At 48.3% G+C, this 55999-nt stretch overlaps 1 protein-coding gene and 1 long non-coding RNA gene across 4 annotated transcripts; both read left to right on the top strand.

The window, feature by feature from the left end:
• The first annotated feature begins 7205 nt into the window (after positions 1–7205).
• On the top strand, positions 7206–12960 carry LOC133360590 (uncharacterized). Its single transcript, XR_009757270.1, has 3 exons — positions 7206–7433; positions 9112–9288; positions 10298–12960. It is a non-coding gene; the product is annotated as an uncharacterized LOC133360590 (long non-coding RNA).
• Positions 12961–19279: 6319 nt separating this feature from the next.
• LOC133360533 (tripartite motif-containing protein 12A-like) lies at positions 19280–37476 on the top strand. Of its 3 annotated transcripts, XM_061579319.1 has the most exons (9): positions 19282–19733; positions 21476–21571; positions 22593–22667; positions 23678–23953; positions 24763–24809; positions 27018–27038; positions 29298–29315; positions 34233–34307; positions 35740–37476. In XM_061579319.1, exons 1-9 carry the CDS (start codon positions 19341–19343, stop codon positions 35915–35917), a joined length of 1179 nt encoding a protein of 392 aa, XP_061435303.1. In that variant the 5' UTR covers positions 19282–19340; the 3' UTR covers positions 35918–37476. The 3 variants fall into 3 exon arrangements, with proteins under 3 accessions (XP_061435305.1, XP_061435303.1, XP_061435304.1); XM_061579321.1 differs by having other exon boundaries at positions 19280–19733; positions 34233–35870; XM_061579320.1 differs by lacking the exon at positions 22593–22667 and having other exon boundaries at positions 19284–19733.
• Positions 37477–55999: the final 18523 nt, after the last annotated feature.

The raw sequence follows: 55999 nt of genomic DNA, 5'->3' as shown, positions 1-55999 counted from the left end.
CTTAGGGGCTGACTGTTCGCGAAGCTGTATAGACGTTATTCTTTAAGACATAAAGAATTCACCTTTTTTAAATGGACGTCTCCAAGGAGCTTCTTTACACTTGTAGCAAGTCCCTTGTACAATTGTATACTCTGTAGCATATGGGAACGTCATACATATTTTTGGTTTCTCTCCTTGCGATGGGACTTTGTAGGATGAACGTTGAGATGTATAAGGGGCACGGGGTGACCAATAAGGTCTGAATTGGGCTGTGATAAGGTGGGGCACTGATAAGGGGTTGACAGGTATGCGAATGGTGACATGAACACCGGTCGTTAAGTGATTTGGTCATAAAGCGAGTATAAGAAATAGACAATTAAAGGCTGAATTAATTTAAACAATGGATATTAATACATATCGATACTAACAACATTAAAAACGCATAATATTGAAAAAAACGTGGTTAGGGGCCGTCCATAAATTACGCCACGCGATTTTGGACGATTTTTGCCCCCCCCCCCCTCGTCACACGGCGTCACAAAAAGTCAGACCCCCCCCCCTCAAATATGACGTCACAAAGCTCTGCCCCCCCCCCCCAAATATATAAAACATGCTTCAAATCGTTTTAAACTATTGTCATTGTAGTGCGTATTTAATGTGGCGCTGCACTCTGATGTTGTCGGAGAAAACATTTATTAAAAAGTCTATTTAGTTAAGCAGAACGTGTTGTCTATATTTATTTAAAGTTGCGCATTTTGATGCGACGTCACATTTCTCAAACCCCCCCCCCCCATCTCTCGTCACACATCTTCACAAATGTCTAACCCCCCCCACCCCCCCAGGTGCGTGACGTCATTTATGGACGGCCCTTAAGCAGTTTTCAGTTTTAAAGGCAAAGTTTAACAAGACAACACTTGCCACCGTCCTTAAAACCCATTGGTGAAAAACAGTAAAGTTTTTGTTTTACATTATAATGTTTATGCGAGAACCATAGGGTTAATTTACTACCAGAGCGTGGTGGTTTTTTTTGTTTGCATGTTCACAACAAGTATATGTGGTGAATGCAGTGACATTGATTCCTTGCAAAAGGTTTCAGTTTGGTGGTTTTAACCTCTTAGGGGCCGTCCATAAATGACGTCACGCGATTTCAATGTAGTGCTTATTTAATGTGGCGCTGTATTCACGTTTCTGAGGTGCGTGACGTCATTTATGGACGTTGCACAAATACATCCGTAGCTATCGGAATAGGTAGTGGCGGCCCCCCCCACCCCCCTTGGGTGCATTGTCCCCTTCCGAGAACAACAACACGAGTGGTCAACTTCCTCTTCTGCCTCGATGTGAAGATGAAAAATCCCCACCACCTCCGCCAATAGCCTGGAGCAGGTTAAATAACTGCGAATGTGATCACGGATAGCCACAATACCGAGAAAGCCGCCACCGCCAAACACAAAGGTCCCCCGTGTAGCCTCTAGCAGATTGTTGGAGCAAGTGCTGTTAGCGAGTAGCAGCAGCGCCTATGAAAACACAAAGACAAAGGTCCCCCGTGTAGCCTCTAACAGATTGTTGGGGCAAGTGCTGTTAGCGAGTAGCAGCAGCGCCTATGAACACACAAATATAAAGGTCCCCCGTGTAGCCTGTAAGAGACTGTTGGGGCAAGTGCTGTTAGCGAGTAGCAGCAGCGCCTATGAACACACAAATACAAATGTCCCCCGTGTAGCCTCTAACAGACTGTTGGGGCAAGTGCTGTTAGCAAATACCAGCGCCTATGAACACACAAAGACAAAGGTCCCCCGTGTAGCCTCTAGCAGATTGTTGGGCCAAGTGCTGTTAGCGAGTAGCAGCAGCGCCTATGAACACACAAAGTCAAAGGTCCCCCGTGTAGCCTCTCGCAAATTGTTGGGGCAAGTGCTGTTAGCGAGTAGCAGCAGCGCCTGTGAACACACAAAGATAAGGGTCCCCCGTGTAGCCTGTAAGAGACTGTAGGGGCAAGTGCTGTTAGCGGGCACCTATGAAGGCCTGACGGCACACCAGGGGTGGGTGGCCAGCACCACGCGGTCCACGCCCGGCCGCCTTTGTCTCCCAAGTGGCGATGTTTACTACACACCGCTACACGAGGTACTCATTTGGGGCTGAGTCGACCTAGGGGAGGCCCAGGACCGGTTCAGATAATCGTCACCGGCGGTGTTGGCCGTGAGCGGGAATCGAACTCGGGTCGCCGGGTTCGTAGCGCTAACCACTACACCACCGCTCCCCACACACACACACAGTGCGCTAACCACTGCACCACCACTCCCCCCACACACACACAGAGCGCTAACCACTGCACCACCGCTCCCCACACACACAGTGCGCTAACCACTACACCACCGCTCCCTTCCCCACTTCACACCCATCCCAGCGTGGGAATCTCTCGCGTCCAGGATTTCGTCAGCGTTGAGAAGAAGTCACGAAAACGACATGGGTTGCATCACCGCAGTCATCATCATCGGCAGCAGCGGCGGTGGTGTTAACTACCTCGCCTGGTGTGCAGCAGCAGGCATCGTCAGGGTCGAGATCGAACCCATGACCTCCTGCTTACAGGCGAGGTAGTTAACATCTCCTAGCCCCCGTGATGATGATGATGATGAGATAGAGACGCAAACTCCAAATCTACAGCGGGAGGCATCGTCATGGTCGAGATCGAACCCACGACCTCCTGCACACCAGGCGAGGTCAACATCTCCTAGCCACCGTGGCGCTTCACTTGCCCCAATGGTCTGTCGAGGCTATACGTGGGGGATCTTTTTTCTTTGGTGTTAAGCTGCCAGCGGGCGAGAGATTTGGCCAATTCTTGGTAACGGAGAGGAGGCAGGTTGGAGGGGATTCCCGTGGGGGGGGGGGGGGACAGCGTGGGGACAGCGTGGGTGTGGAGAGAGAGAGAGAGAGCCTTTAGATGCGATGGGGAAGTGACGGATTTAGAAACTGAATCTCTGCAAATACATTATTAGCCAGTTGTGTGCGTGTCTGGGTGTGTGTATGTGTGACTATTTGTGTGTCTATGTGTGTTTGTAGTGGTTAGGGCGCTGCGCTACGAACCTAGCGACCCAGGTTTGATTCCCGCTCACGGCCAACACCGGTGACGATTATCTGAACCGGTCCTGGGCCTCCCCTAGGTCGACTCAGTCTGAAATGAGTACCTGGTGCGGTGTGTAAACATCGCCGCTAGGGAGACAAAGGCGGTCGGGCGTGGTGCTGGCCACCCACCCCCTCGTGTACCGTTCCGGCCTTCATAGGTGCTCGCTAACAGCACTTGCCCCTACAGTCTGTTAAGGCTATACGGGGATCTTTGTCTTTGTGTAGTGGTTAGCGCGCTGCGCTACGAACCTAGCGACCCGGGTTCGATTCCCGCTCACGGCCAACACCGGTGACGATTATCTGAACCGGTCCTGGGCCTCCCCTCGGTCGATTCAGTCTGAAATGAGTACCCCGTGCGGTGTGTAAACATCGCCACTTGGGAAACAAAGGCGTTCGGGCGTGGTGCTGGCCACCCACCCCCTCGTGTGCCGTGCCGGCCTTCATAGGTGCTCGCTAACAGCACTTGCCCCAACGGTCTGTTAAGGCTATACGGGGGATCTTTGTTGTGTGTCTGTCTGTCTGTGTGTCTGTCTGTGTGTGTATGTATGTGTAAAGCACAGCGAGTTGGCACAGTAGGGGGGGGGGGGGCACAGGTGGTGGTGCATCGGCCACTCATCTCAGTCAGTCGACCCGTGGCACCTGCTGGGTCTGTCCCGTGACCAGCGAGCCTTCGACACTTCGCGTAGCCTCAAGGTGCACCTAGCCTGGCACAAGCGCCGTGGTGACGTCACCGCCACTTAGTGGCGAATGGCGGTTTTTGTTGTGTGTGTCTGTCTGTGTGTGTGTCTGTGTTGTGGGGAGCGGTAGTGTAGCGGTTAGCGCTACGAACCTGGCGACCCGAGTTCGATTCCCGCTCACGGCCAATACCGCTTACGATTATCTGAACCGGTCCTGGGCCTCCCCTAGATCAAATCAGCCTCAAATGAGTACCTGTTGTGATGTGTGTCTGTGTGTGTGTGTGTGTGCGTGTTTGTGCATCTCCCTGTTTACCCAGGGAAACCCATAGTGGCTCCGGCCTCTTATCCTGCCGATGTTGCTGCTGCTGCAGTTGAGTGATTCGCAGCGGGGTTTTTGATCAACAATGGGATGCTGTTTTTGGCCGACACCGGCTACACTTTGTGTGGGTTTGTTTTAGCTGTGGGAGGACACCGGGGAACCCAGAGGAAACCCCATGCAGAATAGGGGGAGATCATACAAACTCTACTCACTCTCACTCTGTAGAACAGAGGGAGATCATACAAACTCCACTCACTCTCACTCTGTAGAACAGAGGGAGATCACGCAAACTACACTCACTCTCACTCTGTAGAACAGATGGAGATCACACAAACTACACTCACTCTGTAGAACAGAGGGAGATCACACAAACTCCACTCACTCTCACTCTGTAGAACAGAGGGAGATCATACAAACTCCACTCACCCTCACTCTGTAGAACCAGGGGAGATCATAGAAACTACACTCACTAACTCTGTAGGACAGGGTGAGATCATACAAACTCCACTCACTCTGACTCTGTAGAATAAGAGGAGATCATACAAACTCCACTCACTTTCATTCTGTAGAACAGGGGGAGATCATACAAACTCCACTCACTCACTGTGTAGAACAGGGGGAGATCATACAAACTCCACTCACTCTGTAGAACAGGGGGAGATCACACAAACTCCACTCACTCTCTCTATAGAACAGGGGGCGATCATACAAACTCCACTCACTCTCTCTGTAGGACAGGGGGCGATCATCCAAACTCCACTCACTCAGTCAGTCTCATTGCAAATAAATGGGGCATCCTGTACGACGATACACCGCACCAGGCACTCGTTCACACGCACACAGCGCGCGGACCGTCGCTATTCCCCGGTCACGCCGTGTAAGCTGCTTGTACCGAGAAACACCAAAAATGTGGCAGACAAACAGACATCTGCGTGGCCGAGCGTGCCAAACGCCGGCGCTTCTGGCTACGCCCCGAGCGGGAAGCGAGCCGCGCTCACTCTGAAACCGCGTTCGTATCAACAAGTGAACCTTCAACGACGTTTAGCAGAAACGCTCGCGGCACTTCCTCTGGCAACTCTCCCCCCCCAATCCATCATCACAAAGACAAAGCCCCCCCCCCCCCCCCCCCTGGGGGAAGCCTTCAATGGGGATGTTGGGGCAAGTGCCGGTAAGTGAGCCGGCGCTGTTGGGGAAAGTGCCGATAAGCGAGCCGGAGCTCATCATCATCATCGTGTGTAAATCTACAGCAGCAGGCATCGTCAGGGTCGGGATCGAACCCACGACCTCCTGTCGACCAGGCGAGGTAGTTAACATCTCCTAGCCACCGTGATGATGATGATGAGAGAGACGCAGACTCCAAATATACAGCAGCAGCAGGCATCGTCAGGGTCGGGATCGAACCCATGACCTGCTGTAGACCAGGCGAGTTAGTCAACATCTCCTAGCCACCGTGATGACGATGATGAGAGAGAGACGCAAACTCCAAATCTACAGCAGCAGGCATCGTCAGGGTCGGGATCGAACCCACGACCTCCTGTCGATCAGGCGAGGTAGTTAACATCTCCTAGCCACTGTGATGATGATGATGAGAGAGACACGCAGACTCCAAATATACAGCAGCAGGCATCGTCAGGGTCGGGATCGAACCCACGACCTCCTGTCGATCAGGCGAGGTAGTTAACATCTCCTAGCCACTGTGATGATGATGATGAGAGAGACACGCAGACTCCAAATATACAGCAGCAGGCATCGTCAGGGTCGGGATCGAACCCACGACCTCCTGTAGACCAGTCGAGGTAGTTAACATCTCCTAGCCACCGTGGTGACGATGATGAGAGAGAGACGCAGACTCCAAATATACAGCAGCAGGCATCGTCAGGGTGGGGATCGAACCCACGACCTCCTGCACACCAGGCGAGGTAGTCAACATCTCCTAGCCACCGCGGCGCCCTTGAGCTACGCAGCCAAACAGAAGCTGGGCACGAGGGCTCTGTGACCTCGAGCAACGCAGCCTCCGCCGTCGTCTGCCTGAGGTGCTGCTGTTTTCCCCCAAAGACAAAGATCCCCTGTGTAGCCTGCGAGAGACTGTTGGGGCAAGTGCTGTTAGCGAGTAGCAGCGCCTGTGAACACACAAAGACAAAGATCCCCCGTGTAGCCTGTAACAGACTGTTGGGGCAAGTGCTGTTAGCGAGTAGCATCAGCAGCGCCTACTAACACACAAATACAAAGGTCCCCCGTGTAGCCTGTAACAGACTGTTGGGGCAAGTGCTGTTAGCGAGTAGCATCAGCAGCAACGCCTATGAACACACAAAGACAAAGATCCCCCGTGTAGCCTCTAGTAGACTGCAGGGGCAAGTGCTGTTAGCGAGTAGCAGCGCCTGTGAACACAAAGACAAAGGTCCCCCGTGTAGCCTCTAGTAGACTGCAGGGGCAAGTGCTGTTTGCGAGTAGCAGCAGTGCATATGAACACACAAAGACAAAGATCCCCGGTGTAGCCTCTAGTAGACTGTTGGGGCAAGTGCTGTTAGCGAGTAGCAGCGCCTATGAAGGCTACCGGCGCTGTGGCACACGAGGGGGTGGGTGGCCAGCACCACGCCCCGTCCGCCTTTGTCTCCCCCAGTGGCGACGTTTACTACACACCGCACCAGGCACTTTTTTTATCCAAGGCTGAGTCGACCTAGGGGAGAGGCCCAGAACCGGTTCCGATACAATCGTCATTCATTGGTGCCGGTGGCCGCGATCGGGAATCGAACTCTGGTCTCTTGACGGGTTTGCGCAGCGCTGCGCTAACCGCTGCGCCACCACTCCCCCCCCTCTTCTCCCCCTCCCCTCCCTCCTTGCCACCCCCACACCCAAAAGTCGCCGCTTTCACGAGAATTTCATTTTTCTTCCTTTTTCCTGGGAAGGAAGCCGCAGATACACACGGGAGGGGACTTTCTGTTGAGACCCCGGGTGTGCTGGGAAACCAAACGAGATGCCTCCTCCTCCCCCTCCTCCTCCTCCACCTCCTCTCGTGCCGCTGTTGAGACTCGACCGGGATGAGTGGAGGGGGAGGGAGGGGGGCAGAAGATGTCACGGCGAGGGCTATAAATCGAAGGCAATCTCCCAACAGAACCCACTTGTAGCTCAAGTCACTCCCTCCAAGTCTCTCTCGATCTCTCGCTCCGTCTCTCTCTCCATATCTCTCGCTCCGTCTCTGTCTCTCTCGCTCCATCTATCTCCAGCCCTGCGCTCTCTGCTCCTCTCTCTCCAGCCGAGACTTCTCCTTCCCAAGACGACGATGAACGTCAAGGCGACCCTCCTGCTCGCCGTGCTGTGCCTGGCTCTGTTCCACGAGACGTGTGGTAAGTGCACACACGGGGGGTGCTCCGTAAACTAAAACAAGACTATTATCTTTTAAAAAAATGTATTCATTGTTACCAGAGGAAGTTAACATATCCTAGCCACTGTGATGATGATTACAGAGAGAGACAGAGACGCAAACTCCAAATCTACAGCAGCAAGCGTCAGGGTCGAGATCGAACCCACGAACCTCCTGTACACCAGGCGAGGTAGTCAACATCTCCTAGCCACCGTGATGATGATGACAGAGAGAGAGAGACGCAAACTCCAAATCTACAGCAGCAGGCATCGTCAGGGTCGAGATCGAACCCACGAACCTCCTGTACACCAGGCGAGGTAGTCAACATCTCCTAGCCACCGTGATGATGATGACAGAGAAAGAGAGACGCAAACTCCAAATCTACAGCAGCAGGCATCGTCAGTGTCGAGATCGAACCCACGACCTCCTGTACACCAGGCAAGGTAGTCAACATCTCACAGCCACTGCGTCTGCACAAATGATAGCAGCTCAAAGAAGAGGCTCATCACCGTCGTCATCGTCGTCACGTGGACATTGACAGCAGCGAAATAATCCTCCTAATCCCACATCAATTTAACTCCACGTCTCTAAATGTGGAGGAGAGGGGGGAAGGGAAACCGGACGAACCGCAGATGAGTGGGAAAGGGACAGTCCGAAGCAGCCTGGTGGAGTTGTGACGACGGGTCGGCGCTGCTCGCAGTTGCCCGAGATCTGCGGTCCTCCGCGTGTATAAATCATCTGGAGCAGTGGTTCTTAGCCTTGGCTGCAGTGTTCACGAAGCAATGCGAACAAACGCGTGGAGGGTGTTGATAAGACAACGGAGGGTTGTTAGCGACGTCGACCCGTGCTTAATTTGTGCTGTCGACGATTTACAAATCTGTTTGTGTCTCTCACCCCCAGGGGGTGCGTGATGCACCCCAGGTTAAGAAGAACCACTGTCTCTGTACACATATGAGGAAACCACTTTTGAATCTAGATTGAAAACGCATTAATTTAGAGCTGCTTCTTGTTGTTGTTGTGTTTAGTTTTTTGTCCTTCACCTGCACCTCCGATTAGTGCGGTTGGTTACGTACGGTGCGAAAGAAGTTCAACATCCAGACACATACTACACTACTATACACTACAATATACACTACACTACTATGCACTACACTATACACTACACTATACACTACACTATACAAGACACTACTATGCACTAGACTATACACTGCACTACTATGCACTACGCTATGCACTACACTATACACTACACTATTATACACTACACTATGGACTACACTATACACGAAACTACTATACACTACACTATACACGACACTACTATACACTACACTATACACGACACTACTATACACTCCACGATACACGACACTACTATGCGCTACACTATACACTACACTACTATACGCTACACCACGATGCTAAAGTCCAACATACACACGTGCCTCCATACATCACATCACAGAACAGGTGGGGGTGGGCACCACGGATGAGTGTGAGGTATAGCCCTGTGAGCCATGTGGCTCTTGACTCGGGTGCAACCGCAACAAAACAAAAACATGAACAAAGAACATCTTAAAGTGACTACGCGCAACAGAAAAAATCCTGTGGCGTCACCCCGCGAATATCTCTCCCCCCCCCTCGGTCCCTCTCCACAGCTGCCCCTAAGCCCAGGCCCATGCAAGGCCGCCTGGTCCGCCGGCCCCACGGACCCAGGCCAGACGGTGGTGACCCCCGAACGGGAGGTCTCATGCGGGGCCACTACCTCAGGAGGCGGCGCCCTGCAGTGGCGTACAAAGTCCCCATCGCTTGATGAGCCGTCAACCCCTCCACGGGTGAGCACGCGTGTCTGGTGTCTGTGCGGGAGCACTTGCTCCAACTTTCTGTCTGAGGCTATACGTGGCATCTTTGTCTTTGCACTTGCCCCAACTGCCTGTTGCAGGCTATATACGGGGCATCTTTGTCTTTGCACTTGCCCCAACTGCATGTTGCAGGCTATACGGGGCATCTTTGTCTTTGCACTTGCCCCAACTTTCTGTCTGAGGCTATACGGGGCATCTTTGTTTTTGCACTTGCCCCAACTTTTTGTCTGAGGCTATACGGGGCATCTTTGTCTTTGCACTTGCCCCAACTGCCTGTTGCAGGCTATACGGGGCATCTTTGTCTTTGCACTTGCCCCAACTGCCTGTTGCAGGCTATACGGGGCATCTTTGTATTTGCACTTGCCCCAACTTTCTGTCTGAGGCTATACAGGGCATCTTTGTCTTTGCACTTGCCCCAACTCTCTGTTACAGGCTACACACAGAGACAACGATCCCCCGTATAGCCTGTAACAGACTGTCGGGGCAAGTGCTGTTAGCGAGCACCTATGAAGGCCGGCACAGCACACGAGGGGGTGGGTGGCCAGCACCACGCCCGGCCGCCTTTGCCTTCCTTGTGGCGATGAGTTTACACATCGCACCAGGTACTCATTTGAGGCTGAGTCGATCTAGGGGAGGCCCAGGACCGGTTCAGATAATCGTCACCGGTGTTGGCCGTGAGCGGGAATCGAACTTTGGTCGCCGGGTTTGTAGCGCTCAACGCTACACTACCGCTCCCGTACACACACACACACGTACACACACGTACACACACGTACACACAAGTACACACACACACGTACACACACTCGTACACACACACACACATGTACACACACGTACACACACACACGTACACACACACGCACACTTACACACACACACACACGTACACACACACGTACACAGTACACACACACGCACGTACACACACAGACGTACACACACACGCGCGTTAGTAACGTGATCTCCGTTCTCTTCGCAGCCTCTCTGTCTCTGGCCGTCTCATCGTCACCACGGCGAGGGCCGTGACCCACGTGACCCACGTGCGACACGAGACCCACGTGACCCACGTGCGACACGTGACCTGCCCACCTACCCACCTACTCACCTGCCCACCTACCCGTCGTCGTCATCACCTGACCGCGCATCAGTCGCGGTACCTACAGCCGTACTCCGCCTAGGTCGACTCAGCCTCAAATGAGTACCTGGTGGACTAGTGTGTAGTAAACAACGCCAGTGGGGAGACAAAAGGCAGCGGGGCGTTGTGCTGGTCACCCCCCCCCCCCTCGTATGCGCCTGCACAGTCACCCTAGCCTGATGATTGGTAAACTGCGCGTTAACCTGGTCTTCTGCGTAAGAACATGGATTTCTGGTCACCTATCCTAGACATTCACACGTTTGGCTGGTTCACTGATTACTAGAGTATCTCGTTATGTGGTTACCTGGCTATTCTGTTAACCTGTTTACCCGGCTATCATATTAAATGGTCATCTTGTTACCTGGTTGTTTCGTTACACAGTTACCCAACTACCTTGCTAACTAGCTACCCTGGTACGTAGCTATTGAGTTACCCGACTACTTGACTATCCAGTTACCTGTTGAACTCACTCCCTGACCATTAATCTATAAACTAATTTTTTTTTACCAGCTGAGCCGCTCTGTCGCTTCTGGCCATCACAAACGATAGCAGCTCAACTGAGTTGGCGGCTTATCATCATCATCACCATCACGTGGGAACTATAACAATAGATTCCATTGTTACTGGTGTGGCTGTAGCGGCCCCTCGTGGCTGCAGATGTCACTGCGAAACTCTTAACACCGCGTACGAGGGATACATGAGACCATTCGGACCCAGCGGGTTGAAGTCAACGTTGATCTTGATTTGAAGCTTTCGTGACTGCAACAATCCATACTCTTTGGTTCATTCGGTATGGTCACTTAGTATATTTTACTTATAACTACGTCACTTTACCGAAAGAACCAAAGAGTATCAACGTAGATTTTTTGTTCACACTCCCCGTGGCGGCCGTCTGGCACAAATCTCAGAATGTTGATTTTAAAATGCAGGAGTTAGGAGGAATCCGATGAGCTAGGAAGCTCTTGATTTGTCCACAGATGCCCCAGTATGGGGCACAGAGGCCATCGAGTTCCAACAAACACAACAAACACATGTGAGGGAGCACGCCGCGATAGGAGTGCAACATAGATAACACGGTAAGCGAGTCAGTAAATATCAATAACTCAATTATATATAAGTCCGATTTATCGAGTTTGGGCAAGGCATCAAAAAACAACAACACAAATCTACCACTCAAAGCGCCATCATCATCACATCGATACTCAAAACTAAAACCACACACAATTCTATAGTACAATGAGATAACATAATATTAATATATTACTTAATAATATATATACACAACCTCTTAATCGCTGCGTATAAGAGAGGCGCATTGGCGACTCCTATCGACGAGTCTCTCGGCAGGGTTCGATTCTTCGCCCAGGCGGCTACCTAGCGGGCATTGTTACCACTTGTCGGCATGGATTGATGTGGCACGGCATTATCATCAACAATATCAACAACAATGCAATGCGGTGTGTGCAAGTCCTTCAAGGTCCCTCGGTTTGGTAGCTGTACGACTTTAACATCTTATCAACAGCAGCAGCAGCGACAGCAGTAAACCCCACTGCCCAGAGATTAAGAAACAAAATTGAGATGGAGTGAACCGGAGGACTCGTCGTGACTATCGTTGGTCGACTGACACTGCTAGTGAGACTAGGCCATAAAGATGGCTGCTGTCTCTGGTATAGGCCAATCGGTTTCAAGGACAATGCATCATACGATCAATGTGTTTTTTGTTTCCATTCTGACCACAAGTATTGTCGTTAATGCAGACACGATTCCTTGAGAAAGGTTTCAGTTTGGTGTTTTAACAACTCAACACAGCTGTTTTGTTGCCAGAACAAATGGGAAAACCTCTTCTCATTATCGGAACATGTGTGTTTGCATGTTTTTCCCGCAAATGTGTGGTTATTGCAGACTTGATGATGCCTTGCAAAAGTCAGAATCTATTCGGTGTTTGAACATCTTAACACAACTCCTGTGTTATGGCCAGAAAGGTTAAATACAACCTTTTGTTATTTCTCCATTGTTGTCGACTCGTCATCACATCCGAAATGGGGGTATTACCTCCTGGACCAGACAAATGAAAAATAACCCACTCAACATTCACAACAAACTAAAGCGTAAAACGAGTCTAACGGCGTACACGCATATCAAATCTACACCGGTATCTCATGAAAACAATATAAATGATAAATAATCAACTTTATTTTTGCGTATACTCATGTTCGGATTACCCCCCCACCCCCACCGTATATATTGAACTATTTTAATAGTCCTATCGATGGACTTGTGCGCCAGTCACGATCGAAGACGATGCATAATCAGGATACACACTGTGATCTTATTTAACATTAATTTGCACTTTTTTCCTTTTGAAATGGTTTATATATACTCTTTGGTTCTTTCGGTAAAGTCACGTAGGTATAAAATAAATCATATGCATGTTACGTACGTGGACACTTTCGTTACGCCATCGCTCACCGTGTGCTCTTTAACAGAAATAAAGACTTCGATTGGAAGTTGTGTCGTCGTTGTTTTTGCCGTTCAACGCAAATGAAGTATTCGATGCTGCACATGGAGTGCTGTGTCCCACGTGCACGCCCCTGTCCGTCGCTGCTGTGTAGGATAAACCATCATCACGCGAACTCCGCTCATCATCCTCGCAGCAGCAGCCGCGGCTTTTGGTTCAACTGCGCGCTTCAGATGCTGTATACATTACACTATACACTACACTATACGATACACTACACTATACACTACACTATACACTACACTTTACACGATACTATGCACCACACTATACACTACACTGTACACTACTATACACTTCACGATACACTACTATACCTACACTATACACCGCTTTACACCGCACTATACACTACACCGTACACTACACTGTACACTAGACTATGCACTACACTATACACTACACTATACACTACTATACCCTACGCCATACACTGCTTTACACCGCACTATACACTACACTTTACACTACATGATACACTACTATACCCTACACTATACACCGCTTTACACTGCACTATACACTACACTTTTGGCTGGCCGTCGAACAAAGACGGTGGTCACCGCATCATCGCGCGGCGCTTTCAGATGCGCTTCTGCAGCCGTCTGGAACGCTCTTCCTTCCTTCCGATATTAGGAAGCCACTGCGAGCTATGATGCACTTTTAAATCATCATCTAGATTGACGAATCCGTTTCTTTAGAGCTGCTTCTTCTTGTTGTGTTTAGTTTGAATCCTTTCCCGTACCTCCAAATAGCCCGTACAACGCGAAAGAAGTTCAACGTACATTATGGGGAGTGGAAGCGCAGCGATTAGAGCTGCGCTGCGCTACGAACCCGAAAGAGACCCGAGTTTGAATCCCGCTCACGGCCGCCACCACCACCACCATTCACAGCGATCATCTGAACCACTCCTGGGGCCCCTCTCCTAGGTTGACAACAGTTTAAAATAAATCCCTGTTGCGGTAACAAAAAAAACATCAGCACTGGGGAGACAAAGGCGGCCGGGCACGCTGTTGGCGACATCCCCCCCCCATAGGTGCAGTGCCGTAGCGGCCTTCGTAGGTGCTCATTTGAGACTCAGTCGACACGTGAAAGCTGCTGTTGGGTTAGATCAGACGTCGGCATCGTGCGGTTCCGGAGCCACATTCAGCGGCTTTTTGGCTGCCCCCTAGGGGCCCTTTGGCTGCCCACTTAGGGTTCTTTGTCTGCCCTCTTGCGGCTCTTTGGCCAGGTAGTTCAGAATCTTTATACAGGTTGGAACAACAGTTCTACACTGCCCACCAGGGATTATGTGTCTGTCGTGCATAGCCCCTCCCAAACATGCACGCTCCCGGATTGGTTGAAGTGCGTCACGTGACCGCGAGCTTTCTGTCGTGCGTGAATGCGCTGTCCAACCAAGTTCCTACCTGCCCACTCCGAAGGGACGTGTTTTTGACTGCAAGAATCCGATGAGATTTGAAGCAATTTTTCACAGATGCCCGGTATGGGCGGGTCGGCGAGTTACAACAGCAAAACACAAGGCATAAGAACAACATGAGTGCAAGAATAGAGGAAACGGTAAGCAAGTCACTAAAGAAAAAAAAAAACGTCGTCAATTGAACCTTATGGCGGGACCCCGGGGTCCCATAAGCCCCCGGCTCTCGCATAAACTGCGTTGCGACATAATTTTATGTTCGTTGAAGGCGAACAACACGGAAATCTATTCCTCTCGACGAGCTCTACACGATACGCTAATCAAAGATTTGTTTGTGACTACGGCAATTTTTTGCAACGACGGGTGCTTGGTGAAGAACGAGAGGATTGATTTCTGGTGGGTCGCGGCGTTCATGTGCGCTGTGGGATGGAGTCGCCAAAATTAATTAACTAATAACGATCTTCTTGGTTCTTTCGGTAAAGTCATGTAGAAGGGCAATAATACAAATAAAACATAATAAAATAATTCTCACGTTTCGGCCACAACGCAAGCAGCCGTCCTCAGGTGTTTTTCCGACAGACCTGTTCTTCACCTGAGGACGGCTGCTTGCGTTGTGGCCGAAACGTCGTGAGAATTATTTTATTGGTTTATTTTAATTATTTTATTATTTCCCTTCTACGTGACTTTACCGAAAGAACCAAGAAGATGAATCCCTGCAGTCACGAAAGCTTTAAATCGAAACTAATAACGATTTTAGACTTCCGTTTATTTGGAAACCCCGGGGTCCCGCCATAAGGTTCAAGTAATGAATGATTTAAGTCCGATTTTTCGAGCTTGGACAAAGCAGCAAAAACAAGAAAAAAAGTCCCGGACCACACCGATATAACGCCACCCAGTGTTCCTTCATTACAATGGCACATTAACATCCAACGGTTAACGCCGTGGCTGAAGTTGGACTTGAAATAAAGGCGGAGGCTTGGTAGTGGCCGTGTCTTTGCCCATCTACGTTACTATGACGTCACGGGGGGGGGCGTGGTTGAAGCGTGATGAATCGCGAATTGCGATCCACTAGGACATCGATTCCCACCCAAATGATCGATTCTGCCGCGTCTCCTCGGGGCCGCCATCTTGGAAATGTCCGCTTTTATTTTTTTATTTCAACTTAAAAACCGGCGGTTTAAAGAGAAAAAATAATGGCGTTTTAATGAAATGTTAATGTAAGTCTGTCCTAACACTAGACGATACTGCTATACTCTTTGATACTGCTATGTTGATTCGCTATGGCCTTTAAAAAAATGTTTTTAAGATGTCCGATTTCATCATTGCCCGCGTGCAAGTATATTCTGATGTCCGCGTTTATTTCAACTTAAAACCCTTACTGATCTTGCGTAAAATTCCGCGGCCAAATCATTGAGCAGATTCACTAACATGTCATCAATGGCAACGATTCATTCGCGGATCGAGATGGGCACGTCACGTAATGTTTTCTAATGTTTTGAAGGAGAGTGAAACACGGGACACAGGAGCAGATTTAAAACATCGTTATTGTATAATGCAGGTGTACACACCTAAACCGTGCATCAGCCAATGAGCCTTACGTTATTTTTCAAAGGTTATCAGATATTTGAGGGCAGAGTTATTTTATGCTAATGATAGGTCAGGCTCCAGGTAAAGTGGTTAACAGGTTGCTGTTTTCCAAATGTCAGCAGGTGGAATTTAGAAATTTGATACCCGTGAATATTTTAAAATTGCGTGATCATCTTTGATATTTTAGTTTTCAGGCAGAGAGAGTGTCAAAGGTTGTTACAAAGTCCTTCAGACAGAGAGACGAGGGACCTGGAGCTGAGTTTTCAGGTAGATTGATTAAAGTTTCCGTGTTACAGGCAGACTGGTGCAGGGAGTGTATGAACAGGTTGCAGTGTTACAAGCAGACTGGTGCAGGGAGTGTATGAACAGGTTTCAGTGTTACAAGCACAGTGGTATTCAGGCCACTCCTGACCATCGCGGTGTCTGGGTGTGGTGGCCGTGCCCTGCAGGCTCCGCCGTGGGCTTTCAAGGAGGAAGAATTCGCCATTGGTGAACCTCAGGTGTTTTTCCGACAGACCTGTTCTTCACCTGAGGACGGCTGCTTGCGTTGTGGCCGAAACGTCGTGAGAATTATTTTATTGGTTTATTTTAATTATTTTATTATTTCCCTTCTACGTGACTTTACCGAAAGAACCAAGAAGATGAATCCCTGCAGTCACGAAAGCTTTAAATCGAAACTAATAACGATTTTAGACTTCCGTTTATTTGGAAACCCCGGGGTCCCGCCATAAGGTTCAAGTAATGAATGATTTAAGTCCGATTTTTCGAGCTTGGACAAAGCAGCAAAAACAAGAAAAAAAGTCCCGGACCACACCGATATAACGCCACCCAGTGTTCCTTCATTACAATGGCACATTAACATCCAACGGTTAACGCCGTGGCTGAAGTTGGACTTGAAATAAAGGCGGAGGCTTGGTAGTGGCCGTGTCTTTGCCCATCTACGTTACTATGACGTCACGGGGGGGGGCGTGGTTGAAGCGTGATGAATCGCGAATTGCGATCCACTAGGACATCGATTCCCACCCAAATGATCGATTCTGCCGCGTCTCCTCGGGGCCGCCATCTTGGAAATGTCCGCTTTTATTTTTTTATTTCAACTTAAAAACCGGCGGTTTAAAGAGAAAAAATAATGGCGTTTTAATGAAATGTTAATGTAAGTCTGTCCTAACACTAGACGATACTGCTATACTCTTTGATACTGCTATGTTGATTCGCTATGGCCTTTAAAAAAGTGTTTTTAAGATGTCCGATTTCATCATTGCCCGCGTGCAAGTATATTCTGATGTCCGCGTTTATTTCAACTTAAAACCCTTACTGATCTTGCGTAAAATTCCGCGGCCAAATCATTGAGCAGATTCACTAACATGTCATCAATGGCAACGATTCATTCGCGGATCGAGATGGGCACGTCACGTAATGTTTTCTAATGTTTTGAAGGAGAGTGAAACACGGGACACAGGAGCAGATTTAAAACATCGTTATTGTATAATGCAGGTGTACACACCTAAACCGTGCATCAGCCAATGAGCCTTACGTTATTTTTCAAAGGTTATCAGATATTTGAGGGCAGAGTTATTTTATGCTAATGATAGGTCAGGCTCCAGGTAAAGTGGTTAACAGGTTGCTGTTTTCCAAATGTCAGCAGGTGGAATTTAGAAATTTGATACCCGTGAATATTTTAAAATTGCGTGATCATCTTTGATATTTTAGTTTTCAGGCAGAGAGAGTGTCAAAGGTTGTTACAAAGTCCTTCAGACAGAGAGACGAGGGACCTGGAGCTGAGTTTTCAGGTAGATTGATTAAAGTTTCCGTGTTACAGGCAGACTGGTGCAGGGAGTGTATGAACAGGTTGCAGTGTTACAAGCAGACTGGTGCAGGGAGTGTATGAACAGGTTTCAGTGTTACAAGCACAGTGGTATTCAGGCCACTCCTGACCATCGCGGTGTCTGGGTGTGGTGGCCGTGCCCTGCAGGCTCCGCCGTGGGCTTTCAAGGAGGAAGAATTCGCCATTGGTGAACCTACCAGTGCAACCACATTTCTGCAACCTGTGAGCCGTGGGCGTTTGACGTCTACGGTACCGCCGAGTACGGAGTCTGTCAAGCACTCACCTTGCTGCGATTCGTGCATCAGAGCCTGGGATTCTGAGGCTGCAAGCTGCTCGTGAGTGTGGCGTAAAAGAAAAATTTCAAATGGACAAAAAAATATATCCTATAAACAGGTCCCTGCGGGGTGGGCTGGTAGGAACGAATAACCAAAGAATATAAACATAATGTATTATTACACTTGTTTAGCCAGGAAAGCCTCAATGAGTGTAAAGGTTTTTGTAGGGTCCTGCCAAGTGTTTGCAGTAGGGGGCGATGTTGCTACACCTAATCGGACATCGGACGGACGGACGATATAATCTATTGTAGGCTGGTTCACTTCGTTCCTACCAGTAAAAGATACCGTATTTACTGTACCGTACTTACTGCTCCAATCTCGAAGACTCCGCATGGGGTGATGTACGTAGCGCTAGGCTCTTGTTTGGAAACCTCTTGCGTTTGACGATCGCCGATCTGATGCAGCCTTTGGACCGGTGCTCCGGCGCGCACTTTTCACCGGATCGCACTCAATATTTTCTTCTAGATTTGAAGTTTTCGTGACTGTAAGGCTCCATACTCTTTGTTTTTTTGGTAAAGTCGCGTAGGTAAAAAATAAATAAAATAAAAAACCAAAGAGTATCGATATTTTCTGTTTTATGACTGCGGTTATTAGTCATGAAAAGTGCAGCATTTTCATTGTCTCAGTTGTATGTAGTGTTTAGTGTATCCGACGTAATATTTGACACTGGTATAAAGCGTTGTTACTTTGTCGTGCACATGGTGCCGATCACCGGACTAGTTACAGCCTTTGGAGCGGATTCTCTGGTTTTCGCCGGATTGGCCTGGGCCCGCTGGATAATGTTGGAAGCCGGATAATCACGCACCGGGTGATCTAACCTATAAAAGGCATTTTATGTCTGTCTGTGTCTGTGGCTGAAACTTGCGAAGGATTTGCCTCACAAACCGTGGGGTTTTTGTATAAAATAACAGGCAACGTTTCGATCAGTTGCCCTTCTTCAAAAAGTGGCAGGTAGGTCTATCCACCTCTCCACCTACTGTGCCTAACTTGCAGTGCTTTTGGCAAACGGAGTGTTTGAGTTTTTAACCAGACCGTAGGGAACAAGCAGTATTGTCCATACTCAACCAGTTTGAAATGTCGAATGTTTGCTTTGCAGCTGACGTGTCAAGGCGTGCACCTAACCACTGCATCTAAATTTAGATTTCCTCATTCCATGCATCGTACTAAAAGAGCCCCACCGCAGTGGCGTCGTGCACTCGCCAGAGACCATGGCTTCGTCTTCATCGAGCCAAGAGGACGATTTCTCCTGCTCCATCTGTCTCCAATTATTTGACATCCCCGTGAGTCTAGCCTGCGGCCACAACTTTTGCAAGAAATGTGTGGAGAGAGCCTGGGATGCAGAGGCGGCGCATGTCCGCTTCACCTGCCCTCAGTGCCGCAGGCGCTACGCCCAGAAACCAGAGCTCAGCAAGAACGTGTTCATAGCCGACTTGGTGGAGAAGTTTAAGAGCTCACGGAAAAGCCAATGTTGTGATCACAAGGAGCCCATGAGGTATTACTGCCAGACACATGCGCGTCTGGTCTGCGAGACCTGCATGCTGGCGGGAGGTCACAAAGGCTGCGATGCATTCACCGTGAAGAAGCAGAAAAAGAAGAAGAAGGTGAGCGATCGTCATTGCACAATTCCATTAAATACATCGATACGTAATTTAAAATATTAATCTGAATTATTTAAGAAGTGTATACATTGTTTGTCTCATAACTGTGATTCTTAAATATGTCACTGTTAGAGTTAATGTTAGGTAAGTGACACTCAGTTTATGCTGCTGTGCAGTTATCTGGGTGAAATGTTTAGCTCAATCCTGTCTGGCTGTCTCAACAAACTAATTAAACTAACTCAACACATACGTCTATAACGCTGCCCAAAAAGGACAAACATAAAATGCATATTAAGCAATGACCTTGCTTCATAGCAGAGAGATGCTTTCGTTATTTGTGCTTTTGTCAACACGGTACGGTCAGTCCTCACCTAACGCGTGATCACACTATAACGCTTTTTTGCTATAACGCGGTTCTTACATTTTGCAAACACTTTTTGGACAATGAGGAATCCTTACCCCGTTGTAACGCGGAACGTCCGTCTCAGCGGTACAGTGATACTGTGTGCAGAATGATACATCAACGTGGCAGCATACCCTCACTGTGTGTGTGTACATTGTATCTCGCCAAACTTTATCATTACAATATTTATGGATAAATAGTTTTCACTTCAAGCATTTTTTGCTTAAATTTTCAGGAACGCATCTACCGCATTAAACGAGGACTTGTACTGTATCGGTATCAATACTTTCGAGAAGTTAGTCCATTGAGATGTGAGTCTACATAGAGTATAGTAAATCAGTACATCTGATCTAATTCATATTTATAAAGTGCCTTCACTCAAGCCACTTGCCATAGCTTACCAAACGGTGACAGAATATATCGTGCTAATGATCTCAATAAAGGCATCTTCAGAATGCTAAACACTTGGAATATGTAAAATACAATATAAAAAGCTATTTACCCGAGGCAATATTATCTACAAAGAATTAAAGCCTCTTAATTAATATTTCCGGGGATTTCTGATGAGCCCCTTCTGTGACCTTTCCCCTAGATGTCCCCCTCTCGTATATATTGTGGCCTGCTGACGAGAGTACTGCCGTACACCTTAGTTCCCCTTTTTCACCAGCAGCCAGCGCTATGCCACTACATTGTACTTACATCAGCCACAATCTGGCTCAAGCAGTGACGTCATAGCGGCCATGTTGTATGGAGGAACGTGTGGCCATTTTGTCTTTCGGACGATTGGTTAGAGTAAGTGCCGAATTAAGTTAGTGCGGGGCTTGTAGCATATGTTACAAGCTGGCCCTAAATAAAATAAAAACACGTAGATATTAAAACACAAACTTTTTACTTGCATAGTTAAGTAATTGTATTTTTTCATTTGCTATACAGCAAGATAATACGACAAATCACTAACCTTAAACACCTAGTCTTTATAAAAGTTGAAGGCAGTATAGGACTATAGCAATAGAGCAAGTGCAGACTCACTCAAGCAGAATTGATAGCTTGAAAGCATATAGCTTGGGGCCCTTGAAAGTGCGGGGCCCGTAGCATATGCTACTTTTGCTACTAAGATAATCTGGCACTGGTTAGAGTCATTATGTTAATCATTGATCCTTCACTCCAACATCCTTTTCTCCGTTGATGTTGGATTTGTTTTCTATTATAACACTGGATCTCAGTACAATTGCAGATTTCTAGACCCTCAACACATTTTTGAAGCAATTTCTCTGCTCACGTCCCAGTAATTGATCTCATTATCTTGACATGTTCTATCAATTCTGCTGCCGTCTCACCACAGGAGACAATTGCAGGAGAGAATAGAAGAATGAAAAAGGAGAAGACTACGGAAGAAAATTCCGTCACTTCTCTGAAGAATTCATTAAAATCTTTTCAGGTAGATGATAAATGTCTGTCTTCAGATGACTGCAGTCCCAATATACACGTACTGTATTTACAAACGACTTGCACCATTGTTCTCGAATCGTAAACGTTGTAGTGGGTTTACTCTCCAAAACACAAGAAGTTAGTGCTGAACTAGTGACGAATTAGCACGTTTGTTTACGTGACAAACCCTTACTAATTGGCTGTGTCGAGTGGTGGCGGGTTTTAACGACATTTATATTTACGCGATATAACAAAAAAAACCTTTGTTATGGACTTGCACCGATTCCCAGAAGCTGTCCTACCCCTTGGTGAATCTTGGTCTGTTCATACCAATCTTAATTTTTCTTTTATCACAAATTTATTCACCAATTATCGACAAAATAAGAGGTTCATCTTTAAAATATGTCCGGTTGTATGTTTAAATTCTTTCGCAGCGTATGTAGCCAACACGTGCTAATCGGTTGGCAATGAATGCTGCACCAATTCAAACAATTGTGAGTCGTTTGAAATAAATACGCAGCTTATGTGAACATTGTAGAAATGTTAACATTTTACGTGATCATTTTACATCTGCCTTTGCGCTGCTTCGCCGACCAACAATCTACAATAACTCTGGGCACCGTAAGCACTGCTTTACAATCAAACAACAGATAGGCTTATATAGGAACCTTTCACCAGTATCAAGATATTGAATGCAGCAAAATGCGAATAAATATATATATTCTTTGGGTCTTTCGGTGAAGTCATGGAGATAGGTTCAAAGAAAACAACAAAACACTACTACGTTTCGATCGCTACACACACATCCTGATGACGACCGCTTGTGTTGCGATCGAAACGTCTTTTGTTATTTTCTTTGAACCTATCTACGTGACTTTACCAAAAGACCCAAAGAATATTAATTTCTGCAGTCACGAAAGCTCTAAGTATAAATACATATACTTTGATAATGTATGCATTGTCATTGAAACTGATTGGCCTACACCAGTGACAACCTCCTTCATGGCCTTGTCTCTGCACCCGTGCGATAGATGTGTGGTTGCGCAGATGTGATGCCTGAAAGAAATGCAACAATGTCTACTATCTCAATACACACGGATGCACTGGTGCAGTATATCTTACATAATTAATATCCATAATGTAATAGACACACAAACACCCACAGAGCTTAAAGCTAAGAAGTCATCAGTGGCCGCTCTTATATTATCTAGATTTCTATAGCGCCTTAACCTAAGGTACTTTACAGCAATTATACAAATGGTACATAAGATTATAGTGCTTGAGATAAAGAGTGTGGTTATTAAAAGTGGTGGTGTAGTTACGGTGAACGTTTGGAAAGCAGGCGGGAGAGATTATGGAGGGGTAATAATAGGGGTTAGGGTAGTGATAGGGGTAACGATTGGGGTTAGGGGAGTGATAGGGGTTGGGGTAGTGATAGGGGGTTGTGGTAGTGATTGGGGGAGTGATAGGTGTAATGAGAGGGGTTAGGGGAGTGATAGGGGTTGTGGAAGGCCTGGTCGTAGCTACAGGGTGGGGACAGCGAGTAGCAGTAGCAGCAAGATGGGCGAGGGAGAAGAGATGGCGGTTGTTCAAAGGGAGGTAGAGACTGTGAGCAGAGAGGAAGGGATGTGGGGGCAGTGCAGTGGGAGACAACAGAAGCGAGATAGGGTGGAGTAAGAACACGGAGGGATTTGTAGACTCGAGTGAGACATTTCAACAGACTGCGATAGTAGACAGGAACCCTGTAGGAGTTGAGAAAGGAGAATAGAAGTGTGGCATTTGCACGGGAGGTTAAAAATTATCCAGTCTGAGGAATTTTGTATCCGCACCTCTGATCAGCGTGGTTGGCTATGTAGTTATACATCTGCTCGAGAGGAGCGAAGGCGTTGGCAGAAAGGCCACAAATAAGAGAGTTGCAGCAGTGGAGGTTAGTGGAAACGAGGGGAGTGAATCCGGAGCGTAGCAGCAGAGAGTGAGGTGAGCGGACTCGTGGTTATTTTGAGCTCGCTGGCCACATCGGGGTCACTTTTCTAGATACTCACAATGGTCCAGCTTCTTGCCAGTGTCCACTGCCAGTGCGTGTGGTGATGTAAAGAGATCTTGTGCGGGTCTCCAGGACTTGACTGAAAATGTCAAGGATCGGATCGTGGAGAGCTTCGCCCTTGATAGACGACTGCTGGATGAGGAGGAGCAGGAGGCCCTGGACGGAGTGCAGGAGGAGAGTCGCCAGGAGCTGTCGCGGATCCAGAATAAAATTGCGGGGCACGTGAATGAAATAGGGACCCTCATCGAAGACATTGTCTACCTGGAGAAGATGATGGCACTGCAGGATCCAATCGCCTATTTAAATGATGATCAGGTGACATCGAGGCTCATTAAGTTCCACATTGAGGTGAGACCCAGAGTCAGGTGGTGGCAAGGAGATGTTAACTACCTTGCCTGGTATGCTGGAGGTCGTGGGTTCGGTCCCGACCCGGACGTCTTATGTATATTTGGAGGTTGCGTCTCTTTCTCCCTCTCCCCGTGGTCGCGATATTTTTTCTCCGGTTTTCTCCTTCATATTTAGAAACACGCCTTTAGTTTATTTGGCTGCTATAAATTTCCACATGATAAGCTATTTCGTTGATCTATCATTTGTGATAGCCAGGTTACTTCTGAAAAAGAGCGATATACCTCAGTGGGCCTTACCTGGTAAAATAAAAATAGTTTAGTTTAGTTGAGGTGAGACCCAGTCTGTTCTAAGATTGCTCTATAGTCTGTTTCATTCAAGGCATCCTAAATAGTTGATTTTTTGCATTTGAAGCATTAAAAAATAATACATAATTTCTATCTATCTGTTCGTCATGTTTATAACAACACTCATCTTCCAATCAGAAGCTGATATCTTACTGTCTCGTTTGAGGATCCACTTAGTTCATTATCATCATCATCATCTTCTCCCCATGGTCTAGGAATTCAGGAGCATTGCATTGAGACGCCATTCAACTACCAGCCATGGATCTCATGTTCACGTCTGAGAATTGGAGATGTCATATAGGGGATTGGGTTGAGTCACGGCTTGGAGCTGGGCCATAGGGATATCACGCACTTAATGATAAGGTATCCAATCAGGTGGTGTCACCATTGGTGAGACCCAATGGCTTGTGAATCGATCACTTTATGGAGATTAACGAGAGCCGTCTGTGTCTTTGTCTGCCCCAGGAATGTCATGTGAGCTCGAGGCCCCCAGAGAAAAGTGGTATATGGCAGTAAGTTCTCTATTTATGTTGGGGATGCCTCCTAGAAAACGCGACATTAAACGAAACGTAAATCAAAGGTTAATTTACCATTGGCTTCATGATAGCACCGCCGATTAGCACGGTTGGCTATGCATGGTGTGAAATAAGTTCAACATACATATGTATATTTAGGATACATTGTTGGGGCTAACTATTTCGGTCAACATTTCCCAAAAAAATAATGTAAATAAGTACCCAAAAAGATAAGGGAAGATAACCACAACCTTATTATATAACAAGTTTAACATATGCGTACTTCAAACGACATCTATCAAGTGTATGTATCTATGCGAGGTGGAGCAGTGGTGCAGTGATCGACGCACTGTGCTATGAACCCAGCAACCTGACTTCAACTCAGAGGCGGCAAATGGCCCTTGCCTCCTCGGCACCTTGCTAATAAACTAGCTTAAGGTAATTACACTTAGGATGGTCTCGTAACGATAAATAATTAACGGTCAATGAGACGTTATACAACTATTTAATTGTCTTTATTAAACAGCTTCGAGAGCAACAACAAACAACACCTCTCAGCCACCGTAATTGTCTCTCGATCTGCTGTATATCAACTGTCTAGAACAGGGGTCCGGAACCTTTTTGCCTGGGAGAGCCATAAAAGCCAAATATTTCTAAATATATTTCATTGAGAGCCATATAGTATTTTTAACGTATAATAAATTAAATATGTCTTACTTTTAATGCGACTTCTGGTGCTACATGGTTTTGCTGATGGCCTTGTAGTCTGGTTGAGCTTCATGCAGGCGTGACCTGTGAAATTTATCTTCAAAACTAATTTCTGTTTACTTTAAAATGACACAGTATTATTAAGCAATATCACAAGTATTTTAAATCAGTTCCAAATTGATTTTTTTTCTTTTTTCAACGCAAAATTGTCTGGGAGCCATATGCCGTCACTGGAAGAGCCATATATGGCTCACGAGCCATAGGTTCCCGACCGCTGGTCTAGAAGTTCTGCTTAGCTCCACCTCTGACGATTAATTCAGCCTCGATTTAGAACGAATCAAGAACTGTCGTTAACAGCAATAGCATACGCAATATTCATGCCATACATCAGCAAACTAAACCACTCTGGAGCTATAAACATCACACTTTCATCGAGCCAGACAATGCTGATGCTGTGGCCGAATGTCCAATGACACAGAGTTTGAATTACCCATTGTAACGTTTATTGACAATGTTGTCTCAGAAGCACTGCCGTTGTCGATCTCATGCTGTTACAATGGTAATCCGGGTGACATCTCCTCACCGGAGCTGTCATTCCCTTCTTCTTATCGATGACGCCACGTGTTCAGTCAAGACGCGTGGCGCGCCGTAACGTTGCTTTCGTTTGGCTTCATCCAATTTCTGAATACGATACGTGTTGCCAGGTGACTACTATTGATCCCCTGTACAACGTGTCCATTAAGTCCCTATCTAATATGCGATATTATAATCAGAGGTATATTTGTTAATAACACTTAAGCATTGGATGCTACATGAGCACTGTCGATATCTCTGCATACCTCAGATCTGTCAACTGCAATGCGGAACACGTTTTGCAACAACTGTCGAGTTATTTTCATAATTGCAACCTCGAAACACGATCTCGTCAGTCTTGCAGATCTCTAACCCATGTTCGATACACCTCTGACTTGATGACGACACATGGAGCTGTCCAGGGCCTGTTATCGGCACATCCCATCCAGCGATTGGGAAAACGTTTGTTAATGTTCTCCCAATACGATGTTTGCGTAATGACAAGGAGTCCCCCATCTTATTGAAACTGTTACTGCTATCACACTTTCTTGTACATTCATATTCATAGGGTTCTGCAAAGACACATATTTACATACAATTGGTTCAACCAAATAGATAGGGACCTCATGGACACCCTGTACATGGACTTCGTCCGCGTTGGTGGGCCAATCTGCCCGGCTCCAGTCGAGTTTAAATGACGTTACCCACGGCGAGCTTCGCATTACTGTAGTGATGGTCATCAGAGGCTCTTTTCATATACTGCTGTTTCTGTTCACTACGTTGAGATGCAATGACTTGAAGCTGAGCTTGTGTCTCAGCGCACGGATTTTGCGGTTTATCTGAAAAGTTTAAATATATGTCAGCAAATTAACATGTTGTCAAGACATCTAGATCTGATGGTTTTCCACATTTTATTTCCAACAGGAGATTCTTGGATGTTTTAAGGTATGGAACATCATCCCGAACATGCAATCCCCCACCAAAAAAACTGTATACTTACTGTAGTTGTACACCCATATGTTCGCGGTTCAACCGAGCTTGCGTTGTCCTTCCCCCATAGCTTGCTTAAGCCACCTCTGATTAGCGTGGTTGGCTACGTACGGTGCGCAACAAGTTCACAACAAAGAACAAACGTAGTCCTCTGCATGTTCCTGGAAGGCGTCTTCAAAATTAAATTGTGCATACTCATGCGAGAGCAGAATCTGAGTGATGTAATAACAACAACAAACCTGAAGCAGCTTGGGGTGTGATCAAAAATCCCATTCACGTCAATCGCATTGCACTTTCACTCTCTGCATCTACCAGAAGGGTAGGTAGCCTTCATTTTCCTGAAAGGCAAATTAAGATAATGTCGTTATACGTTAATGCTGTTTACTACACATTAACGGCGTGGTTCAAGTAAAAAAAAAATCATTCAGCATGTACTTTTCACTACTGGTATAATAATTTTACACATGTAAATATATGTTCTCAATGTAATGAGTGGATTAAAAGAAAATTAGGGAATAAGGTCATTGGAAGAAGTTTCGCTGTCTCTCGGCAAAAACATTGAATTTTACCGTTTAAGACTTCTACTATTGCAGGTTTTAGGCGGAACTGCCTTTGACCATCTCCGCACTATAAGTGGTACCACATAGCCAACATTTCGTGACACAAAACGTGGACTTGGTTTAATTTACAATACCGGTGCGTGTAGAATACATGATGCCCACATTTTTTCATACCCTTTATTTAAATCACTGTAGCACTGCCATCCCACTCATCCATCACAACGATGGGACACAACTTAATGGTTGAAGAATGTATTCATGGAGGAAAAAATGCAGTGTTCATTACGTGAATACTCTTGCTTTGACTGAAATAAAAACTTGATTACCAATGAAGGATCCTTTTACTCAGAGCACTTTACATGTACGGCCTAAATAGTGCAGGGAAAGTGTTCCAGTTGGAGGTTATAATCTCTTTAAAATGTCTTTCAGTTATTTTTGGGAAGCCTTTCCCACCTACTTGGGTATGGATTCGAGAGGTGGATTTACGTGTATTCGTATGCTCATAAATACAATTTTCGATTCACGTGGCTTTGTGCTTCACGTGTCTTTTAAAGCTATGGGCTCTGCATTTACCACATACTTAAAAAACATGACAGCTTATCAAATTGTGCCTCTCCCAGTGCATACATCTAGATATGACAGCTCCTCATTGCAGCTGTCATTTCCTTTTTCTTATCGATGACACCACGACTTCCGTTGAGGTGCGCGGCACGCCGTGACGTTGCTTTCGGTTGGCTTCTTCATCCAATTTCTCAACACGATACGTGTTGGCAGGTGACTACTTGTGGTCCCTTATACAGAGTATCCATAAAGTCCCTATCTATGTTATTGAAACCAAAGCAATTTAGGGGTAAATTATACAATATAATCAGAGGTATATTTATTAATAACTATTAATCATTGAATTCTACATGAGCACTCTCGATATCTCTGCACACCTCAGATCTGTCAGCTGCAATGCAGAACACGTGTTGCAGCATATGTGGAGTTATTTTCGTAACTGTCGTCCCTATACATGATTTCGTCAGTCTTGCAGATCTGTAACTCATGTTCTATACACCTCTGACTTGATGATGACCCCATGCAAAGAAATATAAAGGCGTTAAATGCGGAGATGGAGCTGTCCAGGGCCTGTTGCTGGCACGTCCCATTCAGCGGTTGTGAAAACGTTTGTTAATGTTCTCCCAATACGATGTTTGCGTAATGACAAGGAGTCCCCTTTCTTATTGAAAATGTTACTACCTTCACACGTGCTTGTATATTCAGATTCATAGGGTCCTTCAAAGAAACATTTACATACCATTGGTTCAACAAAATAGATGGGGACTTCATGGACACCCTTTACATGGACTGCGTGTGCGTCGGTGGGCCAATGTGCCCGGCTCCAGTCGGGTTTAAATGACGTTTCCCACAGCGAGCTTTGCATTGGCATGTTGATACTCATCAGAGGCCCTCTTCATATACTGCTGCTTCTGTTCACTACGTTGACATGCAATGACTTGAAGCTGAGCTTGTGGTTGCCAAGGCTGGATCTCATCTATGTCTCAGCGCTCGGATTTTGCGTTTTACCTGAACAGTTTAAACAAATGTCAGCAAATTAACATGTTCGCAAGGCATCTGGATCTGATGGTTTTCCCCATTTTATCCCCAACAGGTCCTTCGATTTTCTAAGGTATGGACCATCATCCCGAACATACAATCCCCCACCAATGTAATGAGTGGATTACAAGAAAAATGGGAATAAGGTCATTGGAAGAAGTGTAATGGGTTCAATCAGGCGCACACTAGAACTTGGAGGCAACACGGTTTATTAACTAACATCACATAACCCTTAACGGAATAGCAACTTAAGGTGGTAACCCACCGTTCCTACACTCAGCCATCTACTCCAAGTGTATATAGCTATTTACATTCTGGATGGGGCAACTACAAACCAGACCAGGTCAGCCAACGCGCTGCCTGGTCCACGCCCGGAGACCTGAAGATTTATTACAGCGGCATTGACCCCGGTCACCCCCCGGGGCTCGGCTTTTATCCTTACGGCGTGGCCAGGCCCTGCCTTTGGCCACACTTCTTTTCCCGGTCTTTCGTGAGTGTTCCGGGCCCACCTTACGTGTTCCTCAACCCTGGTACCCCCATTCGCACCACATCTGGTCACGTGCCCCTTCCTGTTTACCAAGCCTCCCCTGATATGCCCATTTGGTATCCGCGTGAGTCTCCGCCCCTACAGTACCTCCCACAAGGTACTGTCTCTACACCAAGGTACTCCGCAGAACATTGCATTTTACCATTTAAGACTACGACTATTGCTATTTTAGGAGGAACTGCCTTTGACCATCTCCGTACTATAAGTGGTACCACATAGCCAACATTTTGTGACTCAAAACGTGGACTTGGTTTTCAAGTTTCAAGTTGATTTATTAGATATAGCCCTGTGAGTCATTCGGCTCTTGATTTGGGTGCAACCGCAACAAACAAAAAACAAAAACATGAACAAGAAAACATCTTAAAGTGACTGTGCAAACAGAAAATCCAAGAAAAGACAGCAAAATATTGCAGAAAAACCACCGTACACCAATGCTGTGCGCAAAAATCCCAGTGGAATGCAAGTCAAACAAAAACAACAACAACCACAAGACAACTTAGATTAAGGCCATACGTCTAATTCCGTACTACAACAAACAAAAATGGCCAAACCAAAAAACTTTTGGAAATCACCAAAATAAAGCCATAAAAGCAATGAAACAGTGATCATAGGAACTGTGACCGAATTTTCGCAATAAATGACAATGCACCTTTAAGATCAGCACACTAAATCAAAACACAGGTCATACTTTGCAGCAATCATCTGGAGCGAAACATTTTATTTTAGGCCACTGAATAGCAGTGGCAGCTTGGGGTGTACAACTCCTCTAGAGCAGTTTTGAATGAAGATCTCATAGGTAGTGATTCAAGTTGCAGTTTATTGGCAATAGCATTCCAGATCCTGGGGGCATCAATAGCAAAGGCCCTTCCTCCAGTATTTGTACGGCAATAGGGAAGGTGAAGCTGGTAAATGAGCGTAGACCGTAGGTAAAATTTGTTCTTTGAAACAGAGAGGAAATCCAGCAGGTAATCTGCGGATTTTATTGTAAGTACATCATGAATAAATAAGATCTGGTGCACAAGCCGTCGAACATTAAGAGATGTTAAGTTCGACCCAATGTAGAGATCACAGTGGTGAGTCCTATATGGGAAGTTCAATGCAAATCTTAAGAACGAGTGATACATTGAGTCAAGCTTCTTCAGTATAGTACTTGGGGCTGATTTATACACGATGTCACAGTAATCAAGTAGAGGCAGTATGGTAGCTTTTATCAATTCCAAACGGAACATAGGGGGGAAGCAGTGCTTGTGTCGATACAGAAAACCAATTTTTATGTTTGTCCTTTTACCAATATAATCAATGTGATCTTCAAAATTCAGTTCTGAATCCAGGATGACCCCATGATACTTATAGATCTTGACTTGCTCTATTTGATCATTATTTAAGGAATGTAATTAGGGAAAATTTACTTCCCGTTTTCATCCTGGTGAGAAGCATAGCACCTTGGTTTTGGAGGTATTCAGGACTAGTTTAAGAGCAACTAGCTGATGTTGTAGTTTGTTGAAATCACCCTGGAGCTTAGCAATCACGTCATTCGGAGAGCGGCCAGCAGTAATCAGTATCGTGTCATCTGCAAAAAGATTTACCCTGGAATGATCCAGGCCAGTGCCCAAGTCATTGACATAAAGAGAGAACAAGAGGGGGCCGAGAATGGAACCCTGTGGAACCCCTTTTGTTATCTTAACACTGTTTGACCTCCAACCAGTGGCGGCTCCTGCAAAATCTCTCAGGGGGGGCAAATGTCTGGATGATTGATAAGGATAAGGTCCACCCATGCAATGGATAAATTAACAGCTTAAGCATGTAAAGGCAACTTCACTTCTTTAATATTAATGAAAAATAAAGTGACTCTTACAATACATCTTGTTTGTTTCTATACTCACTATTAAAACAAACCACTTAAGTTTCTTTTATTAAAGATTCCACTAGGTGGCGACAAATTATATTGTTGGATGAAACGTGCTTACGTATGATGACGTAAGCACGTATGATGACGTAAGCACGTTAGGGCGAGCCTTCCCGGAAGCCATAGAGAATGCATTGCAGCGCCCCCGTTCGAAAAAAAAACATCTTTGAATGTAAGTCTATGGGACCACTCGGGGCGATTCTCAGCTGGAGGGAAATCGCCCAAAAAGAGGCGGTACTCAGAACGTAGCATGACGCTGATTGGACTATATCCAGAGGCACAGTGACGGCTAGCGTGACTCTGTGGTTGAATGACATTGGTGGTGCGTCGCCCAATCGCCCTAATGAAGAAACCGCCCCTGCCTCCAACCATCTGTGAATACAGTTTGGGTGCGAGAAAAGAGGTAATTTTTTTACCATTTTACTGTGTTTTCGGAAAAACCGAGGCAACTTATTTTACTAGACAGGGTGTTGGGGTCGACTGTATCAAAAGCATTGGACAAGTCAAGAAAAAGACAGGCACAGTACTGCTTATTATCAAGGCTACTGTAAATGTGATTCAGAGAGTCTAATGCAGCAGATGTGGTGCTGTATTTTTTTCGGAACCCAGATTGTTTTAGATGTAATAGATTGTTGGCGGACAGGAAATTGCTAATTTGGTAGTTCAATAATTTTTCACAAATTTTCATCAACGGGGACAAAATTGAGATAGGTTGGTAGTTATTTGGATCATCTTTAGGGCCCCCTTTGTGAAGTGGATGAACATAGGAATGTTTCCATTCTAGAGGAACTGATGCTTCTTTGATGGACAGGTATCAAATATGGGCTATAGGTTTGTATATTAGGTGACCAACAGTAGAGCAAAGACGGGGATACTATCTGCTCCGGTAGAGGAGGACCATTTGAGGTAGGACAGTTGTTTCAGAACATTACTTTCGTGGATTGGCTTGAAACTAAATTCGTTTAATGTTTGGACAGGGGTGTAGGAATTTGCATGAGCAGGGGTGACTTCCAATACATTATCAAAAAGATTGCCAGCTTCAAAAAAATTAAGGTTAAAGTTGTCAACTATTTTTTTGTGATCTGAAAAAGATTCCCCCTTTCGGTTAAGCTCAACGGGAAGATTATCTGTTGTGGATGCCTTTTCGATACATTTGATTGTTTTCCATAAAATCCTGGCATTTCCATATGATTCCAAGAGAGTGGAGGAAAAGTAGGCATTTTTGTGACGCATCTATTCCTTAAAATCCTGTATTCTAGCCAGTCATTGACCAAATTACTTTTCTGAGCACATGCCCAAGCCTTGTCCCTAGTTTTCATGAGCTTTGTAATCAAAGGATCAAACCATGGTGGACGGTTGCCTTTAGTTTTAAATCTAACCAACTGAGCATGTTTGTTAAGAATTTGGAGAAACGTGTACCTGAAAGTCTCCCAAGCCGTAGTCAGGTTGGGGATATCACAGACCTTGTCAATATCCGAGGGAAGCACATCATTAGTAAATGCCTGAGTGCTGAAGTGTCTCATGGAGTGCTTCTCAACCAATTTAGGAGGGGGCTTTGGGTCTGGCTGATGATCTCACCCCAAAAATGAAGGAGTGATCACTAAGGTTATTATCCAGAACACCAGTCAGTGCAAAATTGTGAGGGGCATTTGTCAATAGGACGTCAAGCAGAGATGACTGTCCCGGATTTTTTAGGTTGGGTCTTGTGGGGACATTTATTAATTGAAACAGGTTACATTCATCTGCAAAATATGTGGCCACGGCCGGCGGGTTTAACCAATTACAATTTAGATAACTCACTAAAACTATTTCACCTTTAGGGAGGCCCCCAAGTAGCTCTCTCAGTGCAGATGCAGCTTCAACATCCTTCCCACTAGGCGGTCTATAGCAGTACACTACCAATATCTGTTGATTATTTGGGTGAGATATTTAATTGACAATGGTGAGTGTAGAATACATGGTGCCGCATCTTTTCATACCTTTTTTTTAAATTCACTGTAGCACTGCTATCCCACTCATCCATCACAACGATGGGACAATTAAAAACACTTAATGGCTGAAGATTTTATTCAGGGAGGAAAAAAAAACAGTGTTCATGACGTGGATACTCTTGCTATGACTGAAATCCAAACTTGATTATCAATGAAGGATACTCTTGCTCGGAGCACTCTTCACGTACGTCCTAATTAGTGCACGGAAAGTGTTCCGGTTGGAGGTTTTAATCTCTTGTTTTTTTTTGGTAGCCTTTCCCACCTACTTAGGTATGGATTCGAGAGGTGTTACTGGACCATGACTATTGATGGATTTAACGTGTATTCGTACGCTTATAAATACATTTTCGATTCACGTAGCTTTGTGCTTCACGTGACTCTTACAGCTATGGGCTCTGCATTTACCACATGCTTAGAAAGCATGACGGTTTATCAAATTGCGACTCTCGAAGTGCATACATCTAGATATGACATCGTATGTATGTGTGTTATTGATTATTGAATATAGGTTTCATCCTTTCCCTGTGAATGCATGTTTGGAAACAGCGAAGATGACCCAATCCACTCTCTTCTGGCAACCGCAGTGAAATATCTGCTTCTATGGCTGGCTTTCAAAGTCCCGTGAGTATGGGTGGAGGTTTGGCTGTCTGGATGTGTGCATTGTGTATACGGGGAGTAGTGGTGTAGTGGTTAGCACGCTGCACTACGAACTCGGCGACACGAATTCAAATCATGCTCATGGCCAACACCAGTGACGAATCTATCAACCAGTCTTGGATTTCCCCTAGGTCGACTCAGCCTCAAATTAGTACGTGTTGTGTAGTAAACATCGCCACTGGAAGACAAAGGCGGTCGGGCGTGATGATAACCACCCACCCCCTCGTGTGCTGTGCCGGCCTTCATAGCTGCTACTCGCTAACAGCACTTTCCCCAACAGACTGTTAAGGCTACACGGGGGATATTTGTCTTTTGCATTGTGTATGGTGGAGCTGAAGCCGAGACCTCCCGTCTGTGTGGCTAGCTCTAGACTCCGCAGGAGGGTCTCCATCTCCCTCTACGCAGGCATGGACAGCTTGCATGCAGAGCTGGACCGGTCCCACTTGAACGTCTGTGGAATACAGGTGGACTCGTTCTGGCTCTTGGAACGATGAGTGGAAAGTCCTCCACTTGGGGAACGATAACATCACAAACAGCAGGCAGTGGCCCTTCTGAATACATTTGTGAAGGGGAACTAAATAATGAAGTGTGGAACGCCATTTGTTCCAGGCTAATATGGAGGAAAAAAATCACAGATAATGCAACTAATATTTAAATTAGGCTATAAATCATTTAGTACCTAAGTTTTGTAATAGGTTGACATCCCAACGTGTTTGCGGTCACGTGGGTTCTGAGTCACTGACTCCCAACGAATGAGAAGCAGCTCACGATTAAAGCCACGTGCACATAAAGAAATTGAAATTTTAACTTATTGCAGTAATGGTTTTATCTGCAACCTGGATAAGTCGTCCACAGATCATCTCTATAATAAGCCAAGCGAGTGATACGTATAGATATTTGGAAATACTTTTGGACATGTGTAAGTACGTGTGGACATGCGTAAGCACACCCCCTATTTCAGAGACCCACACAAGTGCATGTGCATGAAGAGAGCGGCTATTTGCACTACCATGGCAGTGCCAATAGCAGTGCCGCACATCTATACATCACACAAGCCAATGTGGGACAGGTTTAATGGATGCACCCTGCAATGTCTCTTCAGTGAATCGAGTGCATTATCTTTGATCCACGCTACCTATGGCTTTTGGATGAGGAGTGTGCACATGCTGGTCAATAAAAGGGCTTGGATGAGCTAGAATGTGGGGAATTTAAGGGAAGACATAGAGCCAGAGTGTAACTACAGGAATGGCATATGGGTTGGGTCTCAATTATGGAAGAAATAGTATCTCGCATAAGGTGTAAGTGTCAGCAAGTCCTATTAGCAGCATTTCCCATTAAAAGCTCACTCTCTTTCAGCATTATTTGGACAATGTAATTGTATAATTGTTGTTCGCAGATGGTTGTTCTCCAACTCTGAATGCAGCCTCGTCTCATCCTCACCTCCAAATTTCCAAAGATCGCAGAACGTTCAAACAAATCCGTTCTTCCCAGGCTTTCCCAAACGAGTCACGGTCACAAGTCCTGAGCTCTTGAGAGCTTCTCATCGGGGCGACGGTACTGGGAGGTGGATGTGAGCAATTGTGGAAGGTGCTGTGTGGGAGTCGCATACAAGACGATGCCACATAACGGAGTTGGTAAGGAATGTTGGGTGGGACAGAACTCCATGTCCTGGTGTTTAGAGAAATATGGGACCACAATCAAAGTTCTGCATGGGGGAGTGGATCTCTTTAAAAGAGAAAAGAGTTTGGGTTTTAACAAAGTCGGCATTTTTCTGGATTGGGAGGCAAGGCTCCTGTTATTTTACCGCCATGACACAACGGAGCTCTGGCAACTCATTTCACCACCACTTTACCCAACCTCTTGTGCCAGCTGTTGGGTTGTGGTATTCGAAGTATAATAATAATTACCTGTCAATCGTTGAGTGATAGCTCATCTCATACTCTGCTCCGTGCCATCGCGATCGTCACTCAGCACAGGAATCTCATTCCCGCATACATCATACGACGACGGCACGGGATCACGCGGAGTTATACGCGCACACCATCACACACACACAAGACATCATTCACATCTCTCTAGATCGGGGTCAGCAACCTGTCACTCCAGAGCCGAATGCTTCGTGACATTATTCATTAAGGACCACCATCTCGTATTCACCACGTGGATTGCGGGATCTTGAAATACCGAATTGGAACAAAAATGGCACTTCTTGTTATTTTCTTTTCCAGCCCCTCTACTCTCGATGAACATTCTTAAGATAAAAAAATAAGTTTAGAAAAAAATCGGCTTTACCACACAATCACCAAGTCCCCCCCAACCTTGCCGATGGTGGCAACGAGCCTATTAGGAATCTCACATGGCTCCTGTCAAACGTTGGGATCACCAAGCAATCAGGGAGAGAGTGCGTTGCTTCATCCACGTTGTTCACGTGACACACAGCAGCAGCAGCAGCATCTGCCTGTCTCCAAGCTGCAGGTGTGCACTGATTGGACTTCCGCTGCCCGATGTGACCACGTAACAGCCAGTTAACCCCACCACGTGCTGAAGCGTCGAGCACGTAGAGGAGGTTGACTTGCAGGGGATTCTTCTGGAAGAAAATAATACGCGTTATAGGAGGCCACTACTTAAAACATCAAATTTGTTATTATTTACTTCGTTTCTTTGTTAAACTGAAGTCAATATGTACTGGGTGCTCGACAGAGGTTAGAAATACATCACAGTCAATACAGGCGTGCCTCACTTAATGAGCGAGATATACACGTTCTGTGAAAATTGCTCGTAAAGCGACAATCCCTTGAACGATCGTCGTTTTCCCACTGACTCTCACGTTGAAAGCTGAGTTACGTTTGAGCCCCAAAAGTTTCTACTCTTGAACAACTTTTTTTTTACGTAATTAAAAAATAACGTTATAAATCATGAAATGTAAAGCCTCACACGAAGAACCACAGTGCTTGCAGGTGCTTGTCCTGAGAGTCTGCAATTAGCGCCACCACCATCTTCCCGACCAAGGTTTTGATGTAAATATTTCACAGGGACACTCAATAAGGGGCCATCCATTTAGTACGTACGCATGGAGGGGGAGGGGGTTAACCCAAATGCGTACACTTGCGTATGGGGGGTCTACTGACAATGTGCGTATGCATAGAAAATGGTTGGGGGGGGGGGGAGCCTCATGAATAATTTGTCTACATTGGCCTTCAAATGAGTTAGTCAGGCGGTGGACTATGTTTGCTTAAACACGTAAATATGATAAATCCTTGATTGTTTATGCGTGGATTAAATATCGGCTGTTCTATAGGAATTGGGGGGGGGGGATGTAAAAAGTACGCGTGCCTACAGGGAGGGGGGGAGGGATCAAGTTGACAGTTTTTTGCGTACGTACTAAATGGATGGCCCCCAACAAGGGTGACCACACACGCACACACGCGCGGTAAACAAAATGCCCTGCCATTCAATGTATGTTTGACGAGTAACATCGCAAACAGCAATATTAATTGCACAATGTTACTGACATTACCACTGACATTTAAGGTGAACGTAATAATGTAGGGCTCAGGACACCGACGTCGGATATGAAGACCTTTATTGGAGCACACCATCTCACAAGCCTCCAGCCGCCATTCCTCCCAGCCGTCTCTTTCTCTTCCCCTTCTCGACGCTCTCCTTTGATTCCTGTCCCCCTTCCCCTCGTGCCCCCTCTACCTCCACCAATCCCATCTCTCTGCCAACCAACCGACTCTGCACTGTCTCCTCCCCCTATTCCACTTTCCTGTTATATTTTTTTAACCAAGCTGACCAATCCAAGCTGAGTATTTCCTCTGGCCCCTCCCCAGGTTGGGTTGGGCCCGCCCGCCCCACCCCTTCCCCCATCCTCTAATGTTGATAGACTCCTCCCTCTCTCCCTGATCCTGATGCGTAATCATGTCCAAGGATAATATCCTTAGAATGAAAATTACAAAAAAAACGTTGATAATATCAGTAAAAAATATTTATAGGAATTTAGGCAGACACCGCTTAGCACTCAAGAGGCGTTGTTCCTAGAGAAGTGAGCAGCGCTAATCGAATTGGCGATTCAAGGGGTCATGATATTGTAGATATGGGGATGCGTTCCCTACGTAGTAATTTTTTTCGTTTTAGCAATATAAGAGGGCTTCGTTGGTATAATGGTAATCGCGCTAATAATAGTATATGGTAAACATGATTTCTTAAACAAAAATAACGTATGATAACATGAGTGAATGTTATGTACTGTACTCACGAGTGCATTCTGCTGTACCCGTAGAAGGCCGTGGAGGGAGACGAGTTTGGAGGAGCTCCAGCACCTCCATGGTCGTTGCGATGCCCTCAGTCTAAATGTCTGTGGTGAGCTTCCTTTGAGATGGGGGACCTTAGACTCTATCCTGGTCTCGTGAGTTCTCTCCCGGCTAAAAGCACTGTAATGTTAAAGGGATAAGAAATGGGGAAGACTAAATATTTTGTTTGTAAAAAATTGATCGTGACTCCGATTCGTCACAATTGAATCGTTGGAAGTGGGGTCTGGTTGGCTCAGAGCCATGCATCGCTCTCATTGGCTCTCAGCTGACCAATGGGACAAGCGGCCAGCTGGTAACAATTTGAACCTTACGGCTGCCCAGGTTGGACTGTACGCGTCGGCTCTATCAATGTAATGAATTATGAGTAGTTACTAAATCATTAACGATGAATTAATATGAATTATTAATTAAAGTTAATCCATACGTATTAATTATTAAGGTGGACCGTTAGGTGGAGCGGGGTACATGCCACACATTTAAATCACACGGCGATCTGACCCCAAAAGTCAATTATGAATCAAGATAAGAATGTCTATAATCCATGCATAGTCTAGGGTTGGGTGTGTCTGTACGATGTAGTTAATAACTGCTAAGAAGCTCCGACGAGGTGTGTTGAACAAGAGGAAGGTAAAACCGTTGTCGTGTACAGTTTACGTTGGGTGTTCACAACTCCAGCGGAGCTGCACACACTTCGTCTTCATCCCAGGCAAGCGCCCCTCCAGTCGGCGATGCTCATTCATAGCTGCCACACCGCCATTAATTAGCCACCACGTGCCTATCTCTAGCTGCAGTGCCTTCCCATCAATCATCCTGTAACCACGTGTCTTATATCTCGTTAACCACGTGTCTTGTCTCGTTAGCCACGTGTCTTGTGTCTCGTTAACCACGTGTCCTTTTCTGCTACAGTGCCCTATCATTCATCATCTCTCCACCACCTGTTCTATTTCTAATTCCTTTCAGCATCTGTGTTTTTTTCTATTTTATAAATCTTTGGTAGCTCCATATTACGTTTGTTCTATACTGTATTTAGTTTCCTACATAAGTAACGATGTAAAGTCGAGTGATCTTATTGATATAATCTAATGTTAATAAACGCGTGTAGGGTTAGACCACTGGTGATCTGATCCCATTATAAATCAAGATAATAATGATAACAACTAAAATCCATACATAGTCTAAGGTTGGATGCATATATAATGTAGTTTATAAGTAACCATTTGAAGTTGAGTGATTTTATTGATATAATCTGATGGCACTAAACGTGTTTTGGGTTAGGCCAGTGGCGATCTGACAACCAAAATTATATTTTAATCAAGATGATAACTAGAATCTATATATAGTCTTAGGTTCGATGGGTACATATATGTCCTATAGTTTATAAGTGATGATTTAAAGTCGAGTGATGTTATTGGTATAATCTGATGTTACAAAACGTGTGCAGAGATAGGGCAGTCGCAGTCTGACTCCAACATTTTATTATGAATCACGATAATGATAACTATAATCCACACATAGCTTACGGTTGGGTGCGTATATACTGTAGTTTATAAGTAACGATTTGAAGTCATGTTATTGATATAATCTGATGTTACTAAACGCGTGTCGGGATAGGCCCGGCTGTGGTCAATGCGTGGATCTCAGGACAAATCAGAACGCCTTTCTGACATCGGCGATTCTCGTCACAACCGATGGGAGATGTTAACTACGTCGCCTGGTATACATGAGTGCGTGGTTTCGATCCCAACCCTGACGCCTGCTGTATATTTGGAGTTTGCGTGTCTCTCTCCCCATCGTCGTGTGGATTTTTTTCCGAGTCGTCTGGGTTTTCCTTCCACATTTAGAATCGACATCACGTGTTTAGAGTATTTGGCTGCTTTAAATCTCCACGTGATAAGCCACTTCGTTGAGCTATCATTTATGGCCAGGTCGCTTCTGAGACATAGCTACATAGCTCAGTGTGATTTACCTGGTAAAATAAAAATAGTGTATAGTTTTAAAAGTCGTTTAAAGTAGTTTTTAAAGTTCAAATAAAAATCCCATTCTTAAGATTCATTCATTGAAACCATAGTAGCTTCTACCAGTAGATGGCGATAATGATCGGTGTGTCTCGAGCAGCGTTCTTCATTGCAACGCCCCCGTGGTGCACTGGCGTCCCCTGGTGGTCTCGTGTGTAGCCTCTAACAGTCTAACAAGACAAAAAGAGTGAGAACACTGCACCATCATCATCGTGCTGCTGTCAAACCCAACCCAATGATTTCAAATGGTGTGACGGCCCTCACTACCGACGATGTCTTATCGGGGAAAGTGGCAACGCTGGCCTAGAGGATATTTCAGGGTTAGATCCACCCGAGTTAATTGTCGATGAGAGCAGATCACTGATTCCTCCGTTGAGATCCACCGCAGAATAGATCCTCCCAGTTGCTGGGAATGTTGACCACTGCTGGCTTATGCCATGGATATGCATCAGCATGGCCACGGATATGTATCAGCGTGGCCATGGGTTTGTGTCAGTGTAGCCATGGGTATGTATCAACGTTGCCATAGATATGTATCAATGCGGTCATGGGTATGTATCAATGCGGTCATGGGTATGTATCAATGCGGTTATGGGTATGTATCAATGCGGTCATGGGGGTGTTGTTTAAACTTTTTTTCTTTGATATGATTTTTAAAAAGACATAATAAATACAAAAACTCATTTCTGGCACACAGTCACATGTCGAAGGATGTCGCTGCAAAGTCGTTCGTGAGTCGATGTGCGCGCGCGGTTCACCTGGTGAACAAACGGAGCCGGTGATCAATCATTCACGTGCGTGTGTGTGCATGTGTGTGCGTGTGTGCGTGCGTGCGTGTGTGCGTGTGTGGAATTTGCTGCGCGCATGCTGCTCCTGATGAACACGACACACGCGTGTGGCTGCCAAGGGATTGTTTGGGGGGGGGGGGGGCGAAACTTTGTGTTTGGATTCGCGTAATAAATGGTGAAGGTTGAAGTGTTGAAAAAATCCCGCTGTCCGGATCGTCATCATCATCACGGTCCATGGGCAGATAGATAGCTCCCTAATCGTAGTAGTTGGTGTGTCCACTGCTACATTTCGTCATTTGTTTTTTCCACTTTCCTCTCTCCGTCTTGTAGTGCCAAAATGCTCAAATAGTGCCACATCATAGTAGTGTATTGTAGAGTGTGTGATGCCGCCGCCGCGAAGCCGTTCGGCAGGCACCAAATCCCCGACCTCGCCACCACCAAGCAACGGAGCCGACCCCGCGTCCCCCTCACCTCACCTCACATGAACACACCCGCACTCATTTCCCCCCCCCCATAGAGCTCCGAGGGGAGGTCGCCTGGCCGACCGGTTTTTATCCGAGAGACCCTTATTGGGATTAATTCTCACGGTTTCCGGCGATCAGGGAATTGGATGACCTCCCCCGTGCTACGTGGCACTGCGGCGCTGCGGCCGGCCTTAATATGGTGTGGTCGCGGCGTGGGGCATTCGGCCACCGCGGTTGAGGCGCATTTCCCCCCACACACACCCCCACGAGTCGACGGGGCAAGCAGGGGAGGCACGGGACAGCATGAATAGCGGGATCACAGGGGCTGTTGCGCATAGTCATGGAGGGTTGGGATAATTGCGCTTGAGCGCGCAGGCCCCATTGTTAGGAGGGTAAGGGATTAATTAGGATTTACGCCTTGCAACGCAGCTCACTGATTAGCAGATCAAAAGCGCCCGGAATCGCCTGTGCGCGGGCTTGGGGTGCACGAGCCCATTGTTCAGCGCAGCATCCCCTTTGAGGTAGGGAGGATAAATAGAGGAGCGCAGAGGGGAAAGGGCCCCTTCTCTCCAGGCCAGCGGACTAGCAGCAGCTCCAGCCAGCGACCCGGACGTCCGTGAGACGCATCGAGGTACGTTGTTAGCGCAGGGAGCAGCGAACCTCCGCGGGCGCCAAACAGTGAGTGGGGAGGTGAAGTAGGATAATAGTCGATAAATAGGGAATAGGTGCCGGTTTAGTGGAATAGGCCAGCCTCGTCGACTCACTGACTGAACATTAGTTACCAGGTAATAAATCATTAATAGCGAAGCGTGGTCTCGCGTGATCTTGTCGTGCAGTGTGAGCGTGTGGGAACGCGTGTGGTACTGTGTGTGCGTAAGCTCGCGGCGTGCGTAATCGGCGTCCCCCAGGTGCGCGATCATAACGTAAGCGGCCAGCAGGCGGCGAGCGCTGCGCAGAGCGGCGCAAGAGTGGGTATCGCGTGTGGAGCTGTATGCGTGTGTGCGCGCACGTTCACTACGTGTATAATACAGGTGCGCGATCCTACCGTGAGTGGTCTGTATTGAGTGAGTGCCGCGCAGAGCTGTGTGTGGGTGTGCACGTACGTAATTAACCATGCCTATTACGCGGACCCGCGGGGGAGGGGAATCCTCGAGCGACGGCTCTCACCCCATGGGTGAAGAACCCAACAGCGGTTCGCCTAGTAGCGAGGGGGCGAGTAATGAGGTTAATAATGAGGTTAACCCGGCCGTTAGTGGTACAGAGGGAGGGATCTCGGGGGCCAGCGACCCCCACAAATTGGTGTCGGAAGCGGTACGGACCCCCGCGTTACTATAATAAGACTAATATTTACCGGCCGGGGGGCCCCTTCGTGGAAGGCATTCGCCCGCAATCTCTTAGGGGCCAAGGATATTAATAGATGGACGGACGCGCAGGCAGTACGTCAACTTAATATGAATCTTGATGGGCGGGCAGCCGATTTTGTAGAAGCGTTACCCGTGAGCGCACAGACACAGCTAGAGGAGCTGATGCGCCGACTCGATCAGCGTTTTGGCACGCGTGACGAGGAGGAAGCAAAATCGGCCTTAGAGGCGCGCCGTCGCCAACCTGGCGAAGATCTACGTGATTACGCCGAGGATGTGCGCGAGTTAACAAAGATCGCACGCCCGGGGTACGCAACTGATGTTATTGAGGAACTGGCCGCCGAGAAAATCCAGCGGTACCTGTCTCGCACGGCGTGGTGGCAGCCAGACATGAGCTGCCCACGTCTTCCCTTTAACACCCTTGTCGAGCGTGCACGTAAGTGTGAAAGAATTCACAGCGAACGCGCGCAGCTCCGGGGGCTGGGACGAGAGCGCGCCATTGCGAGCCTGCTCTCGGAAGACGAGGAGGAGGAACAGGAGCTCGCGAGGACGGTAAGGGGCCGGGAAAGAGAGCCTCCAGTGTCCCGCGAGACAACCCCGGGATGGGTTGCCGGTTTACAAACGGGTATAAATGATGTCTCCGGCCAGGTAACCCAGGTAGGCGACAGGGTAACCCAGGTAGGTGACAGGGTAACCCAAGTAGACAACAAGGTAACCCAAGTACGGGCACACATGACTGCGCTGGAAACAATGGTAGAGACGGTCCAGGCCGAGGTAGGAGGATTAACTGGGAGAGTGGCTCGACTAGAGGCAGAGTCGGGGCAGCGGCGTGCCGGAGGGGGGATAGGGAACGGACCGGGGGGCTCCTACGGGACGGCCCCCCGTGCGTGTTACCTGTGTGACCGGCGAGGGCATCTCGTGAGAGACTGTCCGCAGATCGCCCGCGCTAGAAACGCGCCGGGGTTAAACCCCAACGCCCCCTAGAGAGTGGACCATCTGGGGGTGCATTCGAAGCGGTCCCGATGCAAAAAGACGGTAATAATGGCGAGCGAGTGATCTCCACACAGGTTCCAACAACAACGCCCACGGAAACGGTGACTCCTGGCGACTGGCTAAGGGAGCTGGTGGCGGGGATCACGGGGGCCACGTCGCTGGTGGAAGGAGAGGTAAACGGAGTGCGTACCCGAATCCTGCTGGACACGGGGGCGGTGGCCTCGCTCGTGAGCGCAGCGCACTGCAGCGCGATCGGGGTCGACGTGCGTCACCTGCAGGCACCGGACCGCGCGCTGCACACGGCGAGCGGAGCCGGAATGGGGCTGCTGGGGAGAGCCACCCTAGAGGTCCGCATAGGCAGTCAGGTGTGCACCCAGGAGTTCTACGTGTCGAGTGCGTTGTGTCACGAGTGTATCGCAGGTACCAACCTCTTAGAACGGCTGGGACTCAACGTGCAACCCCGCCAGCGATGCGCCACCATGGAGAGCAACGGCGAGCGGATACCGTTCTTGGGACGAGAACCGACGCGCCCCCGCTTCACACCTGTGGCCGCTATCCTGGCGACGGCAGTCACCATCGGCCCGCTCACCGAGATGCTGGTGCCGGTGGCAACATCCCCCACCGACCCCGCGCTCCGACCATCAGGAGAGGTAATGCTAACTCCTCACCCGGAGTTGGCAAAACGGTATGGGATAGTGGGATCCGCCACGTTGGTAAACGCAGATGGGGACCGATTGTTTATGCGGATGTTTAACCCCCACAATACCCCAGCGACACTGCGACGGCGCACCCCGGTAGCCACCGTACACCCCCTGCACGCACGCCACTCTAACGACTCGGTGTTCGCACTCTGGGCCGAAGACCCCGGTCGTCCTGAGGGTGACCAGGACCTGGCCTGGCGAGTCGGCCCGACTCCCCGAGCCGAGGTCGTTCCCCTGCTCGACGCGTTACATGTACCATGGGCGGATTTACCTAAGAGAGAGGGCGATCAGCTGCGCGAGTTACTGCGGGAGTATGCCGACGTATTCAGTGAACACGACTCGGACGTGGGTCGGACCGATCTTGTTAAGCACCAAATTGACACCGGTGCAGCCCGACCCATCAAACTCCCTGCGTACCGAGTGGGCGCACCCGAACGCGCCCAAATCAAAGAGGCAGTTGGGGACATGCTTCGCGATAACATAATTCAGCCCTCGGCGAGCCCCTGGTCAGCCCCAGTGGTACTAGTAACGAAAAAGGATGGGTCAACCCGGTTCTGCGTCGATTACCGTAAACTAAATGCAGTCACGCTCGGCGATGCCTTCCCCATACCCCGCATCGACGACACCTTCGACAGCCTCGCCGGAGCGCGATATTTTTCCACCCTCGATCTCGCGTCCGGGTACTGGCAGGTGGAAATGGCGGAGGAGGATTGGCCGAAAACCGCATTCACCACCCCGATGGGGCTATTCGAGTTTCGAGTACTCCCGTTCGGACTCACCAATGCGCCTGCGACGTTCCAGCGGCTGATGGAGTTGGTGATGCGGGGCTTGCAATGGGAACAGTGCCTGATTTACTTGGACGATGTGATCGTGTTCAGTAGATCTTTGTCTGAGCATTGGTCCAGGCTTCGAGAGGTGTTCCAGCGACTGCGAGCGGCTCATCTCAAGCTCAAGCCACGTAAGTGTTACATCGCACAACGCGAGGTGGGGTACCTCGGGCATCGCGTCAGCGAGGCAGGCGTGCACACCGATCTGGAGAAGGTACGCGCCGTAGTCGAGTGGCCACGGCCAAGGAATCTGACGGAGATCAGATCATTTTTGGGGCTCGCCACCTATTATCGTCGATTTGTAAAGGGATTCAGCGAGATTGCACGCCCTCTCACCCAACTCACCTCCCCTAAGCACCCCTACCAGTGGACGGGGGCCTGCCAGACGGCCTTCACCACTCTCAAAGATCACCTCACCCACGCCCCCACCCTCGCTTTCCCCGATTTTACCACCGATTTTATTTTGGACACCGACGCCAGCAGCAGCGGGCTAGGCGCGGTGTTGTCACAGGTACAGGATGGGACGGAACGAGTCATCGCGTACGCCAGCCGGACCTTGAGTGGGGCCGAGCTGAACTATTGCGTGACCCGCCAAGAGTTGTACGCCGTGATTTTCGCATGCAAACAGTTCCGGCCGTATTTGTACGGCAGGAGATGTCGCGTACGCACTGACCATTATGCTCTGCAGTTTCTTCTTACATTCAAGGAGCCGCGGGGGCAGATGGCCCGTTGGTTGGCGCAGTTGCAGGAGTACAACCTGCAAATCGAGTATCGGGCTGGCCGGTCGCATGCAAACGCGGACGCCTTGTCGAGGCGACCCACGGTGTACGCCGAGACGAGGGCGGAGGAAGCCTGCCCGTGTTTCACGGGGGGACGCTGCCGGCAGGCAACGGACCCCCGAGAGGCCGCGGCCACTGACCCCCCCCCAGCGAGAGAGAGCGCAGTGTGCGCCACAGAAACCCTCACAGGTGGCACTGAGGATCCCGTCGACCGCCCGGCAAGCGCGGGACCCGCGGCTCGGGACCCGATCGGACGGATCCAGGAGGACGTCGGCTGCGCCTTCCCGGGCCTAAACGACGAGCAGCTGAGACAGACCCAGCAGCGAGATCCGGATCTGGCGGCGGTGGAGGCGGCACTGCGGGAGGAAAAGAGCGCCCTACCAGGACCCTGGAGCGGTTTGTATGCCCGGTTGTGTGTGCAGAACGGAGTGGTACGGGAGTTAACCGAGGCCGGCCAGCCGGGGTGCATCTGTGTTCCTGCCCAGGTGCGACCCCAGCTGCTACGGCTGGTGCATGACCACCCGCTCGGGGGCCATGACGGGGAACGACGTACTCGAGAGACCCTGCGTCGCCAGTATCTCTGGCCCAAATTGGCACAAGACGTGGCGGCCTGGGTACAGGGCTGCCGCGCCTGTCAGCAGTGCGGGCCGAAACCGGCACGATACCAGGTACACCTAAGGCCGTTCCGCGTCAGCCGCACGAATCAGCTGGTCGGGATCGACCTACAGGGGCCATTCCCGCGATCCCATCGAGGCAACCGATATATCCTAGTCGCAGTAGAGTATTTCACCCGCTACCCCGTGGCAGTGGCCATCCCTGATAAAATGGCCTTGGTGGTGGCCCGGGCATTTGTGGAACACTACGTACTTAAGCACGGGATCCCAGAACGAGTCCTCACCGACCAGGGTAGCGAGTTCGAGGCCGAGTTGTTCCAGGCACTGTGCCGAGAGTTCGGAATCCAGAAGGACCGAACCACAGCGTACCACCCCCAGGCGAACGGTATGGTGGAGCGCATGAATCAGACCTTAGCGGGGAAACTCAAACGTATGGCGGCCGCAAATCAACGGGATTGGGATGAACACCTCCCCTACGCCCTTTTCGCCTACGCCACCACCGTACACACGTCGACGGGACAAACCCCGTTTTTAATGATGTTCGGCCGTGAGTCTCGTTTACCCGCAGATCTGCTATTCGGCGTCCCTTCCCCCCAGCCGGAGGAGGGAAGCCACCCCGTGGAACACCTGTTGGAGACCCTACGAGAAGCCCGAGGCCGAGCATACCCGCAAGGGGAAGCCGCGCATCGGCGGCAGGAACAGGGCACCCGACCCCGCATGGAACCCCCCTTATTCCTGACAGGCGCTAAGGTGTGGCTACACACCCCTCGCGTCGGGGCCGGGCAGGTGGGGAAACTGACGACCTACTGGCGGGGACCCTGGACCGTGGTGCGACAGATCTCCCCCTGGACGGTACTAATTGATGGCGGGGAGAGGGGTCGAGAGACGGTGGTCAATGTCCGCCGCTTAAAACCATGGAAAGCGGCCCCGGCGAGAGAGAACCCCGTCACCCGAAGGCCCCGAAATCCCGGAGTACCCGCACCCCTCGTGTTGGGGGGCCTCGCACACTACATGGGCCCCGCCGGGCCCCCGAGACGCCCCGATCCAGTCCGGAGACGGCGCGAACGACGGCCGCTAAACCCTTCCGCTGCTGAGTTTGTGCCCCAGCCCACAGGTGCCGGAGGACGGGGAGAGCTGCTGGAGTGGAGGAGGAGACCGCCGCAGGAGCTACAGAGGACGGAACCACCCGCCCCGAGGCCAGCCACCAGGTCCGGACGGATCCCCCGGACCCCGCAACGTTTCCTCGTGGGCGCGGCCCAAGCGAGGTGCTCCAGTCAACCCGGGACGGGGACTGGCACCTCGGGGGGCTATGTGATGCCGCCGCCGCGAAGCCGTTCGGCAGGCACCAAATCCCCGACCTCGCCACCACCAAGCAACGGAGCCGACCCCGCGTCCCCCTCACCTCACCTCACATGAACACACCCGCACTCATTCCCCCCCCCCCCCCATAGAGCTCCGAGGGGAGGTCGCCTGGCCGACCGGTTTTTATCCGAGAGACCCTTATTGGGATTAATTCTCACGGTTTCCGGCAAACAGGGAATTGGATGATCTCCCCCGTGCTACGTGGCACTGCGGCGCTGCGGCCGGCCTTAATATGGTGTGGTCGCGGCGTGGGGCATTCGACCACCGCGGTTGAGGCGCATTTCCCCCCACACACACCCCCACGAGTCGACGGGGCAAGCAGGGGAGGCACGGGACAGCATGAATAGCGGGATCACAGGGGCTGTTGCGCATAGTCATGGAGGGTTGGGATAATTGCGCTTGAGCGCGCAGGCCCCATTGTTAGGGAGGGTAAGGGATTAATTAGGATTTACGCCTTGCAATGCAGCTCACTGATTAGCAGATCAAAAGCGCCCGGAATCGCCGTGCGCGGGCTTGGGGTGCACGAGCCCATTGTTCAGCGCAGCATCCCCTTTGAGGTAGGGAGGATAAATAGAGGAGCGCAGAGGGGAAAGGGCCCCCTTCTCTCCAGGCCAGCGGACTAGCAGCAGCTCCAGCCAGCGACCCGGACGTCCGTGAGACGCATCGAGGTACGTTGTTAGCGCAGGGAGCAGCGAACCTCCGCGGGCGCCAAACAGTGAGTGGGGAGGTGAAGTAGGATAATAGTCGATAAATAGGGAATAGGTGCCGGTTTAGTGGAATAGGCCAGCCTCGTCGACTCACTGACTGAACATTAGTTACCAGGTAATAAATCATTAATAGCGAAGCGTGGTCTCGCGTGATCTTGTCGTGCAGTGTGAGCGTGTGGGAACGCGTGTGGTACTGTGTGTGCGTAAGCTCGCGGCGTGCGTAATCGGCGTCCCCCAGGTGCGCGATCATAACGTAAGCGGCCAGCAGGCGGCGAGCGCTGCGCAGAGCGGCGCAAGAGTGGGTATCGCGTGTGGAGCTGTATGCGTGTGTGCGCGCACGTTCACTACGTGTATAATACAGGTGCGCGATCCTAACGTGAGTGGTCTGTATTGAGTGAGTGCCGCGCAGAGCTGTGTGTGGGTGTGCACGTACGTAATTAACCATGCCTATTACGCGGACCCGCGGGGGAGGGGAATCCTCGAGCGACGGCTCTCACCCCATGGGTGAAGAACCCAACAGCGGTTCGCCTAGTAGCGAGGGGGCGAGTAATGAGGTTAATAATGAGGTTAACCCGGCCGTTAGTGGTAAAGAGGGAGGGATCTCGGGGGCCAGCGACCCCCACAAGTGTAGTGCATAGTAGTGTATAGTGTAGTGTATAATGGTGTAGTGTATACGTGTAGTGTATAGCGTAGTCACCGTAGTGGATAATAGTGGAGTGGAGTGTAGTATATAGTAGTGTATAACAATGTAGTGTATAGCGTAGTGTATAATAGTTTCGTGTATATTAGTGTATAGCATAGTGTATAGTAGTGTATAGTGTAGTGTACAGTGCATAGTGCAGTGCATCATCATCACGATCCATGGGCAGATAGCCCGTAGTTCGTTTCCTCATTGTTTCCATTTTCCTCTCTGTTTTGTAGTGACAATATGGATCAAGTAGTGGCCACATCTTTCTGGCACCGATCTCTTCTTACGATGTCGCCGTGAAGCCATTCTCTGTTAGAGGTCTTCCTCTTTTTCCAGCTTCCTTCCATTTTGCCGAACAAACAGAAACAACCACAACAACGACAAAAAACACACTTTTAATTATCAGGTCAAATTAACACCGAGAAGATGAAGACGATGATGATGGTGGTGATGTTATTTTTTCTTCCTACTCCACCTGCTCACCCCGTAATGCCTCTCTGACGAGTCACGCGACTCATTTGCAGGAGGGCCCTACCAGGACCTCGCAGTGGAGGGGGCGATGATTGCTGCTGCAGATCCCAATTGGTGCCACGGTAGCTATGAGATGTTGACTACCTCGCCTGGTATGCAGGAGGTAGTGGTTTCGATCCCGATCCTGACGCCTGCTGCTGTATATTTAGAGTTTGCGTCTCTCTCTCCCCATGATCGCCTGGATTTTTCTCCGGGTCCTCCGGTTTTTCTTTGCCGCATTTCAGGCAAACATTAGACCCTTAACAACCGGCACGCAATGCCACCCTACTCCAGCAAATTATGTCATAGGATCTCTAACAGCCCACTGTGAGTGCAACAGATGGTGACGTCATTTTTGTGTTAATACCACACGGACACCTGTAATGCACTGGCACCTGTAGGGCACTGGCACCGGAAGGCACGGCCATTAGTTGTCAGTAAATCATGCATTGCAAAAAAGGTCAAGTAAACTCAACTATGAAATAAAAAGGTTTTTACAGTTCGTGGTATGTGCGTGTGGAATATTTTCAGTGTCTAAAAACGGCTCGGCACAATGATATTCAAACTGGCATTTTACAGATTCCGATTGATGGTATGTATGAGATAACTTAGCTCGTGTGTAGGAGCTAGGTAGATTGTTGCATATATAGCAGGACCATGAGAGATGACCTTCATACATCAGTGGAATGATTATGGCTGGTATGTTAAATTTGTGGCGTGCACAGATTAAGATCATGTGCTCCCTTTTGTCTGAACATGTTTGGTGTGAAGCTGTTAAGACAAACTCACAATTAAACTACATTTTCCTTTGTATTTACAAAGCATCCATATGCATATCTGTCTCATTGCAATCGAGTAGTTTTAGAAGGTGGCTGACAATTAACGAAAGTAGCTGCCACTTGTACAAGAGGCTGGCGGCACAAGGGACCGGGACGGGTACTTGGAGGTCACGGCTCTGCAACTCAGGGATTTTGTCCCAGAAGATGTCTCACTCACCAAGTATCTCTGACTTCCCTGCGTCACCCCTGCCCAGGGTGTTTGCCCCAGGTTATGATTAACTGTCCAGGTGCCGCCAAGTCTCCAACACCATCCCCCCTCATTTTTGAAAGCCTCGGATTTCATATTAGCACCAAGGAGAAACCTTCAACAGTACAGCTGGTTGGAAGCGTGAATCGATTGCAATTAAGTGAAGTGTAGAACCGATAAAAATATTCGCATGCGTCATAAATTGTGACGCAAAACTCCCTGGCGCAATGAATAACATTGCACAACATGGCTCAACCATCGTGACAATTGAAAAATAAGTATAACCCGTAAAAACAAAGTTTTTCACTATAAATCCTTTATATGCGTGGCGGCTAGAGTCCTCTCGTCCTCTGGCTTGAGATGGCTGCCACCTATGGGTCAGATGATTGTCTGCCAGTATTAAGCAATTGGTAATTAAATATTAAATTTGTTTTCCCTAAACAGTGTAAAATTTTGGAAAAAAAGTTTCACGAACATTAATTGTCTCGCACAACGAGTCTGTGTGCAAAATGTCAGCTCGATTGGATCACGGGAAGTGGGTTAAAAAACGACAGAAAGATTTGCACGGTCGTAAGCAAGCAAGCACGCAAGCAAGCAAGCGAACTTAATATAAAGGATTTAATGACCGAATGCGACGAATTTCAAGCGCTTCTGTGTGGGGAAACAAATCGCCATTAGCTATTGTTGCCAAGAGTTCGCGTGCGTGCTCGAGTCCATGGGTCCCTGGACGTTGAGTTGCTTTTTGGTGAGCTGGCGTAGGAGAAGTCCCTGCTGAGCCTGCAGACCCAGGTACGGTGAGTAGAGCAGCCGGCATTAGCGGGTCGGCGTGCGACACCTAAGGCACCCGCATGTCATGGGATGGTGGTGGTGTGGGTACTGGTGTTTTATAGGGTGCAGGTAGTGGTGATGGAGTGGACGGAATATCAACAGCGCATTGCTTAAGGCGTGATGGGTGGACGTGCCACTTACGACGTCCCCACTGAATGAAAGCACATTGCAGGCATAGTGCCAGGACTTATGCAGCTTTGGTGAAGAATGTAGAGGGACCTGGGGGCATTTAAGCCATGTTGTGTCCCCGTGGTGAAAAGTCGGCACATTCATTGAATTCTGGATCGAATTTTTGTCCTTTCTGTCGCCATTAATGCACGTATAAAGAATCCGCATTGGTGTCCTATAAAAAAAAGTATTGAGGGAATTGACTGGGAGAGAAAATGGATCCGAAATCCTCACTCTCCCATATTGGAAATGAGAAACCGTCACAGTATTCAACTCCAACCAAGATACATATATTCCCCCTGGAAGTCTGTGGAAACGGCCCAAAGATGTCAAGAGCAACCATTCATTCATGCAGGATAGGGAAATGGATTGTAGCGGAACTTGTAGTTTTTTGCGGCGGTAGATTCTGGCAGTCATGATACGCATAATGTGAATGCTTTTGCATAGTTGCCAGGATCTTTTTATATCGTGTCCCCCATCGACGTGGTCGAAAAGATTTTGTCGGACAAGAGAAGGCACAACTATCCGGGTTAGCTGTAATTGCGTGTCCCAAACACATGAACAGTTTGTCCTGCACAAACTAGTGGGAGGCCTTTCCCGGTGCTGTCGGCTGGCCTAATGTAGTGGGGGGCTGTTTTGTCCAAGATCTGAGGGAGGTGTCCTGGACTTGCAGGAGGATCATTCGGCCCTGGAAGATCCTAGATCGTGTTCATTATCAGACGGGTGTTCACCCAGCACCATTGTCTGTGCTCGTGCAATAGTCAACCGTCTCTATAATGAAGGGGCTTGCATATCGGTGCACCTCGATGGCATGCACGTAGATTTGCGAGGGGCAAGCGAGATAGAGCATCGGCATTTGAATGCTTGAGCCCCTTTCGGTGTACGACATCGTACGTGAATTCCTGTTGTTTTTCGACCCCATGTAGCTAATTGGCCCAAAGGCTGGTGGATTTTAAGGGTATATTGCAGGGTGGCATAATCTGTCAAGTATAATTTTCGGAAATACAAATAAGGCCTAATTTGTTAAATGAAATGCACCACGCCTCGTAGTTCTTTATGTGTAATGCAGTAATGTGATTCTGGCACTGACAAGACCCTGCTCCTGTATGCGATGATCATCTCGCAACCCCCTGTATTTGCGAGAGGACTGCACCAACCCCGACGTCATTGGCATCTGCATTTAAGATTAATGACTGGGAGAAATCTGGGTATGTAAGTGGCAGAGCCTCTACCAGACGTGAGTGCAATTTGGTAAAGAGTTCTTGTTGTTCCGGGCCCCATCTGAATCTCTGATGTTTTGCCAGCAATGGCATTCCAGTGGTTTAGAAATGTACGTAAGTTGAGGTACAAAACGGCGGTAATAAGAGACAAAGCCTACAACCTACTTACATCATGAGGCCTCCTTTGCCAGTACCAAAATATACTAATAGGGGTTTTCCCCTTTTTTCTGGTAACAAAACTGACACCTTTTGCAAGGAATCATGTTTACATTAACCACAATACTTGCAGTCAAATGCAAACAAAAAACAATACTCTGATCATTTAAAGCCTAGTCTCATATGGTGTGCGATCAGACTAGGCTCTAAGAAAAGCTCTCTCTGGTGTGGACCAATCAGTTTCAAGGACAATGCATAATTTATCAGAGTATTGTTTTTTGTTTGCATTTGACTGCAAGTATTGTGGTTAATGTAAACATGATTCCTTGCAAAAGGTGTCAGTTTTGTTGCCAGAAAAAATGGGAAAGCCACTATTAGTAAACCTACTTACATCTTTGCCTGATGTGGGTGTTGGTCAATTTCATACACATTCTGTCTTGGAGGGATTCGTGGCAACTCTGTCGGCACATACAATGTGGCCGAGGTGTCTGCAGTGCGCCTCCTGGCCAGGACCGTCATAGACAGAGCCGTGGTGAACTTGGTGGAGAGCTGCGCAACTCTCCCCGCCGGGTGGTGAGCCTCTCCAGAGACCCCTGGGGTGACGTGTCGGGCAGACAGGCCCCTTCCCGTCAGCTGTCTCACGAAAATCGTCGTCGTTTCGGAAAAACTGGTCGACCTCTCGTCGATGCGGGGCCGTCTTCCTCTGCCCCAGCCGTGTCGGCCTCCGGGGCCTCAGAGTCATAGTGGGCATCCTCTTGGGCGCCTGGGGAGAGGTCAGCTGGTGGGCAGGCGCCACTGAGTCTCCAATATATGTATGTTGAACTTATTTCGCACCGTACATCGTCAACCGTGATAATGGAAGGTGCAGCAGGTGTCTTTGTTTTTGTTGTCTTTGTATATGGGTTAACGAAATTATACAGTAAAGGGAGGTCCAGATATATTGTGACTCGCTTTTAATCCTCAAAAACGTATCTTTTTTACGTTTATTGACGACAAAAATGAAGATTCAAAGGAAAACAATGTTAGGGGTCAATGTATTGGGGGTCACAATATATCTGGAGCACCCTGCACAATGGTTGGGAATATTTGCTCCATCGAAATGTTTAGCATACTTACCAACATGCAACAAACTTGAAATGTGGCATGTGGGTAGCTTCCAGACTATACACAATGCTAAAAGTATAAAAATATACTTTTGTATTTGGGTGGGGGGGGGTTTGGGAAGCAGGCGCAATAATGGATATATTTTGCACGGCAAGTAAGCAGTGACGTGACATCTGTGACGTCACCCGCATGCGGCAGCGTTACGCAGTGTGCCTGCTGACTTCACCCCCCCCCCACCCTCCGCGTAGGTCGTGTATTAATCCAAGAATCCAAGTCTCAGGCGAAGCCGGGTAATAAAGCGAGTTTGCCTATATAAGCTGGTATCTATGGTAATCACCCATCCAAGTGTAGTGTATGTCAACTGAGGTGCACACACACTGTTGTAGGAGGCAACGCGTTTATTAAACAATTCATTGTACACCGGGTTATGTTGCTAAGTGTGGCTAACTTGTCCTAGGCTGCTCACTATGTGCCTGTGTGTTAGCTCGCTCGATCCCCGAACGAGCCCCGAATGCTCCTCGTGCTCCCCCTTTATCTCTTGGCCCCGCCCCTTGTTGTATCAAGGACGGCGCCCCGCGCTTCTGGCCACGTGTCCTTAACTCCTCCATTCGAGACACCGCTTCAGGTCACGTGCCCTTGCCTCCTCTATTCGAGGCCAACTTTCGGTCACGTGTCCCTAGCTTGTCCAATCGAGGCACCGCTTTCGGCCACGTGTCTTTAACTCTGTCCAATCGGGGCGCTCGGTGCCCCTCCAGCACTGTGTCTGGCGCGACCCACAGAGACATTGGACGGCGTCCCTCCACAAGGGTCATGCAGGCTCCACCTTGCTTAGCATCCGAGATCTGGCGACATTAGAGGAGGCATTACTGGCGATTTAGTCCAAAGCGATACATTAATTGTTATATTTCTGCTCTAAGAGGGATTGTGATCGACTGCCCCCACACATCCACTACTCCACACATGTCGAGTCTCAAGAATTGACCATGAGACTCACAGTTTTTCACAATTTTGAGTGTCTCATGGCCATGCAAT

This window comes from Lethenteron reissneri, chromosome 69, assembly GCF_015708825.2.
Source record: "Lethenteron reissneri isolate LAM-NWPU_2019-01 chromosome 69, ASM1570882v1, whole genome shotgun sequence".
Taxonomy (NCBI): Eukaryota; Metazoa; Chordata; class Hyperoartia; order Petromyzontiformes; family Petromyzontidae; genus Lethenteron; species Lethenteron reissneri.
This window is presented reverse-complemented; position numbering and strand designations above follow the sequence as displayed.

What these genes read in the sequence shown, in the direction of transcription:
- LOC133360533 (XM_061579319.1), top strand. Translation starts at nt 19,341, where the DNA reads ATGGCTTCGTCTTCATCGAGCCAAGAGGACGATTTCTCCTGCTCCATC. An exon ending in AGCAGAAAAAGAAGAAGAAG is followed by an intron (nt 19,734 to 21,475) that starts GTGAGCGATCGT and finishes GTCTCACCACAG; the next exon opens with GAGACAATTGCAGGAGAGAA. An exon ending in TCATTAAGTTCCACATTGAG is followed by an intron (nt 23,954 to 24,762) that starts GTGAGACCCAGA and finishes TGTCTGCCCCAG; the next exon opens with GAATGTCATGTGAGCTCGAG.